Genomic DNA, 72,089 nt, shown 5'->3' on the forward strand with positions numbered 1-72,089 from the left:
TTAAAAATAACACAGGTTATTAATACATCTGGAGGTATATTAACCATTTAGCATTTGAAATAAATATCAATGATTGTACGTACACAGGACCTGTGGTTGACATGAAGCTATTTATCTATCAGAGCCTTCCAGAAACTGCCAATCTCAACCACTTGGAAAATTGGCAGCATTGCAAAAGTAAGTAAAAATGCTTCTGAGTGTCAAATTCCACATGCTTTGTCATAGGACGAATGCCTTTCCCAATAAAATTGTATGGAAAGTGAGGCAGAAGATGGGAAACAGAACCGAAGAGAAATGCTGGCCTGTGACAGCGATGAGAGATGACGGCAGCCTGAGAGACAGAGCGCTGTAAAAGCCAGTAGCTGCGGCCATTTAACAAAGGGCAAACTGTCCTCTGCATCGCAGTGGCTCTGGAATCTCTCAAAAGTATAAAATCTTTTTATGGGTTTGTTTCTTATTTACTTGTTTTGTGTTGCACAGACAGCACAATAACCAAGGTTTTAAATGTTGCCTTAGGCTCATCAAGAAAATGTAAATTTTTTTTCAGTATGCTCAGAGATGCAAGATTTAGAAATATTTTTCTAAAGTCTTGGCTTAATGTGGAACACTCTGAAAATGCCAGGGAAATGAGACATCACTTTACTTAAAAAGTTCATATTTATACATATTCTATGCCATCCTGCGTCCTTTTGAGAAGTAAGCATTTTTTAAACAAGTACTGTAACATTTTCCCACAAGATTTCTTTTTTTTTTCAAAGAGTTTTCATCTTAGTCTTATAATATTCTTTCCAGTTAGGAGATGCTGGATTGTTGTTAACCCCCAAATGGTGAACTGCCGGGGTGGGGGCACAAAATTCTTGAAATGACTTGCCTGATGTCTCCACGGAGAGTCGTTGCCAGAGCCAGAAATAAAGACCAGGTTTCCCCAAGACTAGCCCCTTTTCATTCTATCTAAACTCTCATGTCAAAAGACACAAGGCCAGGCAGATTTCTCTTAGGGTAGGAAGTCTACTTGATCTAGTCTGAGAAATGGTGTCAACAGGGACTCCCTTTATGACAAATCTGGGAAACTGTAGCTACTATCGAGAGAGCCCACAGGAAGAAGATGCTGATCCCTGAGTGGACCCTTTCTCCCTGGAAAGGCAGGGAAGTCATCATGACATAATCAAATACAATACCCTGAGAAGATTGAAAAAAAAAAGTCCCTAATGTAGGTAGTTATTCAGCCCTGAGAGAGGCAAAATATGACTAGTGTGGTATGAAAAGAAAGAAATGAAACTCTAGGAAGCCTACAATCAATTTGAAATGTCCTCCTTGGGAAGTGTGAATTGAAATTACCCTGTTAGTGGAGTAGGACTGCCAGAGGAAATACAGGACTCCCAAATATGGCAGTGTGCTGCTTCCTCTGTGCTTTGTCCATCAACCAACCATAGGCAAGGATTTTCCTGTTCCCACTGTGTGCTTGCATTGCATTTAATCGATGCTTGACAGTTGCCACTACCCTGGATAGAAAATTCTATTGTCAAAATAATCAATATAGTGGGTAGAACAATGAATGGGATCTCAAAACCTGTGTTTAATTCCAGATCTTTGTTCCTTACTAGATGTGATCTTGGGCAGTGTAATTAATCTCTTTGATAATTTCCTGATTTTACACACACACACACACACACACACACACACACAGAGTTTGTGGGATTGTTGTAAAAATTAAATGAGACAATATGCCTGAAAATCCTGTACATATTGGTTTTTAATGTTTGCTTATCTGACCTATGTATGAGGTCTGACAATTAAGTTCGCGAACTCACCCTAGACAAAGTGCTACACACCTCGTTGCTGAATATTACTATGGGCACCTTCAAAGTACCCTTCCCTTGGGAAGCTATGCACCAATGCCAGCATCTAGTCCCCCTTCAAAGCAATTTTGCAACTCTTTTTCTGGAATGGCCATCAGAGTTGTTGTATTACCCTTGATGTCCTGAATGTCATCAAAATGTCTTCCTTTCAACATTTCCTTTATCTTCGTGTAAAGAAAGAAGTCATTGGGGGCCCGATCAGGTGAGTAGGGAGGGTGTTACAATACAGTTATTTGTTTACTGGCTAAAAACTCCCTTACAGACAGTGTCATGTGAGCTGGTGCATTGCTGTGATACAAGAGCCATGAATTATTGGTGAATAGTTCAGGTCATTTTCATCTATTTTTTTAAAAGCATTTAAAAATTTTTTTTATTGGGGAATATTGGGGAACAGTGTGTTTCTCCAGGACCCATCAGCTCCAAGTCGTTGTCCTTTAATCTAGTTGTGGAGGGTGCAGCTCAGCTCCAAGTCCAGTCTCCGTTTTCAATCAACCTTGTTGAGAGTTCGCTCTCTAACCAACTGAGCCATCCGGCCGCCCCCTCATCTTACTTTTTCACACAGCCTTTGCAGCACTTCCAAATAGTCAACTTGGTTAACTGTTTGTCCAGTTGGTACAAATTCATAATGAATAATCCCTATGATAGCAAAAAAGGCTAGCAACATCATTGCAACAATTTCACAAACTTAATTGTCTGAAATATCCAAGGAGACGCACTATACTACTTAGCAGTATATTCAAGATTTTATTGGTGACCTAGGGAAACGCTTGCTGTGACATGGAACAGCCTTGAGCTCCTGGGTAGGCATCTTTCATCTAATCATATCTTTATAATTTTTGAATTATGGAGCTCATATTCTCTTAATCACTTTGGGGTGCTAGGGATTTCCATTTCAGTTTAATTGAACCACATAATTTAAATAATTAATAAGTTGTACAAATTGAATAGGAGGTCTGGTTCAGACCTTTGCAATTTCCCATCAGGCAACCAGAAACAATAGGGACAGAATTTCAAGGAAAGGATTGATATTAAGTACCAATGATGAGAAATGCAGTCTAAAGATAGATGATTCCTACATGTGACATCTATTATATAAAATGTTAGTGTATTAAGAAATAAAAATTCTTTTAAAAACATCTGAAACAGAGATTGTGTTTACATATTCACAAGTGATTATTAATGTTATTCAAATAATTTGCCTTTCAGAATCTTTGAGCTGAAATGGACGATTGATTCTTATCTGTTGCATCAGTTTTCAGACAAGGAAATTGAAGCCCAGGAAGTTTCTGTGGCGTGTCCAATGTTACAGGTTTAGTAATGCTAAGCCTGGGCTGGGTCCCAATTGTCCTAAATCTGAGCCCTGGATCCTTTCCACAAGATTCTGCTAACTTTGGATTTCTACTTATTTTTTTTAGCATAGTGATTTTCAAACTTTTTGAAGTCACTGAATCTCTTGCAGATGACCGATGTGTAAAACAGTGAAAACCAGACTTGCTGTATCGGAAGAAGTTTGAGGAGTTGGAAACGTCATCCCTTTTTCTGTCCTAAGTAGTGGCAGCCACTAAGACACTTCCATATAACCCCAGGGCTCTGCAGAATGAGGTAAAAGGTCTGGTTTGGTGTGTTTTTTTTTTCTTGAATAATAGTACATATTAATGCACATTCTTCCCCCACCCCCAGTTTTATTGGAAAATAATTGTCAAAAAGCAGGTCCTCTAATAACGTCGTTTTGTTCAATGTCATTTTGTTATAACGCTGATGAGATGCTGTGGGAACTTGAGTCTTCTTCATGTCACTTAGTTATGGTAAAATTGGTTTTGTTATATAGTGTTTGGCTTACAGTCACAGAACATATAGATGATATTAAATGAGGACTTACTGTGCATCACCATAAAAGTTTAAGGTGTACAGCATGATGGTTTGATTTACATGTATTGTGAAATGATTACCACAATATGTTTAGTTAACATCCATCTTCTCATATAGATATAATACACAAGAAAAGAAAAATTTATCCTTGTGATGAAAACTCTTAGGATCTGTTCTCTTAACAAATTTCCTGTATATCATACAGCAGTGGAAACTATAGCGATCGTGTTATATACCCTGTTTCCCGGAAAATAAGACCTAGCCAGGCAATCAGCTCTAATGTGTCTTTTGGAGCAAAAATTAATATAAGACCCTATATTATATTATATTATATTATATTATATTATATTATATTATATTATATTATATTATATTATATTATATTTTTAAAGACCAGGTCTTACAATAAAATAAGACTGGGTCTTATATTAATTTTTGCTCCAAAAGACGCATTAGAGCTGATTGTCCAGCTAGGTCTTACTTTTGGGGAAACACGGCATTATCCCTAGTACTTATTTATTTTATAACTGGAAGTTTGTACTTTTTGATCACCTTCTTCCAATTCCCTCTCCCCCTTCCCTCTACCTCTGGTAACCACAAATCTGATACCTTTTCTGAGTTTCATGTTTTGTTTTGTTTTGTTTTTTTTTTTAGATTTCACATATAAGTGAGATCATCTTTCTCTGTCTGACTTACTTGTACTTCACTTAGCATAATTAGTACCTTTCAAGGTCCATCTATGTTGTTGCAAAACCATATTCACATTTTCAGGTTAGGGTTGATGGATAAAGATAACTTTTTTCAATATCTAGGTAAATTTGGTCACTTAGGAAAATGAAACAAGAAAATTACTGACTAAAAACTAAACACAGTGAATCTGGCATTGTATGTGTTTTCTCCATACATTTATGTCAGCACATCTCGTTTGTAATTTAAACACTTCTTTTCTAATGCTGGATTCTTGCCAGTTATGGCAAATTGTATGCACATCAGCACTATTTTTTAATAGCAATTGAAGCTCTGAAGGAGTATCTATGGTAACCAACAAGCTGGAAGTTTTATTTAATCTTCATTATATGTTGCTCCCAGGCCTTCTCCACAAAATAAATTGTACCATTTTTACACAGTTGAAAGTGCAGCATTCACTTGCTGCTTGACAGAAGCCATTTTCTGGATCTGCTGCTCCTATGTGTTATCATGTCAACTCCATCTTTCTGGAGAGATGCTGTTAGTATTTGAAGCCATGGGGAGTTGGATGTCATCAAAGTAAGTCACACACTCTCAAGGTGGAACAGCTGTGCGTAAATATCTAATCGTTGCAATTCTGAGTTGAAGCCTCATACCCAGATGCCCCTTCAAATGACAAAAGAAAGCAGACAGCATTATGAGAAGACAATGTAGCTGCCAGTTCTGCCATTGTTCTTTGTTCTTTTATGTCTCTTTCAAATCTTTCTTTTGTTAAATAATCTAATCCTTACTCAGGATTAGTGTATCATGTTAACTGACATCTTTATGTTGCAATGCAGGAAAAACCAACACAAAACAAAAAGACAAAAAGCAATACTAGGACATTTTGGAGGACAGAGGATGAAAATTACTCACACAATGTACTATTTTCAACTTTGGAAAGCAATGAGAATCCATGTTTTTATTCATTCATTCAAAGAACATTTACTGAATGCCAAGTATGTACCATTTACTGAACTAAACCCTGGAGGTATAAAGATATATTTAGTGGGAACCTATGATAGAGGGGAGGAAATACACATAATTAAAATACTTGCAATTGGTCACGACTGGGGCAATGGTGGTGCACACAGGGCTTTGTGAACATCAGTGGAGCGTTGGGAAGAGAGAGAGAGTTTCAGAGAAGCTAATGTTCGAATAAGGTCTTTAACTCTGAGAAATACTTTACCATAACCAAAGCCATGGTCAAAATTCAAGGCTAGGTGGGAATGTAAAAGTGCTGAGGGCCTACGGTCCTCTAGGAACAGCACAGTGATGAAAAGAAGGGTTGTGGGTACACCCTTGGTGAATAGGAGCTGCAGGTGTATACCACATGTTTAGGGTTATGGAGTCAGGATCTAGATGTACTTCTTGGGGGTTGAATAAATCATCTGATATGATAAAAGTAGTTGGAAGTAACCCAAGTGTCCATCCGCAATGAATGGATAAATGAAATGTGGTATATATATATACAATGGACCATTATTCAGCCCCCCAAACAATAAATAATAAAGGAAGGAAGTTCTAATCAAAAATTTTTTTTTTACTCCTTTCCAATATGGGGAGGTGTTTCCCACACCACCAAAAATTCTCAGACACTACTGGGTGTCCTACAATTCAACTCTATTCTGACGCTATCTAACCAGAGAGAGCAGCAAATCACACAGGTTAAGGGCTCAGGCCCACAAGACTGCCCTCCACTTCAGATGCCAATCACAGGTTGTTATCTACTTCTGATCAACTACAGATTTGAGCTTCCCATGGTCCCCAAATTGGGTTTGATTGATTAATTTGCTTGCGCAACTCAGAACTCAGGAAATCTGTTTACTCACTGGATTACCAGTGTTTACAAAAGATGTGACTCAACAGCTAGGTGAAGAGATACACAGGACAAGGTATGGGGACAGTTCTTGAACCTTCCATGCCTTCACTCTTTCTGTGTTTTCGAGTTCACCAACCTGGAAGCTCTCCGAACCCCATCCTTTCAGGTTTTTATGGAGGCTTCCTTATACAGGCATGATTGAATAACTCATTGCCATTGGTTATTGAACCCATGTCTAACCCTCTCCCCACCCCAGAAGTCAGGGTGTGTGGGACTGAAAGTTCCAGTCCTCTAATCACATGGTTGGTTCCTCTGGTGATCAGTACTACCCTTAAGTGACCTAGAGGTATTCCAAAAGTCACCTCATTAACACAACAAAAGTCAGCTTTAGCCCTCTCAACACTTAGGAAATTCCAAGGGTTTTTAGGAGTTCTGTGCTAGGAACAGTGAGCTCTGTGCAATGACTGAATTGTGTGTCCGCTTGCTTCGTCCAGCACTTTCCATTCTGCTTCTGAAAGCATGGAATGGTTTAAGAAGTTTGGATGTTTTACTGATGGGACAAAATTCCAAAATTTAGCCCATTTTCTATCAAGATGTAAGAAAACTTCAAATCTCTTGTTCTCTGGTATCACTTCAAACATACCACCTGACCCTGGGTTTGTCTGCCCACTTCTGGATCTTTTGTTCCAGTCTAAAGTCAACAATGTACTATGTCATATTAAAATTAGTGACTACTGATCATTTCCTATGATGTCATCCACTAACTGCTAAAATAGAACACTTTTATTCTTGTTCTATTTGCTCTTTTTCTTTTATTTGAAAACAATAACCGAACAAACAAGAAGTCATTTGAACTTTGGAAAGAAAGCATAGAAAACAGAATCCCATGATGAGAAACCCATCCCAATGTTGATAGAATTCGTTCATTTGTTAGATATTTGTTGAGTACCAAGTAAATGCGGGCTGGTGGTCCCGGTGGTGAAAAAGTCCTAATCTCTACCCTCCCATGGCTTCCCTTGTGGGCAGGGAGAGCTCCCCAGAAACAGAGCCTAAAGTAAGGCGATGTGAAAGTGATGAATGGGTAGACAATTAAGACATATCAAAACAAATAAATATCGCCTCAGCGACCTGAGTATGAACCCTACAAAACAAATCCATATTTTCAGATTGTAATACAGACTCTAAAGATAATTAGGAAGAGGAACAAGATAGTGAATGGAGAGGGAACAACTTGAGCTTGGTTGGTCAGGACAGACTTCAAAATCCAAATATGTTTGCCAAAGATTTTTCCCAAACACGAAGAGGTTATTCTCCTTTGCTCTGATGGGTGAGTTGGTCCTGGGTGGGTCCCGAAACATAACACCAATGCACAGCACCAGCCTTCCTGGGAGAGGACGAGGCTGTCCGAAGCCGCTCTCATCACCTTGCGGGGAACTCTGGTTCCTCAGGCCTTGCTCCCCTACAGTGAGTGCCTTGACCGGAAGGGTCCCAGGGCCTGTATCCCACAGCTCGTTTCTCACTCAGACCCTTTTCCTGTGGTTGTTTAGAGATGCCTTGTGATTTCCCAGCCTTTGTTTTCATTTTCAACATACTCTATCTAGTTTGAGAGTTAGCTTTTATTTCCCTTGTGTTCCAAGAATTTTATATCGGGATAATTTTTATTAATGACAAAGTCATCCTAACTATAGTCTGGACACAATCGTAGTATTTTGCTCAAACATTTCAGTGCTGCACTAGACTTCTGGCTTTCATGTTTTAGTATCCCACGTTCTGTTGGGTGGTGTTGGCATGGCATTTGACAGGACATACCTATCAAAGCCATCTCTAATAACCATTGTCAGCCCCCAGGAGTATGTCAGAATAGTCAACCTCTGCTCCAGCCCTGAGCTTTATAAGCTACTCAGCTCTCTGTGTCCTAGAGTTGGTATATAACTTAAATGTACACTATCTTCTTTACTACAGACATCATACGCACGGTGTACACACACACACACACACACACACACACACACACACACACACACACACACACCCTCACGTAGGTTATACTCCATATGTGCAATTGTTTGCTTGACTTGTCTCTGCTTCTGTTCCTAAACATCTCAGGGCTCCTTTCTTTCCAGCCTTTGCCTTTTCTCCTCATTGTAGCCTGTACTTCTTTAGCCCTGATGCTTGAAGCCCCTCCCTCCCATCTAATTGCATCTCATACCTACCCTTATATTTTAGTGCTTCCTGGCTGCCAAGGGAAACCAGCCTCCACTGGCCGAAGCTTTGGGGCACTAGTGTACCTAGTGAATAAGGCTCCAGGGAATAAAATTGGTTACATAGGTAAATATGTCTGTTTCTCTAATTTAAATGCACTATCTATATAACTTCCAAATTTATAAAAGATAGACTAGGAAACAATTATTCTTATTTAAAAGTTTTTTCACTTACAAAAGAATTCATTATAGGATTTTCCTCATGTATTTTAAGCATAATTTGATTAACAAGAATTGAATTTATATGAAAGTTTTCAGGTATACACTGTGTGAAATAGTACATTTCTATTATTATATCCTTCAAAAATTTATTATTATTATTATTATTCAGGTTGAGAGGTGAATGATATCTGCTCTGGCATAATAGCATGGTTATATCTATATTACACTAGACAGAATGTTTGGCTGCTTTTTGTAAATGTAGGATAGATGAATTTTCTGCTCTCTCATCTAAAATGGAAAATTCTGGGATGAAGTGGAGGATCATAGCCAGTAGTTTAGATTTTGGAGATAATTAATTAGAATAAACTGTCTTTTGGGATAAAAAGATGATGCACAATCAAAAGGCATATTCTATGAGTTTTAACGAGCAGTGGTGGGGAAGTTTGTATTGATCTGTCCACTTTTTCCCCCTAACTTTACTATATTTATTATACTTTTTAAAAAAATTATTAGAGTATAGTTGGCATACAATATTATATTAGTTTCAGGTGTACAACATAGTGATACAACATTTATATACCTTACGATATAATAATTACGATGAATCTAGTAACCATCTGTCACTGTGCCGTTATTACAATATTATTGACTATATTCCCTGTGCTGTATTTTATATTCTTGCAAGATGGGTGACTATTGTTTGGTGGTATCTATTCCCCCAAAATAACCTTAATTACCATATAACTAAAATGTAATATTATCTGATGTTGTCTGAAAGTGCTTAGGAGTGACACATTTGGAAGATACCTTGCAATTTTTCATTTGAGTTGTTTCAGTTTTCAGGAATTCCTGCTGTTTTTGTTTGCTCAGAAGATGAATCAATGGTGACTTGCTTCTTTTTTCAGGAATGGGATGCTGGTGCAATGATAAGCAAAGAAAATGATCTCACGGGAAAATATAACCATGTACGGTAACATGAGATGCATAACCTATTGATAACTCCTTTGAACTGGTAACAAATATTTGTAATCTAGGTGCAGAAAGCACTGTCTCAAATTGCAGCCTATCACACGCAAGGCCCAATTTCTGATGTACCTCCCGATGCCTTGCAATTTTTCCCGTCTGTCTCCTCCCAGGCTGAAACACCCTTGTGATGTAGGAGTGCATCACAAGGGAGTGCTGTAGGGTCAGAGCTGCTGGCCACTTTCGCATGTGCATGGAGGTGCCACAGCTGCCACAGCTCCATTTACAACTTTGACAGTAGGTATCCTCCAGCTGTTTTAACTCAGCGTCCTGGAAGCCTGAGCTGCTCAGCACTACTGTCCTTCTCGGTGTGCTCAATCGCTTGTGAAATGCTGCAGTGCTCCTGTCTGCTCCCTGTGGGCATCACATCTTCAATTAAGTACCAGCTCCCGCCAACCATTAGGTAGCAACCTTATCGGTCCTGCCTTCTGTTTGCCCTACCACTGGCGAAGACCCAGGAGAACTTCCCTTAGGTTTTTTTTTTTTTTTTTTTTTCCATAGTCAGAAAAGGAAATGTAGAGAATCTGATCTAACTCCATAATAGTTTTCTCCTAATCATTGCCAGAATTTACTTCTGTTTCCACAGGACTCAGCTGATTATTGCTTTCAGCCAACTTACTGTTGCTCCTTCCCTTTTTCGAGGGAAATCATTGTTTAGATCTCTCAATCTTTGATTTGTGACATTGAAATCCTTTACTGATTGAACAAAGTTTTTGTTTGTAAAAGAGTTACCACTTAGACCGTTTAAAAAATATAAACAGTGCATAAGAAAGAGTAACCACACTTACCAATAATACAAATGTATACATTTCTCTACGGTTGTATTAATCTATCACGTTTTCCTTCTGTGTCTCTCTCAATGCATTACACTCCTTTTTAGTTAAATGAAAGCATCCTGTTTATTAAATATCAGCTTCATTTTGTTCCTGTCCCTTAAACGCTTTATATGCATCCTTTCATCTTTTCCTGTAGCATGAGAGTAAGAAACTGCCATTTTTCTTTCTAAGGTTAGCCTTCTAACTGTTAACTGGGTGCCATGCCTGAATCATTTATGCATCAACTATTGAAAAAGAGCCTGTGAAATGCTAGGCGCTTGCTAGAGAGCAGAGGAGAAATATGCACAAGTTAGGGTGGTCCCTAACCTCATGGAGCTCCTTGTCTTGCTAGGCATCATTCTCCCAGGCATCATTCATCCCTCACCCCCAGCATTTCCATTTCTACTTCCTTTTTAACCCCTTCTTTCTTGGTTAGGTATTTTCCTATGTAAAAAATATTTTTTTTTGCTCGTTCCTGATAATGCACCATGTAGCTATTCCTCAGTCCCTCTTCTACTTATTTGCTCACTCCTTTCTCCTTCACTGGTTTCCAGAAACTTGCCTGACCCAGTGTTAGATATTTTTTGATGATGTGTGCCTGCTCTCACGAACCAAAAAAAGGAACTTGTGACAATATCAATTCTTGAGTCGATTTTTGGAATTTTCTGGTACAATAGATCTGGGCTGGGGCCACAGGATCCACAGATGACTCCTAACATCAGGGAAGTTGGGTAACACTGGGCTACATACCTTGCAACCCTATTTCCCCATCTGTCTCTTTTACCTAATGTGGACACTCTCTGCATTACACTCTCCTAGCCCTTGAGCGATCACTCTTACTTCATGATCCAATCTCTGGTCCATACACATCCCAAACCTGAATCTTTGTTATTATCTTATTTCCCAGACTTCATTTCTATTTTTTCATTTGCCGAGTGGACTTTCCTCGCATGTTTCACAATCACTCAAATTCAGTGTCTCCAAATGAACTCACCAATTACCTCATTCCCCAAACTGGCTTCCCTTCTGGGCTCTCTGGTTTCTACTCATGACTACCATTTTCTCACTCATCTGGGCTTAAAATCTCAGTGTCACCCTTGATCCCTATCTCTTTTCCATCGCATGTCCAACCAGACACTGTCCTGATAATTCTCTCTGCGTAATTGTCTTGTATCTCTCTCTTTCTTTCTATTTTACCACCATTGCCACCGTTAAGGTCCTTTTTACTTTGTATCATAACTGCTGCCATAGCTGTCCGCATCATCTCTTTGATTTCAGACTCTCCAGGGACTCAAATTTTCCCCACACTATCTTACTGCTCCATTTTCACCAGGATGCCCACATTCTAATTTAAAGGGAGCAAGCTATCTGTCAAGGGGACACTCACATGCTGTGGCCAAATAATATGCTTCTCAAAGACAAGCTACGTGGCAAGCAGTTAGGCAAAACAGTTTCTACTGCTTGATATGACCACGGCCATCTTAAGAAGCAAGTTGCCCTCAGTGACTGCCAGCTCACCCCAAGAAAGGTGGGCTGTATCACCTGAAAGGAATGTGTTTTCATAGACAAGCAGGACCATTAATTTGTTTACTGCTTTGGAATATACAACACTTTTTTCTTAATAAAAGTTTATTGGGGCGACAATTGTTAGTAAAATTACATCGATTTCAGGTGTACAATTCTGTAATACATTATCTGTATCTCACATTGTGTTTTCACCACCCAAAGTCACTTCTCTTTCTATCACCAATATATTAGACCCTGTTTACCCTCTTCTAGAAACCCCCTTCCCCCTTACTCTTTGGTAACCCCTAAACCATTGCCTGTGTCTAAGAGTTTTAGTTCCTTCAATTCTTTGTCTTGTTCTTTCGTTGTTTTCAATTTTATATACCACACATCAGTGAAATCATATGGTTCTCTACTTTTTCTGTCTAACTTATTTCGCTTAGCATTATAATCTCAGGATCCATCCATGTTGTCACAAATGTTCCTATGTCATCTTTTCTTATCGCCGAATAATATTCCATTGTGTATATATACCACAACTTCTTTATCCATTCATCTATCAAAGGACATTTTGGTTGTTTCCATGTCTTGGCCACCATAAATAAAGCTGCAATGAACACTGGAGCACACATGTCTTTATGGATAAATGTTTTCAGATTTTTTGGGTAGATACCCAGGAGAGGGATTGCTGGGTCATATGGTAATTCTATTCTTAAATTTTGAGGAATCTCCACACTGCCTTCCATAGGGGCTGCACCAGTCTGCATTCCCACCAATAGTGTATGAGGGTTCCTTTTTCTCCACAGCCTCTCCAACACTTGTTACTATTTGTCTTGTTGATGATAGCCATTCTGACTGGGGTGAAGTGATATCTCATTGTGGTTTTTATTTGCATTTCTCTGATGATTAGTGATGTTGAGCAGTTTTTCATATGTCTATTTGCCATTTGCATATCCTCTTTGGAGAAATGTCTCTTCAGGTCCTCTGTCCATTTTTCAATTGGATTGTTGGGGGTTTTTTGCTGTTGAGTTGTATGAGTTCCTTGTACATTTTGGATATTAGCCCCTTATCAGAGGCACTGTTTGCAAAAATCTTCTGCCATTAAGTTGGTTGCCTCTTTATTTTGTCAATGGTTTCTCTGGCTGTGCAGAAGCTTTTAAGTTTGATATCGTCCCATTCATTTATTTTAGCTTTTACTTCTCTTGCCTTTGGAGTTAAATTCATAAAATGCTCTTTGAGCACCAGGTCCATAAGTTTAGTACGTGTGTTTTCTTCTATGCAGTTTATTGTTTCAGGTATTATGCTTAGGTCTTTGATCCATTTTGAATTAATTTTGGTGCATGGTGACAAATAGCAATCCAGTTTCATTCTTTTGCACGTGGCTTTCCAATTCTGCCAGCACCATTTATTGAAAAGAGGCTGTCTTTTCTCCATTGTATGTTTTTGGATTCTTTGTCAAAAATTGTCCATATTTATGTGGTTTTATTTCTGGGTTCTCAATTCTATTCCATTGGTTCTGTGTGTCTGGTTTTCTGCCCATACCATGCTGTTTTTATTATTTTTGCCCTGTAGTACAAGCTAAAGTCAGAGAGTGTGATACCTCCAGCATTTTTCTTTTTTCTTAGGTTTGCTTTGGCTATTTGGGGTCTTTCGTGATGCCATACAAATCTGATGATTTTTTTATTCTATTTCTTTAAAAAATGCCTTTGGGATTTTGATGGGGATTGCATTAAATCTGTATATTGCTTTGGGTAATAGGGCCGTTTTAACTATATTGATTCTTCCAATCCATGAGCACAAAATGTCTTTCCATTTCTTTGTGTCTTCTTTCTTCTTGAATATCTTTTAAAAATGTCTTATAGTTTTTAGCACATAGATCTGTCACATCCTTGGTTAAGTTTATTCCTAGGTATTTTATTTTTTTTTGTTGCAATTGCAAAAGGAGTTCTCTTTTTAATTTCTTTTTCTGAGATTTCATTGTTAGTGTACAGGAATATAATGGACTTTTGTACATTGATTTTGTAGCTGGCAACTTTACTGTATTCGTTTATTGTTTCTAACAGTTTTTGGTGGAGTCTTTAGGGTTTTCTATATATATATATATATATATAGCATCATATCATTTGCAAAAAGTGACAATTTAACTTCTTCATTCCCAATTTGGATGCCTTTTATTTCTTTCTCTTTTCTGATTGCTCTGACAAGGACTTCGAACTCTATGTTGAAAAAGCAGAGGTGATAGGGGACAGCCCTGTCGTGTTCCTGAATGTAGAGCAAAGGGCTTCAGTTTTTCACCATTAATTATGATATTAGCTGACGGTGTGTCATATATGACCTTTATTATGTTAAGGTATTTTCCGTCTGTACCTCTTTTATTAAGTATTTTAATCATAAACGGATGTTGAGTCTAGACAAGCGTCTGTCAATTTTATTAATCTTTTCAAAGAACCAGTTATTGTCAAATCGATGCTTTTTACTGCGCCAATTGATATAATCATATGACTTTTGTCCTTTATTTTGTTTATGTGATGTATCACAATGATGGATTTGCATATGTTCAACCATCCTTGTGCCCCGGGGATGAACCCCACTTGGTCATGATGAATAATCTTTTTAATACATAGTTGCATTCGATTTGCTAGAATTTTGTTTAGGACTTCTGCATCTGTATTCATCAGAGATAATTGGTCCATAGTTTTCTTTGTGTTACCCTTACTGGGTTTTGGTGTCAAGGTAATGTTGGCCTCATAAAATGAGTAAGGGAGTATTGTCTCTTCTTCAATTTTTTGGAAGAGTTTGAGCAGGACCGGTATTAGATCCTCTTTGAAGGTTTTGTAGAATTCACTAGTGAAGCCAGCTGGTCCCAGACTTTTGCTTTTGGGAAGGGTTCGGATAACTAATTCAATTTTCTTACTGGTGATTGGGCTATTTAGATTTTCGGATTCTTCCTGATTCAGTCTAGGAAGGCTATATGTTTCTAAGAACTTGTCTATTTCTTCTAGGTTATTGAATTTGGTGACATGTAATCCTTCATAGTATTCTTGGATGATCCTTTGTATTTCTGTGGCATCCGTGATAACTTCCCCTCTTTCATTTCTGATTTTGTTTATTAGTGTCTTTTCTGTTTTTATCTTAGTGAGTCTAGCCAAGGGTCTGTCAATTTTATTAATCTTTTCAAAGAACAAGTTATTGTCACATTAATTTTTTCTACTGTCTTTTTGTTCTCTATTTCATTTAGTTCTGCCGTGATTTTTATTATTTCCTTTCTTCTGCTGACCTTGGGTTTCATTTGTTCTTCTTTTTCTAGTTCTTTAAGGTGTAACATTAATTTATTTATCTGGGATTTTTCTTGCTCCTTGAGATAGGCCTGTAATGATATAAATTTCCCTCTTAAAACTGCTTTCACTGCATCCCAAAAATTTTGGTAAGATGTATTTTCATTCTCAATTGTTTCTATGTATCTTTTGATCTCTCCTCTTATTTCTTCTTTGACCCAGTCATTCTTTAAAAATCTGTTGTTTCATCTCCACATCTTTGTGGTTTATCCTGCTTTCTTTTTGCAGTTGATATCCAGTTTCAAAGCCTTGTGATCAGAGAATATACTTGGCATGATTTCAATCTTCTTAAATTTGCTGAGGCTAGTTTTATGTCCCAATATATGGTCTATCCTTCAGAATGTTTAATGTACACTAGAAAATAATGTATAGTCTGATGTTCTAGGATGAAGTTGTCTATAAATTTCAATTATGTCCATTTCATCTAATGTGTCATTTAAGGCTTCTATTTCTTTCTTTATTTTCTCTTTGGATGATCTATCCATAGCTGTCAGTGATGTATTTAGGTCCTCTACTATAATTGTTTTGGTCAATTTCTTCCTTTAGTTCTGTTAGTAGTTGATTGGTATATTTTGGTGCTCCATGATGGGGGGCATAAATATTGATGAGTGTTATGTCTTCTTGTTGTATAGTCCCCTTTATCATTATGAAATATTCAGCTTTGTGTCTTGTTACCTATTTTACCCTGAAGTCTGTTTCATCTGACATCAGTATGACTACACCTGATTTTCTCTGGATACCATTTGCTTCAGTGTCAATTTCCACTATTTCACTTTAGTCTATGTTTGTCCTTGTAGCTGACATGTGTCTCTTGGAGACAGCATATGGTTTGGTTTAGTTTTTTGATCCAATCTGTTACTCTGTGCCTTTTTATTGGTAAGTTCAGTCCGTTTACATTTAGGGTGATTATTGACATGTGAGGATTTCCTGTCATTCTATCTTTAGTTTTCTGGTAAGACTCTGTCTCCATTGTTTCTTTGCCTTTTTGATGTTGTATATTATTTCCGTGTAGTAGTATTCTATGATTTTTCTCTCTGTTTCTTCTTTTATTATGTTATATATTTCAGTTCTGGACTTTTTTTGAGTGGTTACCATTAAGTTTATGTAAAAGAAAGTTTCATATTTAGAGTATTCCATTTTTTTCAGCATGCTTACTTTCTCTATTCCCATATTCCAGTTCAGGCCTTACTCTTCCCTCTTTTATCTTTTGGTTGCCACAGATTATCCCTATTCATGCTGGTCAAATAGCCTCCTTCAGTATTTCTTGTAGTGCAGGTCGGGTGTTAGAAAATTCCCTCAGCTTCTGTATGTCTGGACAGGTCTTTATTCCTCCTTCATATCTAAAGGATATCTTTGCTGGATATATTATTCTTGGCTCATAATTTCTCTCTTTCAATAGTTTAAATATTTGATTCCACTCCACCTGACTTGTAGAATTTCTGCCGAAAATCTGATGATAATCTAATGGGCTTTCCTTTGTAGGCTACTGTCTTCTTTTCCTTGGCTGCGTTTGGAACTCTTTGTCGTTAATTTTTGACGGCTTCAATACAATGTACCTTGGAGAAGGACTGTTGGGGTTGAGGTAATTAGGTGTTCTATTTGCTTCTTGGATTCGCGGATCCTGTTCTTTCCACAAGTTTGGGAAGTTCTCGTCAACTTTTTTGAATTTGTTTGAATATACTCTCTGTTCCCTTCTCTTTTTTTTCTCCTTCTGATATGCCCATTATTCTTATATTGCTTTTTCTGATGGAGTCAGAAAGGTCTTGTAGAATTCTATCATTTCTTTTAAGTCTCAAGTCTCTTTCTTCTTCCATCTCTGTCATTTCCAGATTTCTATCTTTGATGTCAATGATTCTTTCCTCCATCTGGTCAACTCTACTACCTAAGCTGGCTATTTCATTCTTTATTTCTTTTACTGAGCTCTTAATCTCCAGAAATTCTATTTGATTCTTTTTAAAAATTTCAGTCTCTTTGGTAAAAATGTTCATTTTTTTCTTTGTGTTTCTGAGTTCATTAAACTGTCTGTCTGTGTTTTCTTGCTTCTAGTTGATTTTTTTTTTAAGAATTGCAACCTTGAATTCTCTGTCATTTAAGTCACATATTTCCTTGTCTTTAAGTTCATATTCTGGAGACTTTTCATTTTCTTCCTGAACTTTCTGGTTGCTTTGGTTATTCATGGCAATTAATGATTTATTATTTCTCTTCCTAGACATCTTCAGGAGTGGGTTCTGCAACAGGTTGATAGAAAGAGGCCTTTCTTTTGTGTTCCAGTAGGTGTTGTTAGATGTTTTATTTTCTCTGTGACTGCAGCCTTTTTTTCTCTTTCACACTGTAGTGTTATATTTTCTCTGCACTATTCCCGCTTCTCACACAATAGGGGGCTTTTCTGGAAGGTGGCTTCTCCTCTGTGAACAGTTCACCTGGGTCATAGAGCACTGTGTCCGTGGGAGAATGTGGAGAGCTTCTGAAATTCCAAAGCTCTTCCTGCACCAGATTCAGAGCCTGTGTGTCTCAGTAGCTCTGTTTACTCCTTCAGGGATCTGCCCAGATGGATGGGGTGGGTTGTGAGAGCTGGTCCAGAGCAATGGTGGTGACCACCATCACAGTCAGTCCTGCTTTCATGGCTCTGTCCCTTTTTACTGGAACTATTTGGGCTCCTAGTCCATGTCTGTGGACCACAGTTCTCAGAACTGCAAATATTCTGTTCTTTTGATGTGACACTGCTACTGTTCCGCTTTTCTACCATTGGGCAGGTTGGGGGGGTGAGCTCTGGGAGTGTGGGGAGGCAGCTGCTAGGCTCAGTGCCTAAGGCTTCCATTCTCTGCTCAGCAATGAGGGCTTAAACCACCGTTTTCAGCCTTCTTCCCTCAGTCTTTGCTTCGAGGTCTCTGCCGTGAGCACTGGGTTCAACTGTGTTATATGCTGTTCCCTCAGTCCTGTGGGCCATAAGCGGAGCCCTGGCAGTCTGAGTTCTTCCCTCTCCCGCAGCTCAGTAGGTGTGCAATGAGCACATGCAATGAGCTTGGAGCACCGAGCTAGGTCTGCGTCCTGCGCCCGCGCCGCCCTGTCTCCACACTTCTCCCTTCCCTCCTCCCTTGTTCGCAAAATTTGCCCACCTTTAGATGATTTCAGTAGTGCGCCTCTTAGTCTTGCCTATCTGCTGCGCAGTCCTTTGTGGAGTTATAGTTGTTCAATTTGTTGTAAATTCCAGTGGAGATTTTAAGAGGCTCACTTCATGTTGCCATTTTTATGACGTCATCTCAGAATATACAACTGTTAACAAGCATTTGCCACTTGGCTATAAACCACCTGTGTTCCTAAAGCCTGTATATGTCAAGGCCCCAACCCTTTTGGCTGTGGAGATCCAAGAGATCCACTATCTTGCTGCTGCCCAAGACTTTTTTTCTGTCTATAAGTTTCCTTAATAAACTCTTTGTTTAATTCTGGAGTTTTCAGAGTCTTTCCTCAGTCTCTTAGCCCCATCATTCTTTGGAGGTCACTTCCAGTCCCCTTTGAGAAATGTTCCCAACAGAAGCCATTTTGTAATCAGAAGGATGATTGGGGAGCTGGGAAGTTAGTTATAGAACTAGGCTGTCTAATGGTATGAAGTTACCTGGATACACCAGCCTCCACAAGGAAGAAAACATACTGCTCAGACTAGACAGATCATGTCCTTGCACCAGGACAAACTCTTGCTGGAGCATGCTTGGTTGGATGCTGCTAACACTCCCTCTGTGATCCTCATTTTTCCATGCCTCCGTGGCCAGCCCCTCATGAGCTTCCCCTTGGAGACATCAGCAGATCCATTCAGTTACCTTAAACTAGGTGACCTAAGAGCCGACTTCTCATTTATGTTACCTCTACATATCCTTGATCCACTACATAGCTTTGACCCACTACACATTGATTGTAAATTCCTGAGTGGTGGCCTGATTCTCCTTATCTCCAAGTTCTTGGTAGAGATATCCCGATAGCCACCATTTATCAAAAATAGTAATATAATAACATTGATAAAATTGGGAAGAAGTCACCCACAAGAAAACACCCTAATATGATTATTATTAACATTTTTGTGAATTCTCTATCTTAATATACATTTTCTGTCATAATTATAGTATAATATCCATGAATGATGCTTTTCCCTTCATTCCAGCCTTTCCAAAGAAATACAATGAAAAGCTAAAAATAGAAATGAAGAGGCTAGCAAACATTAAGAAAACAAAAGCTGAGAAGTAGTGGGGTTGACAAGGGCAGGCCTAATGAGGAGATAATAGAGAATTAAAATAAATTGTGCAGGAGAGATGTGACTGAAGTGGTTAGCAAATGCTTTCCACAAATTATAAAACTGGATAAAACTGCCAAAACCATTTCTGGCTCAGGAAGTTGACCAAAAGCAAACAACATACTGAGATAAATTTATTGATTTAAAAACCCAAACCCTTCTGAATTTCATGTATGAACAGTAAAAGTCTTGTATAGTGAAGCTGCCTTCTCCCCGCACCCCCCAGGTCAGTAGGTGTGGCAGTTCTACCAGGATGGGATTGACTGTGAACACCAGTCACTTCACCAGTGGGGACTGATTCGATTTTGAGTGCAGGGGGAAAAGTCCACACTCAGTGGCCTTGCCAGTAAAAGTAGCAAACTCGGTAAGAAATGAACAGGGCAGACTTGAGATTGCAGTCCTAGTTGGGGGAGCTACAGACTTGTAGATTTTCCAGAAATTTAACAGAGAGATCTTAAAACTCAAAGAGCCATAAAGGTGGTAGATAAGCTTTCCTTACCACCTGGTTGACTAGGAGGCTGCATTCATGTGTGGGAGTAACCCCAAAGAATGCAAGCTCTTCAAACACCTAGCTCATTGGAAGGCTATGTACATGCTCTGAGAAGATGTGAGAGGCCCAACAGAAAGTAGAAGCCAACAGATGTGAAAATGCCTGAACTTCTAATGCATTTCCAAACCACACATGGATCCACTGGCACAGGGTGGAAAACCAATTGGCATAAGATGTTTGAACACGGCCTTTAACCAATCATTGGCTGACTACTAAGCCATGCAAACACTAGAAAGTAAAAATAAGACTATAAATAATAATCAGAGACATCAACGACTGCACATTATTGGGGATGCACATATAGCAGATATAGCCCAGTGAAAATTACTAAAACTAAACCAACCAAACCAGAAAAAAAAACAAATACAGCAACAACAGTTCTCTCTCACACACAAATCAGAATCTAGACCTACTATAATATAATATCTAAAATGTTCAGTATTCAAGAAAATAGTATGCAGAGTCACACAGAGAAACAGGAAAGTGTAACATACACCCAAAGAAGAAAGCCACATAAATTATTTTTGAGTAGACCCAGATGTTGTATTTAGCAGACCAAGATGTCAAAGCAGCTATTATATATGTGCCCAAAAAACTAAAGGAAACCATGTTTAAGGAATTTAAAAAAATATGACAATGGCTCAACAAATAGAAAATGTCAGTAAAAATTAGAAACTTTAAAAAAGAAACAAGTGGAAATCATAGAGATGAAAGGTATTAATTGAAATGAAAATATTATACAGTAAATAGTTCCAACAGCAAAATTAAGATGGCTAGAGAAAGAATCACTGATCTTGTAGATACATTAGTCAAATTTATCCAATTTAAAGAACAGGGAGAGAAAAGTCTTAAGAAAAATTAACAGATCCTCATAGGTCTATAGGAGAACACCAAGTTTACCAACATATTAGCAATGGGAGTTCTAGAAAGACACGAGAAAGAAGCAGAAATAATATTTGAAGAAATAATGACCAAAACATCCCAAATTTGATCACAAATATCCAAGAGTTCAACAAACAGTAAGAATAGAAATGAACTTCCTTAACGTGATGAAAAGCATCTTTGAAAAACCTATAGTTAACATATTTCATCATGAAAGACAAAATGTTCTCTCTTAACATTTTTGCTGCGATGTTCATCTATAGTTGAATGATATTTCCATGCCATTGACTGTGGCATTCGACTTTACCCCATGAACTCGGTGTTCCAGAAAGGAAGCAGATGTACATTTTTCTATATTTTTGTGTTTTTCAAGAATGAATAACAATAGGAAATTTTTATACCTTACAGTAATCATTTATTTTAATTAATGTGCACCTTAACTGTATTTACTTAACATATAAATACTGTAATTAATTTCTGTGAATTTTTGACACATTTTGGAGAACAAACTTGAAATCAATGCAGTGAAAAGGTTAAGATCTGGAAAAAGGCCATTCTATTTGACAATATATTGGAGGTTGTAGGACATGTAATAATGAAAAAGAATAAAGGAAGGAAGGAAAGAAGGAAGGAAGAAAGGAAGGAAGGAAGGAAGGAAGGAAGGAAGGAAGGAAGGAAAGAAGGAAGGAAGGAAAAAAGAAAGGAGGGAGGTTGGAAGGAAGGGCATCTAGATTTGAAAGGAAGAAGAAAACTTTATTATTTGTTTTCAGGCAACTTATCTTGTATGCAGAGAATTGTAAGGAAGCAATTCAGTTTACTACTGAAACTAATAAATGAGCTTAGCAAGGTTAAGAAATACAAGATAATATACCAAAACCAATTTTAAAATACTAGCAGCAAACAATCCAAAATTGAAATGAAGAAAACAATTTATTCACAATAGCATCAAAAGAAATATTTAAGGATCAATTGAATAAAAGGAACAAGACTTATACACTAAAAATTCTAAAATATCACAAAGAGAAATTTAAAAAGATATAAATAAGTAAAACAATATCCCATGTTTATGGATTGGAAAAAATAGTTCAGATGTCGATTCTCCAAATTAATAGATAGATTTAAGACAATTCCTATCAAAATCCCAGGAGACTTTTTTGTAGAAATTGATAAGATGATCCCAAAATTTATATGGAAGGGCTAAAGAACTAGAAATGCCAAAATAATTTTGAAAAACAAGAACAAAATTGGAGCATTTACACTGTCAAATTTCAAACTCATAATGCAGCCACAGTAATCAAGAGAGTGTGGAATTTGCATAAAGTTATGTCAATAAACGGAACTGAATTCAGAGTCCAGAAATACACCATTACACTAAAGGTCAACTGATTTTTTTAATAATTAAACTTTTACTTTGAGATAATTGTAGATTCATGTGTAGTTGTAATAAATAAAACAGACAGACCCTGTGTATTTTTTACTCAGTTTTACCCAATGGTAACATCTTGGCATATATGGAACATTCTATAGTACAATAGCATGGCTAAGATATTGACATTAACACAGTCAAGATATAGAACATTCCCATCACCACAAAGATCCCTCTTGTTGCCTTTTATAGCCACACCCACTTCTCTTCCCTCCCCGTCATTCTTGACCTCTGGCAAAGACTAATCTATTCCCCATTTCTATAATTTTGTCATTTCAAGAGTGCTGAATAATTGAAATCATACATATGCCGTTTTGGAATTTGAGTTTTTCACTTACCCTAATTCTCTGGAGATTCATCCAAGTTAGGTGTATCAATAGTCTTTCCGTTTTATTGCTGAATAGTATTCAATGAAATGAACCAACAATTTGTTTAATCAATCATCTCTTGAAGGACATTTTGGTTGTTTCCATTTTTTGGCTATTATAAAAAGTTTGCTAAGAACAGCTATGTGCATGTTTCTGAGTGAACATAAGCTTTCATTTCTCTGGGAGAAATGCCCAAGAGTGAAATTGCTGGGTTTATGGCAGTTGCATTTTAGTTTTTTAAGAAACCAGCAAACTGTTTTCCAGATTGGCCGTACTATTTCACAGTCCTAGCAGCAGTGTATGAGTGATTCCATTTCTCTGCGTACTTGCCAATATTTGGTGTTACCATTTTTTATTGTTGCCTTTCTGAAAGGTGTGTAGTGATATCTCACTGCAGTTTTAATTTGCATTTTCCTACTGGCTATGCGCATACACACTGTCTTAATTACTACAACTATATACTAAGCCTTAATAGTGTATAGATTCATTCCTCTGAATCCTTTTTTTTCAAGATTGTTTTAGCTATTTTAGTGCTAGCCAATTAATTGATTTTTGTGACTTGTGTAAAGGCATTTCAAGAGGAAAAGATAGTATTTTCAATAAATGGGTCTGTGACAATTAGATAGATACATATGCAAAAAAATAGACTTAGACCCGTTTCTCACATCATACACAAAATTTAACTTAAAATGGATCCTAGACTTAAATGGAAGATTTAAAACTATAAAACTTCCAGGAGAAAATATAAGGGAAAGTCTTTATGGCCTAGGACAAGGCAAATATATCTTAGCTATTATATCAAAAGCACAGTCCATAAACAAGAAAATGGATATGTTGGACTTCGTCACAGTAAAAACTTTTGCTCTTTAAAAGGTCCCATGAAGAAAATAAATAGACAAGCCACAGACAGAGAAAAAATTTGTATATCATATATCAGATAAAAGATTTGTATCCAGAGTATATAAAGACAAGTATTTTCACTGTCACCATTTCAATAACAAAGTCCAATTTTTTTTCAAAAGGGCAAAAGCTATGAACGGATACTTTGCAATAGAAGATATATGAATGGTGGCAAAGCACATGAAAAGATGCTCAACGTCATTGGTCATTAGGGAGTTGCACTTTGAAACAACATACAATGTCACCATACACTCACACGAATAGCTATAATAATAAACAACAATTGATGAAAACATGGAAAGATAGAATCTTCATATATTGTTGATGGGCATGAAAAATTGTACAACCACATTGGAAAACAGTCTGGCACATTTCTCAAAAATTAAACATAAATTTAACTTAACAATTAAACAACACAGCAATTTCACTTCTAGGTGTCTACCCAACAGAACTGAAAACTAATGTCTACAAAATGCCTGTACCGATGTTTATAATAGCCTCAAACTGGAGACAATCCAAATATCTATCAACTGGTTACTAGATAAAGAAAATGTGATATAGTCATACAGTGGAATGTTATTTACCAATAAAAAGGAAAAAACTACTAATACAAGCTGCAACATGGATGGACCTCAAAAACATTATACCAAGTGAAAGTGTCTAGACACAAAAAAAATACCTATTATGGATTCCAATTTTATGAGTTTCTCGGAGAAGAAAACTCTGTACATAGAGAAAGCAGATCAGTGGTTTCGTAGGACTGGGGGTGGGAGTGTGGATTAACTACAAACATGAAGGAAGGACTTTTTTTGGTGCAATAGAAATGTTCTAAAACTGGATTGTGGTGATGGTTGCATAGCTCTCCAAATTTACGAAAAATCATTGAATTATACACTTACAATGAGTGAATTTTGTGGTATGTATGTATGTAAATGATTCCCCAATGAAGCTGTTGAAAAAATAAATCGTGCATGAAGTGCCACACTAATTCTTTTTTTCTAAATATTTTCTCACAACACCAGTTTCCTAAGTAATCACCAATGTTTCACCCTGCTTTTAGGAAAGCCAGACTTGGAGAATAACAGAGAGAAAGAGACCTGAGTTATTTTTGTCCTAGACTCTTCTTATATCTCTCCAAGAATAAGTAGACACTAAATTCTCTTGAGTAATAGAAGTTAGTGAGTTGGAATAATGGAGCCAGATACCAAAAGAACATTTTTCTTCCCTAAAATGAACTTTCAAAGCTGGCATTTCTTAAACAGCCAAACATTTCCTAAAAGTAGCTCACAGTCAACTCTGCTGAAATACTGAGGAATCTCCATGTCATCAATTCTCTCCAATTTGTGACACGTGTCATGATGCAACGCAAGGGATTCTTTTTGCTTGGAGACCTCAAACTCTCTTATGACTAACAAATAATAGTCTTATGCTTGAATCACAATTGTTTACAAATTATTTACATCATGTATCCATGCCTTACTTGCCCACGCAGCGCTCATGTAACTCTGAAGGAAATGTGATTATATTCTACCTGTATTAATTCAGAGCACAATTGTATGATTATTAGTTTGAGTCCCTAAGATGGAATCATCAAAGTCTAGTCACTAGCAAGAAATTATAATGCAATTCTTGTTTTCTCCTAGCATATTCTGTATTCTGCTGGTGATAGCCTGTGTTCTGTTGGCAATAAAATGATTGCTCAAGAGCACAAATGTGGTATTATATTCTATTTGTCGGCATGAAACAGTCTCGAAGATTTAATGTACACCAGCTTTCAGCATTTCCACAGCAAGATACGAGAGCTTATGTAATAATCATCTGTGCCCGATCACTGACAGGTGACTTTGCTGATGACCTTGTGAGAGGCATTCTGTTTGTCAAGCAGGGTTGGTTGACTCTTGGCCAGAACACAAGTGACAGAAAACACTTCTGTCACAGTGAATACACTTCTTTGATACACAGAGCTCATATTAGAGACTGAGTTGCCAAAACGGATACTTCGTAGTGTAGTAAATTATGTTCTGCATCCCTGATTCATTTCTTCCCATGGTATTTTGGGTAGTCACCTGTGGCTAAGTTTGGCAGAAGAGGCATCATTAGAATAACACATGGTACTTCCATAATCAAATGTTTAGCCTGATTCACTGACAGTCTTTTCCCTTTTTGCTAAAATCTAACAGATTAATTTCAAAATCTGCATATTTGGCAGGTCATATTTATAGAAACTCTTTCCAAAGAGGGAAGTGTCATATGAGGAAAAGTAAGAATGAAGATAAAGCTATAAAAGGCGCAGGCTCCTCTGATGTCAGATATTCTGCATTCAAAACTACTCAGGCCCCACCTCCAGTGACAGCCTCAGATGATCATGGCAAGTCAGTCTCTCTAAGGCTCATCTTTAAAATGGGGATGGGTTGTCCTTTTTTCTTTTAGTACAAATAAAATAATATATGTAGAGTGCTTAGCATAGGGGCTAGTATACAGTAAATGCTCAAGAAATGTTGACTATTATTAGTATACATTTTTTCCATATTTTGAATCCATGAGGACAAAGTTTATTCAAGATAAATTATCTCATTTGCCAAACGTAAGAACAGTGATAGAGGAATGTATTTTGGTATACTTAAGCATGGAGCATGACATTCTACTTAACTTTATAGATCAAGATGTGCCTACATGATGCTAAATCTCAAATTTGGAGACCTGATTAATGTAATGCCTGTATGCATTTAAAAATTGGTGTGGCCACTTTAAGAACTGGCATTGTGAATGGACAAAGTAAATTTTTCTTAAGTTCCAGCATTTTTCTTCAGTAATGTTGGATTAGTAATGTCAGTCTTATGACTACAGCAGCAAGCACACTAGTGAAGATGTCGGAAGATCAGACCTACTTACTTCATAGCACACTTTTGGAGGTGATCAAAGAATAACAGCCTGAAGAGAAGGTCAGAACTACAAAACTTTTAAGATCATATTTAAGCACAAGTGGTAGCAACACCTTCCATAGCATAAAAAAAAAAAAAAAAATTCTGCCTAGATAAGTTTCCTTCTTTGAGATGCAAAGACAATCTGACAATTCCTACCTTGTTACAGAATAAGCCCTTTTAATTTAATTATTCATGTAGATAGATTTATGTCTATCATCTTGCTGGTTTGGTTTTCTATTTCTCATATCTGTTCTTTGAATTTTTCTCTCTATTCCCATCTTCTTTTGTATTGTTGGTAATAATGTATTTTATGTCCTCTATTGGTATATTAGCTATATCTCCTTGTTGTTTTTTTAAGTGGTTGCTCTAAGGCTTACAATAAGCATCATCAATGTAATCATCTAACTTTGTATGTCATATCATGTCACATATAATGTGAGTACATTACACTATATTATGCTTTCATTTTACCTATTGTATTGTTTTTGCTGTTGTTGTCATACATTATACTTCTATACATTATATATCTCACTGTATTATTATTATTTTTAATCAGTCAATTATCTTTAGAGAAGTTGAAAGGAAATATGTTGATACTTACCCACACAGCTACCATTTCCATTGTTCTTCATTCTTTGTGAAGGTCATCATTTCCTTTTGGTAGCAGTTTCATTCTTGCAGAGCAAGTGTGCTGGCGATTAACACTTTTAGCTATTTTCTTTCAAAAATGTTTTTAATTTGTGTTCATTTTTGAGGGGTATTTTCATTGAACATTGATTTTTCAGATTAGCTTCTTTTTTCTCAGCACTATAAAGATATAAAGTTCTGATTTTCATAATTTCTGATGACAAGTCTGGGTACCTTTTATTTTTATTTTCCTTATGAAAACTGTCTTTTTTTTCCTCTGAAAACTTTTAAGATTTTTTTCTTTGTCTTTGTATTCAGTACTTTGACTACAACATGCCTAGGTGTGTTGTTCTTTATCTTTATCCTGCTAAGGGTTCCCTAGCTTCTTAAATCTGTAAGTTTGTGCTTTTCACCAAATATGTGTTACTCTTATTTCTTTAAATATATTTTTGCCCCATTTTTCCTCTCTCTCGCTCTCTTTATGGAACTCTAATGACATTTAGACTGTTTGATGTCCCCCCATAGGTCCCCTATATTTACATTTTCCAATTTTTTAAATCCCTGATCTTCATATTGCAAAAGTTCTATTGATCTATTATTAAATTTAAGCACTTATTTTTCCTGTTTACAATCTGCTGTTAAACCTATACAGTGACTTTGAAGGGTATTGAGTTTTGTTTTGTTAGCCAATTAAATTAATGGTGAGTCCTTTTTGTCCTGTTAGTCTTGTTCATATTCTTTACTAGGAGAATCTATTTTATTTTAGTCCTAGGGCATGGCTCTTACTCAAGGGTGTGGTTGATTAGTGAGCAAACTACTCTGATTGCACTGGAGCTCCAACACTGTGACCTCTGCTTTGGCCATACAGGTCTCAGCCCTATGGTACTTGATCTTGTAGGTGGTTTAGAGTCTTGCCTTGCAGGTACACCCTGTGAATGCACAGCACAGATGTTGGCCAAGGACTCAAGGTTTATGCAGATTTATGAGGTGACCCTCTGGTGCTTCTCTAACCCCACTTCTCTAATAGCCTGCCCTGCAAATTCTCACTGCCTCAGGAGTCTAGAACTCAGCTATGTTCTTTGCAGTTCATTGGGACTGCTCTTTACTTGGGCTTCACCTCCCTGCCACAGGAGGGTATACCCCGAGGCAGAAAACTGGGGTTATTGTGGAACTTATTTTGTATTTCCCTCCTCGCAAGGATTATAGTTCTGTGCTGCCTATTTTTCATTGCCTGGAAGCAATTGTCTAATATATTTTGTCTAGTTTTAGAGTTGCTTTTGGTGGGAGAGCAAGTCTCCTAGTTACTCTATCAAGGATTGAAGTGGAAGTTCTATATTTGACTTCCATATTCTGATTCCAGGTTATCAAGGGTAAGCTTTAAATCTCAAAATGATTTATCCTGACAAGTTCTTTTCTGGGCCAATCTCTATTCATTGTGAATGTGCTCAGAGTAAAAGAACTAAAAAAACAAAACCCAATAATTTTTCTGTTCTGAAAATACATATTATATTAATTCTAAGCATTACATTTCTCTCACTAATAGAGTATGTGCTCTCTACTAATTTAGAAAAAAACTAAACTTTATAATCATATATGGCACTTTTAATAAGAAGATTTCCTCTGATTATTGCATTATGCTGGGAATTCTGAATAAACATTTGAAAAAACAAACAAACAAACAAACAAAAACACAAAACCCAAAAACCAGTTGACAAGACAAATCTATGAAATATAAATTTCAAAGTCAAAAATTAACTATTTTGCTCTGTTTTATTTCTTGACACTTGTAGATAATTAAGAATTGATTGTTTTATATAAAATATGATTTTTTATATCAGGTTTTTTATCAAATGACCATCTTTTTCTTTCTTCTTTTTATGTTTGATGATAGAATTTTGGTTAGAAGGCGGTTTTAAATCTCTGCTCACGTAAGAATCATCAAATGATGCTCTAACACTAATTTATGGTCCTTTAAGAAGACTAGATTTTATCTTGATCAGAATTAATAAGAATCTTGGATTACAAATTCAATATTTATAGTAGATTTCACCTTCTAGGCTTAGTAGTGAAATGTATTGGTTTCCTAGAGGTTCCAATAAAACTTATAACCAGCTGTTCTGGTTAATTATATCCTTTTGTGTGTTTAAGAGAGGCAGGATGTTCAAGCTTTAATCTCAAGTTTATTTTTGTATCTTACCACATACACTGGGACAAAAGGTTGAATTTCAGACGAACTCAGTGCATCTGAATATATTGAATCAAACGTGTTTTCCTATCACTTGAATTGCAGATTGCTGGACTTTTACCTTACTAAACTGTTTCTGTTATGAGGCTTTAAATCCATGCTCTGTTTGGTTCATTCTCATATATGCTTTTGGGGTCACTGCCTGCCTTGTTCTCTGCCAGCAAGATAAACACTGAACAGAGCCTTTTATCTTAGCAGGGCCTCTCCAGATACTGCATTAGAACAACTTTTCTCTCTTCGATGTATTATTTATGGGATTTTAAGTTATTCTTTCACTTTGCGTGTGAAACCAAAACTTTCTTATGCAATGTAGCAGATGTGGAGATAAGTTCAAGTGATTACCTGTTTTCCTCTGATTTGTCTGTGGCGCTTCCTTCAGTTAATCACTTTCAGCTGAGTTATTTTCTGGCACTGACATTCTGAACTTGGGTCTGAAGTCCTTTGTGACTGAGGAATATTTGAAACTCGGGAATGCTGAGGGTGACATACAACTGTTTGGGGCAAAGGCTTCTTATGGTAAGGAGCAATCACAGATCATTCACAATCGCATATCATTGTTCTACTTACCAAGAAAACCAGTTAACCACATTTAAGTGCACGTTGCCTTTTGCTTTTGGTGAATGTTCCCTTAGATGGTGTTTTTGAAAGATTGTTTATCAACCACCTCCTTCAGGTCATTTTGGGTGTTTGAGCCACACCCAGACCTGTGTCAAGTCTTTGGGGTTGAGACCTATAATTTGCATTTTAAACAAGCATTCAAGGTGGTTCCCATGGACAGAAAAGTTTTAGAACCACTTTCTTCAGGGGAGGTATTTTAAGATCTGAATTGGAAAAATATTTACTAATTAATCTATGTTCACAGACCAGATGATTTAGTATTAAAATTTTGGTCTAGAATTTCTCCTATATATCTATACAGGCTATACTTATTGCAGTAAAGTTTTCCGTAGTCTGGACTAAAGGTGGCTCCTTCACAAGGTGGGAAAATTGGCATTTCTTGTTTTATCGATGATGTCCATTTCACTTAATAGCGACACAGTTTCCTAACTTTCTTAATGGGAGAAGGCTGAGTCACCTCTATGGTTCACATACTTCTTTTTAAGATCGTCAGTTTTCTCGACCAATTTATTTTTGTAATTGTAAACGATGATCATGACATCATCTCTCTCTGAACTAGAATTGATGACGCCTCCTGGGATTTGTGTAAACTTCTGCAGACACTCTTGCTCATGTTAAAGGAATAAATGGAATTTGCCAATGGATGTTCTGATTCTCTGATATGATTAAACCAAGAAACTGCTCTGTACCTACCAAGCTCCACACTGCCTCCTGGTTGATTTTCTAGACAGTGAAAGGCCGGAAGCCCAAAGTGGTCATTCACGTTCTAACTAGTCTCTCTGCTTCTGCTCTTGTTCCCACAATAATTTCTCCACACAGCAACCAGTGTGATGCTTAAAAACATGATTCCAATCATGTCACTCCTTTGCTCAAAATCCTCCACTGGCTTCCTGTAACAGATGCTCTGGTGCGCTGCCCAGGACTGAAGCACTAATTTCCCCAGATGCTTGACAGCCGTCAGCTGTGTCTTTATGAATTCTGCAGAAGAGAGTTGCCACAATGAGGGTCACCCTCATGGCAGCCTGCATCCATTGATAGCAGAAGCAAGCATACAAAACCTACACTGTATCGGCTGTTGTAGCTTCTGAGCTCCCAGTGGCATGGGCTACATCACAGTTCAACTTCTTCCTCTCCAAATTCTGCTTCTTTCACTCTTTTATGGATGTAGATGCCTGAGACCCCTTGCCAGGAACTTCCTGCCCATACATTTCCACCTCAGAGTCTGTCTCAGGAGACTCAACCTGTCACACTCCCCATGTCCCCCAAAACAGATCCAGACTCCTTCCTGGTCAGGCCCTGTTCCCACAGGCCTGCCTGTCTCCAAACTCCTCCCCTCCCTCTCTCCTCTCCTTGCATTCCATTACAACCACCTTGGTTTTCCTGTGGTTCCTCAAATACTCCAAATTTGTTTGTACCTTGTGGCTTTTGCACTTCCCTCTGCCTGGAACACAATCCTTCCCCAGAACTTGGCATGATCTGCTACCTGTCTCTGTTCAAACATCATCCCCTTAGAGAGGCCTTTTCTGATGATTGTTCAGAAATGTGTTCCCCTCCATCAGTTTCTATCCCCTTACCAGGCTTTACTTCATAGCACTCCTCAAGCCAACATTTTATTACATATTTACTTGGGGTTTATGTTTCTCTTACTTGAATCGAAGGCTTGGGAGGTCAGTCTTGTTTACCACTCAAGAGCAGTTCCTGACATGTAGTAAGTCCTCAATGAATATTTTTGAATGGATGGATGAATGAGTGAATAAATACATGAACGAACCCCAACTGACCCAACCCTTTCACACAAAATAATAGAGATAAGAATGTATATCTATTTTCCTCTGTGTGTTCTAATCTTCATATCTAATAGATATTTTTCATATCATTATATGTGCATTTCTTAGTTCTGCCATTTATTGGCTGTGTGACCTTAGGTACGTTATTTAACCCAGTGACTCAGTTTTCTCATCCATAAAATGCAGATAATGGGGTTGTTGTGAAGATTAAAGTGGTTAGAACAGTGCCTGGAACATGGCAATTGCTTCACAAGTATTAATTAGGTGTTTTTTAAATTATCATTAAATCCTTTGATTCAAAATTAAAATTTATTTTAAATACTTAAAAATATTGTCATAAATATATTTACTTACATAACTACCTTTTGTTTGACCTTTAGGTAGTTGTTTCCAGTTGCTCTACTGTCACAAATAATGCTGGCACAGCATCCCTGGACATGAATTTTTTGCATATCTATAATTATTTCCTTGGGCCAATGCATGGATGTAGAATTATGGCTACAATACTACACATTTTGGTTATCTGGTGGGCTATCTGCCATAACAAATAGACTGAAAAACTATAATGGCTCTCAAATACAGCAAAAGTTTATTTCTTTCTCAGATTTCAAAGTGGGCATTGCTTATTCTTTCTTCTCTAGCATTATTGAGCTCCACCATCTTCTAGATATGGCCTCACAGATTATCATATCAGTCTGCGTCAGGCCAGTGGAAAGAGAAACAAAGGATGAAGAAAGCGCATCCCTGAAGCTCCATGGCACAGAAATGGTGCGCCTCCCAGCCACTCACATCCCACTGGTGAGAATGAGTCACTTGGTCTCACTTAGATGTTGGGGAACTGGGATATGACCCTAGCTAGCTTAGTCACGCCTCCTAAGCACGAATCAATGAAGGACCTGTAGCTGTCTCAGCTACACCACATTTTTGATACTGTTGATACATCATGCTAAATAATCCTCCAGAATGACTGTATCCATGTACCTAATGAATCCAAATTCATATTTCTCAAAGCAGAGGTAATATAATTAAATAAATATTTATTGAACCTTGTGATATTTCTTTGAGGTGCTGCCCTCTCATTCAGATATAAATGTGCTAAACAATTACATTCTTCTTTCTCTGAAGGTTCTGAACCATATTGAGAGGTACACCCAGAAGTCAGGTAGGGATCATAATATAGTAAGTCCATTGAGTTGAAGAGAGATGATGTTGGGCCTGAAGCCAAAAGATAGTTTTCAACTGTTTCACCCCCTCCCAGTCTAGATTGGAGGCCTGCTACAATAAAAGATTGTGGCTAAAGGGGTGTTTTGTAAGGGCACTTACCCAGCTGGCCGCCCTGATAATGGTAGCCTATCAAGTCCAGGAAAGCAGAAGCCAAAATAAATGGCCTCCAGATCTGCCCAAGGAAGGCAAACCCTGATCCCTGACCCAGGTATATTTATTAGCCAGGGGCAGGAATGACTAAAAAGATGTACGTCTTGAAGATAGGACAGTACCCAGAATAAGAGCTACCAGACCAGGCCAGATGTGAACACTGAATCTTGTGTCTAATTTCACCAAACAGATAAATCACTCCCCCAATTTAGAAGAACTTATAAGAAGTAGAGACAGAGTAGATGCTTCTTTCCTTTCTGATACTTCAGGAAGATATCTCAAGTCTGTGGGCTGAGACGGGGTTTGATTTCCTCTTCTACTCCCATTAATCATTCTGGTAGGTTTCAGTTTTCAAGAAGAAAAAAAGATAGACACTGTCTTAAGATTCAGGAAGACATGGCGCTCTCTTAAGATTCAGCTTCTATAGAAATAGCAGATTGCACTTTCTTAGGTTGAATTGCTGAGAATTTAGTCATATGGTCACACATAACTGAGAGGGAGACTGAATAGTATAGCCTGGCCATGTGCTCAAAGCAAGATGGGTTTTGGTGGACACTCAGCTGTCTCCATCACACTGATCTGCATACCATCCTTCTTCCCACAGCATTGATTTAAATTTCCCTTCAGTAAATACTGCCCGCTCAAGAGTGGGATGTAGGGGGAAGAATGAAGGATTGCTTTTCCTCTCTCAGAATTTTAGATAACTTTCACACTGCTTCCAGGTTGGAGATGAACTAAACCAGAGATGCTGTTGCTGTGTTTTGGCCCTGTTCTACCTTCTAGAATTAGAAAGTAAAAAGTTGTATTTGACAGGCTTGCTAGTCCTTCCTTGTTTTTCTACACTTAACCCACAAGTATGTGGTCTAGAAACGTTCAGGGCCATGAGTCAGTCCCCTCACAGTTAATCTGTGCATATTTGTTATGAAAATTCCTGGAGGAACGTAGAAGTGTGCATTGACTTACTAACGCATTCTGACATATGCACTGATAGAGAGATAATTTAGGTGAAACCTTTGGTGATTAAGAATTTGTCAAGAGCTGTGCAGGGCTGTCAATTCCAGCTGGAATTATTGGTATAACTAAAGAATTGCTGTAAAACTTTTAAACAAAAGTCTGATCCTTGCTCTCAAGTATCTTGGAATCTAAGTTACAATATGTGACCCAAGAAAAGTAAAAACCAGCCTGTTTTATAAATTATACATTCTATAATCTGATCCTACTTGATGATCTTAAATAAAGCGAGTTGCCCCCTACTTTCCTGCTCAAACTGGGAACAATAACCAAGAATAATTGTACGTCCTTCAGCATTTTAGCCACGTACACAGATATCTAAGATTTTATTTTGGGCAGATGACATGACAACTAAATGATTTGCAAGCCTCAGGCTCAAGTTTCGCATGATAGGCTAAAAATGTTGACAATATTTTTAACTGTGAAATAAACTTTTATCATTTCATTTGGAAAGGTCCCCCAAGCTTATTCCAAATATCTCTGTTATGAAAATAAAATATTTTATCTAGGTGCAAAATTACTTCCAAAATTTAATTTCTTCCAAAAACATAAATCTAACTCAGCACAACTTTTCAAAGCTATTTAAAACTGTAAATCCTCTTGAACATTAACAAATGCCCACAGGCATGTTGTCACTGAATGTCCCAACTAAAACCTCATGCTTCATCAGTAAGGACCAAATCCATCCATTTTCTGCCATAGAACAGGTTGTGGCAAACTCGTTCACAGATGCTGTTGGTGGGATGCTGGATATCTTAGTCAGTGCAGGCTGCTATAACAGAATATTATAGACTAGTGGGCTTAAATGGCAGACATTTATTTTTTACAGTTTTGGAGGCTGGGAAATCCAAGATTAAGGTGCCAACAGATTCGGTTCTTGGTAAGGACCCTCCTCCTGGCTTGCAGATAACTTCCTTTTTTGCTATATCTTTATATGGTGCAGAGAGAGAGAGAGAGAGAGAGAGAGAGAGAGAGAGAGAGAGAGAGAGAGAGAGAGAGACTGTTTCCTGGAATCTCTTTATAAAAGCACTAACCCCATCGTGAGGATCTTAACCATGACATCATCTAAACCTAATTATTCCCCAAAACACCATCTCCAAATACCATGACATTGGGGGTTAGAACTTCAACATGTAAATTTTGGGGTCCACAAGCATTCAGTACATAATGGTAGGTTAACCACAGCTTATGTTGAGTGTGGGCATCTCTACCAGCATGTGTTTGAGACTCTAGAGCCCATCTAAAGGGCATGACTCATGCTGGAGAAGAGTCAGAAGCACAGGAAAGAAATGCAGTCCCATGAAATCCAATTCCCTTTAACACTCAGAGCTGACTAATTTGCTCTAGTGTTGAAGGCTAGAAAATACTTCCATCTATGGTCCTGCCTGACTTTGAGGCATTGTTAGGTCATCAAGGAAAAGTGTCCAATGGGAAGACATAACTTAAGATAACTTGGCAAATAGTAGGCCTACAGCTTTCTAAATATTTCATGTTATTTATGTTTTGAAAGATTTCTTATATATGCAAGAACTCTAATGTTTTGCTTCAATATTTATAATTACATTATACTTATATAACATGTAGAAATAAATTGAATCTTTTGTTCCATTACCCAATACTACTTACTGAATTGTAGAAAATAGATTACTATTAGGCTATAAAAACTTGAGCAACATTATAGTCACCTTCAACTAATAGTATTTTCTGTGCTATATGTTTACTCAATTTTGAATTATTTGTGAAGGACTATTAATACACCAGAAATATGGGGATTTATATAAGTTAAAGGACATGCATTATGAAGGTGAACATATAATGTATTATCCAAACCAGGGTGATTTTGAGAGTGAGAGGGGCTATGTTAATAATTATACTGAGAGTTAACCGGCCTGTACTGAGACTGTCCTGGTCAATACGTATGTACCTGTTTATTCTCGTGTCAAATTACTTTGTCTGTATTTATGAAATAATTGAGTTGGATTAGATCAGAGATCTGCAAACTATAGCCAAATTCAGCCTGATGCATATTTTTATAAATAAAGTTTTATTGGAACACAACCACAGCACCCATTTGTTTCATGTTTTCTGTGGCTGCTTTCGCTCTACACTGGCAGTGCTGAGTTACTACAACAGAGACTGCGTGGCCCAAAAGCCTAAAATATTTTCTATCTGGTCCTTTACAGAAAAACCCTGCATTAGATAATACCTAAGGGCTCACACAGCTCTAGCATTTTGTGATTCCTTATTCTTCTTGTTTTAACTAACATTGTTTGTTGAATACAGAAAAAGCTGTGCTTGGCAACCTTTATTTCAAGATGGTTAGGTTAATTCTTGGGGCATAGCAGCCATTAGACATGCAACCTTGGAAGTTAACCAGGTGAGGATTTGCTGATCTGTTTCTGGGAAGGTATGGGAGAGGCAGGGTGAATGGGTTGATGCCTGAGAAGTCCAGCTCTCAGCCTCCTGAAAGAAGATGGCTCATCAAGCATCTGGGGTTGGAAGGACCCCACAATCCTAGAAATCCTAACAATTCCTAGGGTTGTCAGTATATCTGGCATCATTCATCAAACAGCCTCTTATAGGAACAGGCAGATAAATAAATCCCCTGTCATGCTCATTGATTTACATTTTTTAAATTATTTTTTGTCCTAAAACTTTGTGTTTGAGTTCTAATCTTCTGAATGTACTTGAATAATTGGATTCTTTTTCAAAGTATGAGCTTTGAAGAACTTGAGCGGTGCTGTCGAGGTAAGTTTGTATATGTGTGAGGGGAGCAGATCATATAGATCCTTGTATAGTGTATAGACTTTGGCTTTTACTATAAGTGGGATGGGAAGCTAGTGCAAGGGTCTGAGCAGAGAAGTAACATACCTGACTTATATTTTATTTTTATTACAACTATTATTTTTTAAAGAACAAAAGAAGTTTATTGTGAGGTAGTCCACTCCACAGGCAGAGCAGAGTAAAGGCTGCCCTTAGGCAAGAGACAGCCCTGATCCTCCTTATGGCTGTGGTTTTTATTAGTCAGCCTTTTTAATATGGGAGGAAGGGGGAGGAACATTCTTATTAGTTCTCAGAAGGGGTGGGCTCTTCAAGAAATTTGGGATAAAACCCTTTTTTGTCCTTACATGTGTCATGGCACTGGTTGGAAGGTCATTTGATGTGAAAGTATATTATAATGACCATATAATGTAGCTGGAGGTTACTTGGAGGTGATTCTCATGCCATCTTGGTCTCGGCAGGTTCTGGCTAGTTTCCTTGTCTCATCTTGACTTACCTGCCCTTTGTCTTCAACTGATGATTAATGGTTTTCTTGGAGGCCTTGCCCCCACTCAACTGGTGGTTAATGGTTTCCTTAGAGGCCCTGCCCCCACCCTATCTTGTTCTCCCCTCAGATATTTTACTCCCATATTCTTTAACAGGAAGTTAAGGGGTGATGATCCATCTTCTATAGCTGCTTCATAGCTGCCTATGGACATTGACTTTGCCTGCCATGGGAGTAAAAACATCTCTGGATATCTGACTTAGGGGACCCACGGGCAGGATCTCTTGGGCAGTCTCTTCAGCTGGGATGGGTTGGAAACCTCGCATAAGCATCATCTTTGCGTGGAATTACTGTAGTCTGGAAGGTGCAAACTTTGCTGAAAGGTTAAATATGCAGGGATCATATACTAGAATAAAGATTACAACTGTCACTATAGTGAACAGTGGGGTCAGGAGATGTCCGAACCAACCAGTAAAGGTATTAACGATCTCTCCTAACAATGATGTTTTCAGTCCATCTGCCTGGGTCTTTCTAAAATTTCTATATTCTTTTTTAGGATCTAGATGTTTTTTCTTCTATTATCTTAGAGGTATTGACATAAAAACCTATTCTTTCCCAAGCATAGCACAGGTCCCACCTTCTTCTGCAGTGAGGATGTCAAGGGCGTCCAGTTTCGTAATGTTATTTTAGGAAGGGAGTTAAGCAATTTTTGTTGTGCATCAAAGATATTAACTGTGGCCTTCCATGATTATTGGATAATGATGGATATATTTTAAATGGATCGTTTTTGCAGAGGGATACCCACAAACCAAAAGAGGCCATGGACTATGGTGTGGCCTAATACCCCGTGAGAGATAATGGAGTTATCGGTGGCCAGAGTTCCGAAGATGAGAGCCTTTCAGTAACAGGGAGATTGGAACTGAGTTTCTCTCCTTTTGCAGGAATGCAGGGTTATTAACAAGAATGATCCCAAATTGGGGACTTGTCCAGAGGCAAGTTCTTCTTTGTTAAGTGTTTTAACATTGGGGACAACATTGACTATAGTGCATGTTCCCTCCCCTTGCCTGGGCAAAACCATCATGAGACTAGGTCCACAGAGAAAGAAGTGTTCTATTACTTTAAGAGAGACAGCAGTGGTAGGTCCCTGAATCCACATATATTTGTGTGTGGTGTTGATTTCCAGGTCAGCCAGGTCAATAGCCAGGTCCCATAGTCCCATGGTCCCTCAGGGGCCATAGTCGCTTTACACCCCTGGGAAGTAATCATCTATGCATGAATGGTGACTGCATGGGAAGGAATGGTGAGGGTGGTAGCTATGGTTATGTTGGCACAGGAGATTTTTGTACCGAAGAATGGGGAGCAGAAGCCTAGGCTGGTTGTAGTTTTGGGTAAGGAATCCATCTGGGCTTATTTCCCAGAGAACTCATGACTGTTGTCCTATCCCTAGGGTCTCTTTGCTGTATTCACCTTTTAAGGGAAAAATATCTTCTTTCTAGTATACCGTGTTATTATTTTGTTCCCCGAATAAGTGAAATCTTCATGGTGAGGACTGAGTATACAGTCTGGTTATTGACTGGGATAATTTCATGGGTGGAAGAATTTAGCTCAAGGGTGTTGTTGTATAAGTCTAAGGGGATTTCTCCCAGGAAGTCTCCTAGGCCATTAGAGATTTTGATAAGAGGGTGCTTTATAGGCTAGAAAGGGTGCCTTACAACTTACCTCCACAAATTGAGAGCCATTTTCCCTTTTTCCCAGGTGGGGTTTATTGGTCGAGGTCTTCCCCCTATGCCATCAGGTTTGGTCTCGGTATAAAGGTTATAGTCAAATCCAGAATATCTTGCAGTGGTGTTAGCTATTACTCTTGAGGTTAAGGGAAAAACAGTGAGAGTTAGGTCAGGGCTGGTATGGTTTTGTTGGGTGTTAAACCAACAGTAGGACAGATTACTGATTTGGGCTAACCTGATTACCGCTGAGGTAAGCGGGTGTTGGATTTTTACTTTATAAAGAGAGATCAATCCTATTATAATGATGGTGAGTGTGAGATAGAGCGGCCTAGCCATTATGGAAGCGGGAAGTGATAGGAGCAGGGTTACAAAACAAAGCTAAAGTAAGAATGATAATTATGCCAATTATCAAGAGAGGCCTAATATAGGGGCCCACTTGTGCTGTGGCAGCAATGGAGAACGGGGAATGCTTATCTCAATGGTCTTTTCTTGAACAGAAGTTTTACGTCCTCTGTTGGCTTGCAGGTGTATGATGGAGCATCTTCCTACACCGTCAAATGTGTCGAATTGTTTTGGTGGAATCTTTTTTGCCGCGTGGTCCTTTTGGTTTTCTTTTTAGACCAGAGACATGCCTCCACAGGTTCCCTCACATTCGACGGAGCGAAGTTGGAAAGTGATTGAAAGTTTCAAAGGGATGAAAAGAAAGAATGCAAGAAAAAGAAAATAAAGAGAGGGAGAGAATGGAACTGTTGAATTAGGTGGGCTCCTGCTCAGTTAGAGGCTTTGCCTCCACCAGATAACCTAGAACATCATCAGCCCTTAACTGCGGGACCACTTGAATTTGCATTGCCTGGGAATGGTTGCCAGAGGAGATGTTGTAGGAAAGGGTTCTTAGTTTCAGGGGAAAGAATTTAAGTGTGAGCCAGACAGAAATCAAAAGTTTATGAGATGATCCAGAACACAGGCAGAATGGAGGCTGCCCTTAAGCTAGAGACAGCCTCTGACTTATGTTTTAAATTGCTAAACACAGCCATTACCGTGTTTTCCTGAAAATAAGACCTACCTGGACCATCATCTCTAATGCGTCTTTTGGAGCAAAAATTAATGTAAGACCCAGTCTTATTTTAATGTAAGACCAGGTCTTATATAATATAATATAACATAACATGACATGACATGACATGACATGATATAATATAATATAAAATATAGGTCTTACATTAATATAATATAAAACTGGGTATAATATAATAGAATACCAGGTCTTATATTAATTGTTGCTCCAAAAGATGCATTAGAGCTGATTGTCCAGCTAGGTCTTGTTTTCAGGGAAACCTGGTATGTGGAGACCAGAATAAAGGGAGTCAAGGTCAGAAGCAGGTAAGAAAGGAAGGGTGTTATTGCAATAAGCAATAAGCCAGGTAAGAGATGATAACAGCTTGGATCAAGATGATAGCATGGAGATGATAAAAGCTGATGCATTCTAGATATTTTTTAAAGGTAGATTCAATAGAGTTTACTGCTGGAGTTTGTGTGGAGTGATGTAGTGTGTAAGTGTAGAGAGCCGTCAAGAATGACTCCAAGGCTTTGAGCCTGAGCAACTTCAGACATGGGGCTGCCATTTACTGATGAATAAGCTTATAAGTGTCCTCCATTTTCAAAGGAGAGGAAATATCAGAGCCTCTGTTTTGGAAATGTCAAATATGAGAGGTCTATTTGATATCACAGCAGTGAGATATTGAAGAAGTAATTGGATATATGAGTTCAAATTTCAGATTTGAAGTCTGATGGAACTAAAATGAGTATATACAGAGGGTGCCCAAAAAACATATACACATTTTATCAGCAAGATGCTCAGTAATTTCGGGGAATTGGATCTTTGCTCTGGATTGGAAGCTATCTGGGAGGAAGGATGATTCTGTGATTGGCTCTCTTAAATCTAATTGACAGGGCAGCAAGACTAGAGTGAGGTCGAAGCTGTAATTAGTAAAGAAGTAGCAGTCACTCACATTAGTCAGGAGAGGGGGATGTTTGATAGTTTTGTGGTTTGCCCAGTGACCTTGTTTTTTATCTGTCCTTAGACAGAGTTAGGTAGCGATCTTGTTTTTTGACTACTTTATCAGGGTCACAAAGTGACCTTGTCTGATATCAATATTCTGTGAAATTGTTTATGTTCAAAGGAAGAACACCAAGGTCTAACTGTGTAGACCACCACTGAGGAAGGACTCAGCGGGAAGAAGTGGTTGCCCAAGTTTGAGTTTTGTAACTGAATGTTATTTGGGATCTAGTTGTTGCTTTAGTTCTTGCTTAAAATGATTATCTTTTTTTTTTCTTTCTGTCTCACTTTTTGAACTCTGAGGCTCCATATTTTGGGGATTAGCATTCACCAAGCATAGGGCATTGAAAGGTTCATAAGCTGGGCAGAAGATGGTGGTACATGAAATCTTAGTGAAAGCCTATATGTTGTAATGGTACAGTCTCACTGGTTTTACTTGACCACAGAAACAAATTATCCATTAAAAATTGATCAGCAAGACACCTGAGAATATTTACTTGAATATATCTAGGCCCAAAGTCTTTGGTTGTGTGGTTTGTCTGAAATTTTATTCCCCACTCTCTTCATGATTCATTTTCTTACCTGTAAGAGAGGTGCTACATTTTCTGTATAAGCGATAAACAAAGGCCCTTAGACAGTGGGTTAGTACCTATTAGCTGTACTTAATTTTATTTCATATTCAAGTTACTTTATATTGTTTATTAAACTAAATGGTTGGTAACACCATTACATTAATAATAATTTTTTATAACAGAGATTTTTGTTTTCTTAATATAATTTTGTTTTGTAAATTCGGTGAGAGAATCCAAAAATTATATTAAAAAAGCAAAAATTAGTATACATTTGCATAAAATTAGTCCCATGGAAGGTTTAATTTTATCTCCCACAGTTTAAGTGATTTTTTTTTCCAGCTGTTTTCCAGTTGGATGAACCAAGAGTAGTTACCATAACAACTGTGGTTATTACCACTGAAATAAGTGGTCCTTTCTTACACCAGCACATTTACCAACATGTTCATGGTGCTGTTGTTGGGACACAGGTTCTTGGTATTGTCACAGGAAAAAAATTCAAGGACACACAGAATAAGCCAAGCAAGCAGTAGATTTATTAAAGGAAAGAGAGTATAGTACACTCCCAAAATGGTGAGAGCAGACAGGCCAGAAGAGCAACGGCACTGAAGAACAAAGAGGCTTAGGAATTTTTCACTTCTAAAATGAGGGAATGAAATATTCAAGTTTTAGGGGTGGTGTTATAGGCGTTCCTAGGTGGGTCCTCACTAACCACTTCTCATCAGGATGAGGGATTTTTGTCCTTATTTGGCTCTAGTTGGACCTGTCATGGCGACACGGGGTGGAGAGTTTCCGTGCCCGTAATACTAATAATATTATCATCTTATAATTAGCTATAGTTCACCTTTAGGGGCAAGATGACATCCTGGATCTGTTCTTGGCCACCAAAATCTAGTTCTAGCCAATCTGGTAGCTGCAGTTTTTCTTCAGGATGATTTCTTTCCTCCCTCCTTTGTTTTCCCTCACTTCCTCCTTCCTGTCCTCCCCCTCTCTGCCTAACAGCCCTATTCTTCCTGCCTATGGTAACAGTGTGAACATCAAAAATTTACAAGGTAAAAAGAAAGTCTTCCTCATACCCTCAGCCAACAAGATCCTTCTCTAGATAAATCATGGTTATCATCTTCTTTTATATTATCCAGAAATATTCAATAGTTATACAGGCATTTACAAATGTTGTGTTTTTTTTTTTTTAACTTATACAAATAATCTGCAGGTGCTTTTTGACTTAATGCATCTTGGGGATTGTTCCATTATAAAATATGTGGAACTATTCATTCTTTCAAGCAGTTAAAATAGTCTATTTTATAGGTGCACAAGGTTTTTTTCAATAATCCCCTATTATTGGATATTTAAGTTATTTGCAAAGTTTTACTATCACAAGTAATTTTTCATTGAACAAACTTATACATGTCCTACTGGTATGTATTTGAGGGACAGATTTCCAGAGGTGAAAGTCTGGGTCAAAGGTCACTGACATTTTAAATTCAGCAGATCTTATTAAATTTCTATATACAAAAGTTGTACCAATTTCCATTCGCACTAGCAGAGTGTGAGAATGCTTGTTCCTCACACCATTATCAATGTGCTAGGTGAGTTAATATTTTGTTTATTGACAGTTTGTTAAGGAAAAATGTCACTTAGTCTAATTTTATTTTTCTTTTGGGTTTTTAGGCTTTTTCTTCTTGGAATAAAATTGCATTGTTATATTATATATAATGTTTTCTTCAGTTTATCTTTAAACTTTGTGTATTTTTCCTTTGGAGATATCTTTTTATCTTTGTGGAGTTGTCTTAATTTTTTGGTTTTTGTGTTAGGCTTTCCCAATTCAAAGTCATCAAAAAGAAAACAGACATACAAACAAGCGAACAAAAGCAAAAATCTTTCATGATATTTTCTAGTATTTTAAATTTTTTAACAATTCAATTTTCTTTTTTTAAACACTTGATATGATTTCAATCTTCTTCAACTTATTAAGACTTGCTTTTCTCCCTTCATCACCACATATTTGACTCTGGGTGGTGAGCCCATAATGAGACACATAGGTAATGCACTACAGAAATGTACACTCGAAACTCATGCAACCTCACCAATTCAATGTTTTTTATCTGGATTTTTTGGGGGTATAAAGTGTGAGTTATGGATTCAGGTGCTTAGTTAATTGTTCCATTATCCTTTGTTGACTGATTTATCTTTTTACCGTCAATGTGAAATATAACCTTTATCATATACTAAATTTCTACATGCATTTGGTTGTATTACTGGATGTGCTATTCTCTTATCTCAATCTGTCTATTCATGTGAAATATGTTTTAATATTTAGTGAGGCGAACTGATTTCCCTTTAGTAGTTTTCTTCTTCATAATTTTCTTGGTTGTTTATATTTTTGCTCATTTATATTTCCATGTGAACTATTGAATGAGTTTATGTATTTAAAAGAAATTAGTAATTTGTTGATACCACATTAAATTTTCACATGACCTTAGAGAAATTTGTGTCTAGTTGAGCTACTCTTATCCAAAATCATGGTAGTCTTTTTCATTTGTTCAAGTCTTCTTTTTTTGTCTTTTAGTTATGCTTTAGAATAATTTTCTATAGAACCTGTACAATTCTTGTTAAGTGTATTTCTAGAGTTTGTGGTTGATGATGTTATTGTAAATTAGATCCTTTCTTTTGTTAGTTCCCCTAATTGTTTTTATATATGATAGCAATTGATTTCCATATACTAATTTTGTACCCTGACACCTTACTTTTTTGTTATTTGTAATCATTTTAAAGCTATTCTCAAGTATTTTCCAGTTATACAACCATATTGTTTATAGTAATGATAATTTTATTTACTCTTTTCCACTTTTTATACATCGTATTTGTTTTCTTTTTGATTGCTTTAGCTAGTATCTACTGGCAATAGTAGATAACAGTGATAGGACTTGACATTCAGGTCCTGTTTCTGATGTAATGGAAATGTATCTACTATTCTCCGCTAAGCATTTTATAGACTTGTGTGTGTACATGTACACATCTTTATTCATTTAAGTAAATATTCATTTATACTTATCCTATTAAGATTTTTCTAAAATTAAAAATGGATGTTAAATTTTAAAAAATGTTTTCACAACCAGCATTTATCGAGGTGATTCCTAATGGTAACTTACCCTTGTATTGCTAGCATGAATTCCACTAAATTAGATGCATTATTCTTTTATTGTGTGCATGGATTCTGTTTGTTAAATATATTTTAAAACTATTTTTTCATACATATTTTTAAGTGAGTTTGTTCTCTAGATTTTTTTACAGTGTTGCCTTTTATGGATTTGGATAACAAAATTAAAAATATATATATTGCCCTTAAAACAATTGGGAACAATCTCCTTTATAATATATGCTGGAACATTTTAAAAATCACATAAAAATTATTGATATGGTTTGTAGAATCCCTCTGTGAACACATCTGTGCCTGGTGCTTTTTAATGGGGAGAAACCCTTTGAAAATTTTCTTTATTCTTCCATGAAAAATAGTGAGTTAATGTTTTGCTATATATCCTGAGATCAGTTTTAGTAAATTTTCTCAGAATATTATCAATTCCAAGCTGTAGAATTTACACACACACACACACACACACACACACACACACATACACACTAGGTCTATGTGATTATGTTTTTTGTTTTATATGTCTTTGGTTTTACCCATCTAATAAAAATAAAATTAATATAATTGAATAATGTCTCCCACTACTAATGTTTTTTTGTCTGATTTCTATGCCTTTTCTCTGTTTTATTAGTGTTAAAACTATGTTATCTGGCAAATAGGTACTCAAAATCATTTATCTTTATGGTTGATTCCATCTTTTGTCAATTTACATTTAAACTTTGTTATTGTCTGGCAGTTTTGGAGACTTACTATTCTGTTCCTGTGTGTGTGTGTATTTTCATCCTACTACCAATATTATCATGTCTGAATTACTGCAGCTTATAATAACACTTCAAATATGGTAGGACAGTTCCTATGCTACCCCACCCTGTCAGGCATTCTTCAAAATTTTCTTATCTCCTTTGATTCTTTGCTCTTCAATTTAACTTTTAGGTGTAAATTGTCATGTTTCAAGATAGGGATGTTGGAGTTTTGATTAGAATTGCAGTAAATCTATGAATCATTTGGGGAACAATTGATATCATTACAACATTAAGTATTCCTATCCGTGGATAAGAACATCTTAACAAGGCTTTGTATATAAGTTAATATACAAAACTTAATTGCATTTCTGAAAAATGGCAATAAACAATAAAAATTTACAATAAAAAATATCAAATACTTGGGGGGTAAAACTAACAAAATAGTGTAACATCTCTATGTAGAAACTATTATTGAGAAAATGAAAGAATACCTGATTTTTAAAGTATTTCACTTACTTGGAAGGCTCAATATTTAAAGATGTCAATTATAACCAAACTGATATATGAGTCAAAGCAATTGTAATCCCAATAACACTTTTTTGTGTATGTGTCTCTGTGTGTGTCTGTATGTGTCTGTGTGTGTGTTTGTGTGTATGTTGTAACTTGATAAGCTGGTTCAAGACTTTATATGGAAATGGAAATGTCCAAGAATCATCTATCTAATCATGGCTAAAGAAGAAAAACAGAGTAGAACTTACTTTACTGGAAATCAAGAATTACTACAATTCTACAGTAGTTAGAACCGTGTGGAGTTGGGTCAGAGATAGACCGATAGATCAATGAAACAGAATACACAGTCGAGAGGTCACTCATACATAACACAGACATTTGATTCGCAGCACGTGTGGCACTGCAGTGTATCTTGCATCTCCCACTCTAGGAAGGAAGCACAGTGCCTGGTAGGCCCTATCTGGTTCTAGAGACAGCATATGCCACATGTGGGTAAACTGTTCCAATTCATACACAGAGTATGTAGGGACTGCCAGCTCTGAGTGGGGTCCCAACAGCAAAGGGCTCAGTATCAGGTGCTGACTGTAGGACACACAGTTCTGCCATTTGGGCCATACGACCTAGCCAATTAGCCAATCACAGTACAGATATCAGAGACGGAAAAAGATGTTGTGTGGCCTCTATGGCAATCCTCAATGTGAACATCACCATACAGATGCGCCTTGGGTTCTCAAGCAAGGCCAAGCCATATGTAACAAAGAATTAGACACCTTTGGATAAACCGCTGCAGGCATGCTACAGGACCCTGGTTGAGACAGAGTACTTGACCCTGCACAGCGATTGGCTCTGTTCCTAGAAGCTGAATAAGCAGGTAGCTCAGATCCCACGTCATCAACCATTCCTACACCATCGCCTTTCCCGCGCTTACAACTGTCACCCAGTGAGGGATCTCTTATTAACAACTGATGGAGAAGGACAAAGCCCAGGCTTGGTTTATGAATGGACTAACTCATAATATGGAGTTAAATAAAAATAACACCATAAATAGCCACATAAAATGGTGGCTGCATTGGCCTGTACTCCGGGATGGCATTGAAAGGCTGTAGTGAGAGAACATTCTCCCACAAGCAGAACATCCCAAGGGGTATCTGATAATCTGATTTGTGTTGAAAGAGAAGCTGCCTTCTCTTTATACAGGTCATAGATATAGGTTATAATATACATATGGACTAATGATCATTGGCAAATGACCTGGCCAGCTGGTCAGGAACTAGTAGAACAAAGATTGGAAGATTGTAACTCTTTTTGTTTTCTTTTTCCTTTTTCTTCTTCCAAATTAAAGTTTATTGTGGTGACAATTGTTAGTAAAGTTATGTAGATTTCAGGTGTACAATTCTGTAATACATTATCTATATCTTACATTGTGTGTTCACCACCCAGGGTCACTTCTCTTTTCATCACCATATATTAGACCCCGTTTATCCTCTTCTAGAGCCCCCCTTCCCCCTTCCCCACTGGTAACCCCTAAAGTATTGGCTATATTTATGAGTTTTTGTTTTTTCATTTGTCTTGTTCTTTTGTTGTTTTCAGTTTTATATACCACATATCAATGAAATCATATGGTTCTCTACTTTTTCTGTCTGACTTATTTCGCTTAGCATTATAATGTCAGGATCCATCCACGTTGTCATAAATGGTACTATTTCATCTTTTCTTACCGCCGAATAGTATTCCATTGTGTATATATACCACAACTTCTTTATCCCCTCATCTATTGAGGGACATTTTGGTTGTTTCCATGTCTTGGCCATCGAAAACAAAGCTGCAATGAACATTGGAGCACACGTGTCTTTATGGATAAATGTTTTCAGATTTTTGGGGTAGATACCCAGGAAAGGGATTGCTGGGTCATATGGTAATTCTATTCGTAATTTTTTGAGGACCCTCCACACTGCCTTCCATAATGGCTGCACCAGTCTGCATTCCCACCAACAGTGTACGAGGGTTCCTTTTTCTCCACAGCCTCTCCAACACTTGTTACTATTTGTCTTGTTGATGATAGCCATTCTAACTGGGGTGAGGTGATATCTCATTGTGGTTTTTATTTGCATTTCTCTGATGATTAGTGATGTTGAGCAGTTTTTCATATGTCTATTGGACATTTGTCTGTTCTCCTTGGAGAAATGTCTCTTCAGGTCCTCGGCCCATTTTTCAATTGGGTTGTTTGTTTTTTTGTTGTTGAGTTGCATGAGTTCCTTGTGTATTTTGGATATTAGCCCCTTATCAGAGGCGTTGTTTGCAAAAATCTTCTCCCATTCAGTTTGTTGCCTCTTTATTTCGTTGACGATTTCTTTTGATGTGCAGAAGCTTTTAAGTTTGATATAGTCCCATTCATTTATTTTAGCTTTTACTTCCCTTGCCTTTGGAATCAAATTCATAAAATGCTCTTTGAATCGAAAGTCCGTAAGTTTAGTACCTATGTTTTCTTCTGTGCAGTTTATTGTTTCAGGTATTATACTTAGGGTTTTGATCCATTTTGAATTAATTTTGGTGCATGGTGACAGATAGCAGTCCAGTTTCATTCTTTTGCATGTGGTTTTCCAATTCTGCCAGCACCATTTATTGAAGAGGCTGTCTTTTCTCCATTGTATGTTTTTGGATTCTTTGTCAAAAATTGTCCATATTTATGTGATTTTTATTTCTGGATTCTCAATTATATTCCATTGGTCTGTGTGTCTGTTTTTCTGCCAATACCATGCTGTTTTGATTAATGTTGCCCTGTAGTACAAGCTAAAGTCAGGGAGTGTGATACCTCCAGCATTTTTCATTTTTCTTAGGATTACTTTGGCTATTTGGGGTCTTTTGTGGTGCCATACAAATCTGATGATTTTTTGTTCTATTTTTTAAAAAATGCCGGTTGGTATTTTGATGGGGATTGCATTAAATCTGTGTATTGCTTTGGGCAATACGGCCATTATAACTATGTTGATTCTCCAATCCATGAGCACGGAATGTCTTTCCAATTCTTTGTGTCTTCTTGAATATCTTTTAAAAATGTCTTATAGTTTTTAGCACATAGATCTGTCACATCCTTGGTTAAGTTTATTCCTAGGTATTTTATTCTTTTTGTTGCAATTGCAAAAGGAATTGTCTTTTTAATTTCTTTTTCTGAGATTTCATTGTTAGCATATAGGATGCAATGGACTTTTGTACGTTGAATTTGTAGCCAAATTTACTGTATTCGTTTTGTGTGGCAACTTTATTAGGTTATTGTTTCTAAAAGCTTTTTGGTGGAGTGTTTAGGGTTTTCTATATATAGCATCATGTCATCTGCAAAGGGTGACAATTTGACTTCTCCAGTCCCAATTTGGATGCCTTTTATTTCTTTCTTTTGCCTGATTGCTCAGGTGAGGACTTCCAACGCTATACTGAAAAACAGAGGTGATAGGGGACAGCCCTGTCATGTTACCGAACGTAGAGCAAAGGGCTTCAGTTTTACACCATTAATTATGATATTAACAGAGGATTTGTCATATATGGCCTTTATTATGTTAAGGTATTTTCCTTCTATACCTTCTTTATTAAGTGTTTTAATCATAAACGGACGTTGTATCTTGTCAAATGCTTTTTCTGCATCTATTGATATAATCATATGATTTTTGTCCTTTATTTTTTTTATGTGATGTATCACATTGATGGAGTTGCATATGTTGAACCATCCTTGTGCCCCTGGGATGAACCCAACTTGGTCATGATGAATAATCTTTATAATGCATTGTTGCATTTGGTTTGCTAGAATTTTGTTTAGGATTTTTGCATCTGTATTCATCAGAGATATTGGTCCGTAGTTTTCTTTTTTTGTGTTATCCTTACCGGGTTTTGGTATCAGGATAATGTTGGCCTTATAAAATGAGTTAGGGAGTATTGTCTCTTCTTTAATTTTTTGGAAGAGTTTGAGTAGGACAGGTATTAGATCCTCTTTGAAGGTTTTGTAGAATTCACTAGTGAAGCCAGCTGGTCCCAGACTTTTGCTTTTGGGAAGGGTTTGGATGACTGATTCAATTTCCTTACTGGTGATTGATCTATTTAGATTTTCCAGATCTTCGTGATTCATCCTTGGAAGACTATATGTTTCTAATAACTTGTCTGTTTCTTCTAGGTTATTGAATTTGGTGGCATATAGTCCTTCATAGTGTCCTTGGATGATCCTTTGTATTTCTGTGGCATCCATGATAACTTCCCCTTTCATTTCTGATTTTGTTTATTAGTGTCTTTTCTCTTTTTATCTTAGTAAGTCTAGCCAAGGGTTTGTCAATTTTATTAATGTTTTCTATTGTCTTTTTGTTCTCCATTCCATTTAGTTCTGCTGTGATTTTTATTATTTCCTTTCTTCTGCTGACCTTGGGTTTCATTTGTTCTTCTTTTTCTAATTCTTTAAGGTGTAATGTGAGATTATTTACCTGGGATTTTTCTTGTTTCTTAAGATAGGCCCTATAATGATATAAATTTCTCTCTTAAAACTGCTTTTACTGCCTCGCATACATATTTGTAGGATGTATTTTCATTCTTATTTGTTTCTATGTATCTTTTGATCTCTCCTCTTATTTTCTCTTTGACTCAGTCATTCTTTAAAGTATGTTGTTTAATCTCCACTTATTTGTGATTTATCCTGATTTTTTTTTTGCAGTTGATATGCAATTTCAACTGTGATCTGTGATCTGTCAATGATGTATTTAGGTTCCCTAGTATAATTGTGTTTTGGTCATTTTCTCCCTTTAGTTCTGTTAATAGTTGCTTGGTATATTTTGGTGCTCCCTGATTGGGGGCATAAATATTGATGACTGTTATGTTTTCCTGTTGTATAGTCCCCTTTATCATTACAAAATGTCTATCTTTGTCTCTTGATACTTTTTTTATCCTGAAGTCAGTTTCATCTAATATCAGTGTGGCTACACCTGATTTTCTCTGGATACCATTTGCTTGGAGTGTCAATTTCTACCCTTTCACTTTGAGCCTATGCTTGTCCTTGAAGCTGAGATGTGTCTCTTGGAGACAGCATATGGTTGGGTTTAGTTTTTTGATCCAATCTGCTACTCTGTGCCTTTTTATTGGTGAGTTCAGTCCATTTACATTTAGGATGATTATTGATATGTGAGGATTTCCTATTGTTCTCTCTTTGGTTTTCTGGTAAGACTATACAGTCCATTGTTTCTTTGCCTTTTATTTCTGTGTGGTGGTATTCTATGATTTTTCCCTCGTTTCTTCTTTTATTACATTATGTATTTCAGTTCTGGATTTTCTTTTGAGTGGTTACCGATAAGTTAATGTAAAAGAAAGTTTTATATTTAGAGTATTCCATTATCTCCAGCATGCTTAACTTCTCCATTCCCATATTCCAGTTCACGCCTTTACTCTCCCTCTTTTATGTTTCAGTTGTCACAAATTATCCCTATTTTTGTTGGTGGAATAGCCTCCTTCAGTATTTCTTGTAGTGCAGGTCGTGTGTTAGAAAATTCCATCAGCTTCTGTATGTCTGGACAGGTCTTTATTCCTCCTTCATATCTAAAGGACTACTTTTCTGGATATATTATTCTTGGCTCATAATTTCACTCTTTCAATAGTTTGAATATTTGATTCCATTCTCTCCTGGATTTTCAGTTTCTGCTGAAAAATCTGATTATAATCTAATGGGTTTTCCTTTGTAGGATACTGTCTTCTTTTCCCTGGCTGCGTTGAGGACTCTTTCTTTGTTGTTAATTTTAGACAGCTTCGATACAATGTGCCTTTGAGAAGGCCTGTTGGGGTTGAGGTAAGTAGGTGTTCTATTTGCTTCTTGGATTCGAGGATCCTGTTCTTTCCACAAGTTTGGGAAGTTCTCGTCGACTATTTGTTTGAATATGTTCTCTATTTCCTTCTCTCTTTCTTCGCCTTTTGGTATGCCCATTATTCTTATACTGCTCTTTCTGATGGAGTCAGAAATTTCTTGTAGAGTTCTTTCATTCCTTTTAAGTCCCAAGTCTCTTTCTTCTTCCATCTGTGTCATTTCCAGATTTCTATCTTCGATGTCACTGATTCTTTCCTCCATCTAATCAACTCTACTACCTAAGCTGGCTATTTCATTCTTCATTTCTTTTATTGAGTTCTTAACCTCCAGAAATTCTATTTGGTTCTTTTTTTTTTAAATTTCAATCTCTTTGGTAAAATGTTCATTTTTTCCCCCTTGATTGTGTTTCTGAGTTCATTAAACTGCCTGTCTGTGTTTTCTTGCATCTCATTGAGTTTTTTACGAACTGCTACCTTGAGTTCTGTGTCATTTAAGTCACATATTTCCATGTCTTTAAGTTCATTTCCTGGAGAATTTTAATTTTCTTCCTGAGCTGTACTGTTACCTTGGTTATTCATGGCAATTAACGATTTATTATTTCTCTTCCTAAACATCTATAGAAGTGGGTTCTTCAACAGTTTGATAGAAAGAGGTCTTTCTTCTGTTTTCCAGTAGGTGATGGTAGAATGTTTTATTTTCTCTCTGACTGCAGCCTTTTATTCTCTCTCACACTGTAGCGTTATGTTTTCTTTGCACTATTCCAGCTTCCCACACAATGGGGGGATTCCCTGGAAGGCAGGCTTCTCCTCTGTGAACAGTTCACCTAGTTCATAGGGTGCCATCTCCATGGGGGGATGTGGAGAACTTCAGAAGTTCTAAAGCTCTTCCTGCACCAGATTCAGAGCCTGTGTGTTGGAGCAGCTCTGTTTACTCCTTCAGGGATCCACCCAGATAGGTGGGGACAGGGGCGGGGTGGGTTGTGAGAGGTGGCCCAGAGCAATAGCAGCAACCACCACAACAGCCAGTCTTGCTTCCACAGCTGCCTCCCTTTTGGTGGAACTAGTTGGGCTGTGAGTCTGCAGCTGCAGGCCATAGTTCTGAGAACTGTAAATATTTCTTTTGATCTGACACTGCTACCATTCTGCTTCTAGCACTGGTAGGGTGGGGGTTGGGCAAGCTCTGGGACGGTAGCTAGGCAGTGGCTAGGCTCTGTGCCTAAGGTTTTCATTCTCTGCTCAGCAGTGAGGGTTTAAACCACCGTTTTCAGCCTTCTTCCTTCAGTCTTTGCTCCGAGGTCTCTGCCGTGAGCGTTGGGTTCAGCAGTGTTATATTCTGATCCCTCAGGTAAGACTGTGGGCCATAAGCAGAGCCCTAGCAGTCCGAGTTCTTCCCTCTCCTGCAGCTGCGGTAGTTCCGGGATGCAGTGAGCTCAGAGCACTGAGCGAGGTCTGCGTCTTGGCACGGCCCCTTCTCCACACTTCTCCCTTCCCTCCTTCCCCACTCATGCAATTTGCCCACCTTTAGATGATTTCAGTAGTGCGCCTCTTAGTCTTGCCTGTCTGCTGAGCAGGTAGTTCTTTGTGGAGTTATAGTTTTTCGATTTGTTTAAATTCCAGGGGAGATTTCAAGAGGCTCACTTCACGCTACCATTTTTATGATGTCATCTTTTTTGTTTTCTTCATACCAATTAAATTTTTAAACTTTGATTTTATTGTTTCATTATGGATTCAACAAAACTCAAAACTCTCTCCTACCTAAAATCATTTTAATTGAAAAAGAGCTTTAAAGTTGTGCTTGTAATAACAATCCCAGGATTACTGTCAAATTTGTTTTCAGTCAGATTAGTATAATTGTGACAATAAATATTGGTAAACTAAGCTAATTTACATTTACCACCTTATGGAATCAGATATCCATGATGCTTTACAAATCTTCCATGTTTATTCAATAACAAGATTATGCATGTAATGTTATGCATACCTTTTCTTATCCCCAAAGGCCTCTGACCAGTCTCCAGGGGCAGAGGGTATCTCATTGCTTATGTCTACAATAAGGGTAAATAGTCTAATTGAATACCCTCTAGACAATCACATACTGCATGTTCTCAGTCGGTTTTAGAAGCAATGTTTCAGAAAATTTGCTTACAAAGCAGGAACATTAAAATTTGGCTTATTATATAGATTTTAGAAGCTAGATATAAAAATTATTAAGTATTCTTTAAAATAACAGTCAGTATTTCATTATTTTATAGTAAAGTATTACTTTCATTTTTTGATTAATAAATAATCATTTCTGACATTTAATGCTTGCATCAATAACTTTTCTTGGTCTAGACATACAATGTTCAGTATGGAACCCACAAGTGAAATGATTGGCTATTAAACACTTGAAATGTAACTTGCCCAGATTGAGTTGTGCTCTAAGTACAAAATATGAACTGTATTTAAATGACAAAATGTAAAAAAAATGTAAAATATTTCCTTAACAATTTTTATTTCAGTTTCATGTGAAAGGATAATATTTTTGGTAATTGTGTTAAGTATAAGTTTCTGTGATTATCATTAATTTAATGAATGTATAAAATACTGGCACACTTTGGACTTCAAACTGTGGTACTGTTGCTTATTCCGTCACATTTCTTACTATTAAGTATTAAACTCAAGTATTTTTACTGATTGTAGTTTGTGTCATTTTTAATTTTTGATCCACATGCTAGACCCACCACTGTGTTAAGTGGGATTTATGGGAAGGGCTGAATAGAACAACAGTGCAAACAGAGAAAGCAAATTGTGTAGTCCTAACTTGACTATGGTGATATTATAGAAACAAAAATCTTACTCAGGCTCCCATTCCAGAGAACTAGGATTCTCCTTTATTTTTTGCCTTCCCCACTCTCCAGAGCCTATCATTTTTATTATTCTGCCACCTAAATAACTCTCAAATCTGTTTCCTCACCTTCATGCCCATTGCTTCTATCTTGGCAAAGTCCCTTACTATCTTTCTTGGAATTATTGCTGTGTTTATGGCTTGGGTCCCAAATTCCAATTCCCTTTGTCCTACCATTTATTCTTCAAATGTAGACCAACAGTTTTTTTTTTTCTCTAAAATGCAAATCTGTTTAATTCCTTTATTAATAGTCCTGCAAATATCCTGACTTCCCACATGATAAAGTACACACTGGTTAGAAAGCATTCCAGGCTTTCCCGCTAGCCCAGCGCTCACCATGTCCTCCGTGTGTCAGCATGTTGGCCTGATCCCTGCTCCTCTGATGTGCTGTATCTCCCTAAGCCTCTGAAGCTGCACTCAATGGTAGATTTGCCTGGGTTCCCTTCCTGCCCTGTGTACCTTACACTTGGCCAGTTGCTATCATTCTGAAGGTAATAGGGACTGAGCTGTGAACCCCCACCTCAATTCATATACAAAGCTCTAGCCCCCTGTGTGACTGTATTTGGAGACAGGGCCTTTAGGAAATAATGAGACCATAGGAAGGGCTGGGGGGAAGCTCTGCTCCTATAGGATTAATGTCCTTTTAAGAGACACCAGAGAGCTCTCTCTCTCTTTCCCAGCTTCTTGAGGACCCAATAAGAAGGTGGCCATCAGAGAGCCAGGAAGAGGGCTCTCACCAGAAGCTAACCCTACTGGCAACCTGATCTCGGACTCTCCGCCTCCAGAACAGTGAGAAAAATGAATGTCTGCTGTTTAAGCCATGTGATTGTTTTGTATAGCAGCCTGAGCTGACTGACAAAGAAGGCTCCATTAAAACCTAGAGAGTGGGTCCCAGTATCCGGGGCTAAGTGCCTTTCCTTTCCTAGCACAGAATCCCTGGATTCATTCATCAGAGCCCCACAGCATATTGTGGTTATTGTTATTTGATCTATACGACTCTGTGAACTCCTTGAAGGCAGAGAAAGTCTTTTATTCATCTTTGTATCAAAACCTCACATAACTTGTTTATTTTAATGTTGAAAGAGTACAGAGCAGAGATGCTGTTTTGAATGGTTGAGTGTTTTATAAAAAATTTCCATGGAAAATAAAGAGTGTTTGGGGGAATACATTTAGTGTAGAGTTCTAACAAGTAACTTCCAGCTTGAAGCCATCTGGAGAGAGGGAATAGAAGGGGTTCTGAGCCAGCCAGCTGGTGCTGCTGGGAGCGTCTTTGTGAGCCCTGTTTCTTGGGAAAGGTACCAGCCACCATACTTGGTTAATATATGCAACAGGTGGGGTTATCCTTGTGAGACACTCTTGCTAAAGGGATTTGTTCCCCTCTTTCTGTGACCTCAAATGCAAATGACTAATGACAAGGGAATAGGAAAGAATCTTCAGTTATCAAAACACAGTAACCCAACTTTTCAGAGAACCAAATGGGATATGTATTTCTGATGGCTCCATTTCAGCAAGCACGTGGAATAAAGCAAAACACCACTATAGCTGTTCAGTTTTCATACCTTCCCATTGCAAAAATAATTGGGGGCAACTTTCCTGTGCTTGGCTAGACCTGTATCATTTATTTCTCCTTTCAGTTTAGCTTTGGGAACCGAGTGAATTCTTTGTTATTTCATGAGAGCCTGGGTAAAAGAGATACAATATAGTACATATTCTTTAAATTTCACTTCTTTGTTATTTATGCATCTTTACCAGCTATTGTTCACTTGTGGCCTACATATCTGCTAACTTTCTGGGCATACAATATTTAATTGGTTGTATGCATTTGACTTGGCAGATTTTGAAGGTGTCCTGGAGAATTTTCAGGAGTGGAGAGTAAGCCTCCAAGGGTTACTGTTAAACAGCAACCTGCTGAAAAAGTAAAAAGGCATGGTCTATCCATGAGGTCATACAGACTGTATGATCTCATGATGATACAGACTATCATTCTAGCTCCTGATAGTCCAGAGCTAGAATTCTGACTAATATTTGTTTGTGTGTGACCTGTGATAAGTTACTTGACTTCTCTTAACCTCAGAATCTATAAATTGGAAACAGTGATGCTTACCTTGTCATATTGTAAAAACGAGAGGCATAATGCACTTGGTGAGCTCATTAATAATGCCCCGTATTGGCCCATTGTTCTTGGAAGGTATTTATTTCTGGTTGCAAGGATGAATTAAGGCATGCAGGAAATCTGGGACATACCGTGTTTTCCCGAGAATAAGACCTAGGTGGACAATTGGCTCTAATGCATATTTGGAGCAAAATTTAATATAAGACCCAGTATTTATTATATTATATTATATTACATTATATTATATTATATTATATTATACCTGGTCTTATATTATAGTAAAATAAGACTGGGTCTTATATTAATTTTTGCTCCAAAAGACGCATTAGAGCTGATTGTCCGGCTAGGTCTTATTTTGGGGGAAAATATGGAATTAAATATGACTAAGGCATGTAGGAAATCTGGGACCTAGAAGGACCTTGAGGACCTTGTTTTCATCTAGAGGAACGTCTAAATCTTTTGTGATAGATTTGATTTGATTTTTTAATATCTCTGAGAATGGAGACTTTAATACTTCACAAGGAACTCTGTTCTAGTGTTTTATCATCATAATAGTTAAGAAGTTCTTCCTTACATTCAACAGAAATCTGTCTGGTTTTAATGTGAGCTCATTTCCTCCTATTCAGACCTTAGGGGAAAGGGAGAAAAGCCGTTGAGACTCTTAGTTGAGAAACCTTCCCACATTGAGTCATAACTCCTTTCCCACTTCTCCCTGGGTGGAATGATCACGGCAACTCGAGCAGTTCCTCATGGACACCAGTTCCCATTGCTTTGTCATCTTTGATCATTTTATATGAGGTGGGTTTATTTTCTTCACATCTGGTTAAACATTTGTCTCTGTACTTTTGGCAGAGTCAAATCACTGCAGAATAGAAAGAAAAGATGTTTGCTCAAGACTGCAAAAAATAACACAAAAACTTATTTTGAAGGTGTACTAACAAATCCCAGAGCTTATTAGAAACAGTTTCCGGTCATAAACAGCGGCTTTTAAAAGGATTCTAGTATCTTTTATGATGAATCATAATAATACAGCATGGTGGTTAAGAACATGAGTTCTGGAATCATACAGACTTAGGATGGAAGTCCTACTCCTCCTTTAGCTATATATGTGGCCGTTAGCAAATTAAGTTCCCCAAGCCTCAGTTTTCTCTTCTCTGCAAAGGGACAACACATGTACTAACTGCCTGGGTTCCCGAGGTGGCCATGTGTTCCAGTTATCCACGCATTGCCTCTCAGCGCCAAGCTGACCTTCCAAATACACTCTGCTGGAATGGGCAGCATTCCTTTAAACCTCTCTCCTTCACAGCAAGCGTGATGGTGACCTCTCTCAGGATGGCATACTGGAGGGACACTGCAGGAGGATGCGCCCCCTGCTGCACAGTGGGTCCTTGGGGTAAGGGTGAGACATCTAGCAGAGCCCTGCCCCCTGACTTGTGCCCAGAATCTCTTCCCATGGCTCTCTCGACACGGAGACCAGCATCCTGAAGTCCATCTGCCCCGTCGGGTACCTGACTCCCTCTGCAGGCCGGTGTGTGGCTCTCTCTGAACCCCTGCTCTCTCTGCATATCCATGTCACTGGTTGCTAGTCACCTGCACCCTGCATATATGCCAGAGGGCTGCTTCCTGCTTTCCTGGTGATGGCAAACGAGCTCCAGCCGGGGAAATACCAGCAATGTCCCTCCTGTCCGAGGGGCTAGCTACATCTTCTGCAGCTTGGTCTGAAGCCCAGCCTTGGGGAGAGCGTCCTTTTGAGTCTGTCCTTCCTTTGATTCTCTCCCTAAGCCCTAGGGTACAACACAGAGGGTCTTTGTATCTTACATCAGAGTTTAATTATTCTTTATATTAAACCTATCCTGTTTAACTCACGGTGTGGTTTCTCTCTCCTAATTGGACTCAGACTGATGAAACATGAAACTGTCCCTCTCAGATCTTTGACTGTAGGAAGAATCATTGACAGAGGGCTTAAATGCTGTGCTCCTTGACACCGAGGAGTGTTCTTTCCAGCCAATGGAACAGCATGACAGTGACAAGAAGGCAGACTTGTTCTTGGTTGCTGCAGGCTCCTTTGATGGGCAACCTTGGCTCAGGGACTCTCTCTAGAGAGAGTGCATTGTAGTCTAAGATTTTTCCCACCCAACCTCCCTTCCCTCCCAATCTTTTCCACAGCAGTTAGACTGGCTTTGTGACCTCTCCCAGCTCCTTCCCTATTTCCTCTAAAATCAATCTTCCCCATAAATCTCTTGCAGATAGAATCCCATCTTGAGATCTGCTTCCTGGAGGACCCAAACAGAGTTATGGTAGGGATTAAACAAATTAATATGGGTAAAGCATGTAGTAGGTGCTCAATAAATGCTGGCTATAAATATAATGAGGATGACGATTAGCAGAGTGTCAGAACTCCTGCCTGTCAAGGTATTAATGTTAAATAACATCTTGATGTTGTTTTTTGGTGAAGAAGTAATGACTATTGTTCTTCTGATTTCCATTATTCAGGGACACAGATGAGCTATGTGGTAACCTTCCTGATAGGTGGTATTTCTAAAACTTTCAATTCATCTTCTTTCTTTACAGCTCACCAGTAAACCCAGTGCCAGCAAACCCCAGTGTCAGAAATTTGGAATACTGCATTTGGGTTTCTGTGCTTACCAAAATTTTATTCTGATAAATTGAAGAAATATGGAGTAATGTGGAAACATCTCAGTTTTACATGCTGTAGGTCACGCTTTTCATCTCAGGAGCTTTTTCTAATTTTTGTTCCTTGAACTAAAAGTTAGTAGAAGCAGCCAAAACTGATATCCAGGTCCTGATGCACTCTGAGGCTCCTGTGGTCCTGATCTGGCATCTTAGATGCTTAGGTATTGCTGTTTCTCTATTTTTTTTTAACCAGTAAGAAAAATATGTTAGTTGGTCACAGCGTTTTTTGAAATTGGCTAAAAAACAAAAGTCACTTGTCTGCACTGTTGTAATATGGAGTTCCCAATAATGGAATCTTCATCTCTGCAAATGGTATACTGATCTGAGTATGCCTTTTGTATGGAAAGGGTTTGTCTTACCTCAAGGAAGGAAAAATAGTAGACAAGACATTTGAGGCAGTTTGTCTCATCCTGTTTAATGTGAGTTTGATACACGACACTGACACTGGTTTATCATTCCCAAAACTTCTCCTCTTTTGATTCTAAATACTCCAAGAATGCAGGCTACTAGAGATGTGCAATAGCCCTCCCTGCCCGATCCTGACATGATTTCTTGTATTTATGGCCCAACAGTATTCTGTATCCAGTGATTTGGTGGCCCGTGTGTGTGAGATGCATGGGAGTGGTGCCAATTTTCAACTAAGAAACTGACTGCAAGAGATTTTATTATAAGTGAATAAGAAATAATTTTATAAGGTTTGATTCTCCAGGGAGCCCACCTGGATGCATTTAGGACTTTCCAAATTAATTCAGAGACAGAGCCAGAATATGGCTAAATATTTCAGCTGATTCGATCATGGCCTAAGTGTTGCAATATATATTCTGTAACCTCGATTCAAAGAGCAAGAATTTAACCTCAGAAAGGTAACCAGGATGGGGTGTGCTATTATGGTAATTTATTCTTTCAGTTACATTCTTGTTGCAGCAGAAGAGATAATTTTGGTAATTGAAAATATTTCTAGACTTGTATGCTCAGCCACATACACCATTAACATAAATATATCTTTTCACTCAGTCCTTGGAAATAGTAGCTGTGATTAATATGCTCATCCATATGCTTTTTATACCCTTTAAAAGCAAAAGATGATTTTTAAAGAATTAAGCATGGATTGGAATTCATTCTGTAATCACACTAACCGATCACATTTTCAAGGATGTAGCAGAAAAACATTGTGCTAAGCAGAAATGGCAGTTAAGAAATTGATTTCTTATGACACAGGGAAGATTTTGCATTTTTATTTTCAACAGAATAGAAAGAGAATTCTAAAATATGCAATATAATTAGGCTCTTCTTGTCTTGGGCCAAAAGCCAAAACTATAGTTTTACACTGTCATACGAGATCTTTGTAACCTCTGCTCCCTTCTAAGCTCCCCCGACCCCGCTTCCCCCATCCACTAAGTTTGACCCCCCAGCGTTTCCTGGGTCACCTGGCAAGAACATGCTGGGATTTGCAGGGCTGCCCCCCCCCCACCATGACTCTACATGACTAGCAAAGGTCTACAGATGGTTCCAAGTCACTTAGGCTGGCATACTCTGGAAATTTATAGTCTTCTCACTCTGCCTAGTCCCCAGAGAACTCAGTGGGTTGAGGATAGACTCCGACATTCTTTAAGTGCCTCTTGAAAGTCCATGAATGGACTCAGGCTGAAATTTCACCCATCTGAAATTTAGTTCAGATGGGTGAACTAAATTTCAAAAATTGAATTAATGGAGTCAATATATTTCTGAATATAGTCTTTTATGCTCAGGTAAGCCTTGTGCACCAATTTTCTGTTAAGGTGACTCATTTACACAATGCCCATTTCTAGAAGATTGTCCTTTATAAAGGGCATATATTGTTGGAAAGGTGTGGATTAACGGTAAAAAGACCTGAAAAATATATTTTTTTCAATTTAAATGAATAATACACTATAAAATGGGAATGTGCTTATAAGACATATTATTTTTGTCATATCCTGATATAACAGTGGTCTGTGATTTATTGCTACATGTAGTGGGAAGGGACAGGCCAGAATGTCACATGAAACTATAAAGGAGGATAGAATTTGGAAAAACTTATCTAGTTACAGGTGTGCAAATGCCAATCTGGTGTGCAAATGACAGTGTCATCCAAAAGTTTGTCAGGACGCTTTAACTGATCTGTTCTCCCAGTCTAGATCAGCTCTTTTAGTTCCCTGTGGTCCTCATTTTATGGCAGTTGTCAACTTTGCCATCTCTGTCCAATGTCAGTCCTACCTGACAGACTGTAAGCCTCATGAAGGCAGGGCTCTGATTTGCTAGTTGCTGTGTCCTCACAACTAACATGTGCCTGCACCTACAAGGTGCTCAGTCTATGCTGAATAAATGACATTACTTCTGGGTCCAAAGACCTAATGGGCAGCAACCAGTGGGGATGACAGTGGAAGGTCAGAGTAGCGGCAGGTCATGAGTCCCAGGTCAGGATGTGTGGAGGCAAGAGCAGGCCATCGAGGTCTTTGGGAGGGAGCCACCCAAAGCACGGCCAGGTGGACCTAGCCTGGAAATAATTGGGATTCGAGAACCAGGCAGGGGCCAGCATCAGGCTGGTGGCAATGCAATGATCCAAGGCTAAGTTTATAGATGGAGTTTAAGGAGACCCAGCTGTGGGAGAATAAGGGATGTGGAAGCTGAGATCCAGCTCAGCTTGATGCTCTGTCTATAATGAAAACGTGCCTAGAGAGATGTTGTCGTGCTAATTACCAACTGGCAGCAAGAGTGCTGACCTTGTGATCCGATTCTTTGGCTCCCAGTCCTAGCTCTGTCACTCACTAACCATAAGTGGGTCAGTTAACCACCCCTCGTCTCAAGCTGCTCCTCAGGAAAATGGTTACAGTAAAGCCCTTCTTAGCAAATAAAATAATTGCCTCTCATCAAGACTGTGTAACAATTAAAAAGGAAAATTATATGATGAGAAATACTTTAATGTATTCACCATGATTGACTCAATCATTCTCTTGCAATTCCAAATGTTTCAGGGATCAGTTCTTGCTGAACACTCTTGGAAAATTTGTCTTGACCCATCTGTGCATTTCTAACTCACCTTCAAGTGCAAGGATAAAACTTGGAAAATGTCCTAGAGCCTGGAGGGGCAGAGAAGCAAGCCTGAGGAAGGGCACACAGCCCAAATTGAGCCATATTTCCAAGGACTGGTGGAGAGGACCTAGGGTGGTCTGTCCCCCAGCCTCTGTCATTCTCTGAGGAAGGGGAGACGTACCTGTATGTGAAGACATGAAAACTACCCCAGGGATCAGAATTCATTTACCCATTCATTTGTTCATTCATTTATTCCACAAATACTTATGAACCCCTACTATTTGCAGGCTCCATTCTAAGCCCTGGTGATACAGTTTGAAAACCACCAGCTGGATCCCAGTTTCTTGAAGCACCAACAAATCCCTGTCTTTGCTCTGTCCCTTCACCAACGGGCAGTCCCCAGACAACACCACACTCTCCAGAGGGATTCATGCCCTTTTATGCTCCCATTTTGGGTTCTATTTGTCATCAACCGAAGTTATTTCACTGAAGGTTTACCTCTCTTACATGCTTATACACATGCCCTTTAATTCTCCTCTTCCTTTCCAGTTACCGGAGGAGAGTCCCTCTTTTCCACAACCTAAACTCTAGCTGATAAACATAAAGATATCAGTAATGATGCACCTATATCCAGGACAAGAAATCTCATTTCAAATTAGGGAGAAAAAAAAAATTTAAAGTCCCTGAAATTAACTAAATAGATCTTTCTAATTTTCTTACTAATTTGTTTTACTACTTCTGACTTCTTTCTATCTCAAGAACCAGCTTTTAAGATAAATATTACACTATTTCAAATACAAATTTAATTTTTCTTGTTTTGTCCTATTTTTTTTTTTTGTTTTCATTTAAAGTATACATTAGTTTGGCAACTCTATGACTTGTCAAGGGTTTAAGGGCTCCCCTGAGGTCCCAGGCATCATTTATTACATTAGTTGAATGGAAAACTATGCTTTAAATTTGAAATGCATGCCAGTAGCAAGCAGGATTTTTAACTCATTATAGAATAAATTGTGAAATTTATTTGAAAATTCATGGTTATAAACCTAAAGACTACTGGCATTTTTATGCTGTTTTAAAACAGATCTCTCTTTTATATATTAATTCTTCCACTTTCACATTCCTGGGATCCCATCAAGCTCCTCATTTTAACAGCTGAAAAAACTGATACCATGGAATAGAATTTTTTTTTTTTAATTTCAAAATGCAGTTTGCCAAAGAATGTTCTTAATGTCCTCCGGAAAGAAACAGCTGGTTGTTGGGCTAGCCTTTCTGAAGTGATCTTAACCTGTATCCAACAAAACAAGTCCACAATTGTCTTGCTCTTTTGTGTTCCTTTCCTTGAAATAAATATTTAGGTACTCTATAGATTTTTGTTCATTCAAAACTGAAAGTATAAGTGGAAGTTTCTGAGTCTCATAATGCCCATCATATATATTTTTAATTTAACTGTTGAAAACAGAAGAGACATGGAAACAACAAAAGCTTATCTTCTGGAGTTTTCATCATTCCCTCTTTCCAGATGGATCCCAAAATATGCGCCAGGAACACTGCCTTATTCATAACTTAGAAAAGAAATACATAGAGAACCATAACAATTGTTCCCACTAAAACTATTTTCTGCAATTACCAACGGAAATAACAGAAATGCTAGGAAAACACATATTCATCAAAATACCAGATTTTTTTTTCTTTGTGAGCTGTAATTAGTTTCTGTGCCAGTTTCCATTCTCTGAATTGCATACTAGATGATAGGCATTTTTTACTTTTTTTTTTGGTGAGAAAAGTGAATGTATTAGCTCATAAGCACATCCTGAGCAGATTATAAATTAATTTCTTTGGAATGCATCAGTAAGTTAAAAAAAGAAGTCTTGCTGAAAGAGAATCCATTTTTCCAGAAATGTTTATTTGGAAACATGAATTTCTACTCTTCAAGTACTTTTCTCTTTTTTGGTGTGTGTTAGCCTCTGCAAAGCCATGGGGAATAACAGGCATTTCTCTAAGTACAATACACATGCATTGCATGCTAACAGCAGTCATTTCAGGATAAAATAAGAATTATTTCATTGAAGTAGCCCCTTTCTACTTCACTTTCCTTATCACATTCATGCCAATAAACTAAAGTTTATAATTAATGTGAAAACTGTTAAACTTTAAAATAAAAATTATTTAGCACTTACAATATGCTAGATACTATCCTAGGGGGTTAAAAAATAAACACCATAAGATTCCTTCCTCAAGAGCCCCTACTTTAGAAGGTTCTTGTAACAAAAGGGAGCCTCCCACACCAATGGCTCCCACCACCTCCAGTTCACGATGCTCTATAGGAATGTTGGTCCAGTGCTGCTAGATTTTCTGATTTTTTTCAAAAGAAACAGGAGAAAGTGCATTTTTTAGATATAGCTATTGATTTTCAAATATTGACAGTGAATTAAAAATTTTTAAACCCTGTGTGGGACAAACAATACATATGTACCTGAGACTGAGCCCAATTAAAAAAATTAATATTAAAAATAGTTAATACACGTATATAGCTCAAAATACGAGAGGAACAAATGGTTATACAATGAAAAGCAATGTCTCTCCCATCCCACCCCTCTTCCCCCACACTCTGCCCTCCCCAGAGGCAGTCCCTATTACCTGTTTCTTCCAGATCTTCTAGCCATCTTTGAGTATGCACGAGCATATGTATGTATAGTCGTTATGTGTACACAAATGGTGATGCTCTATCCACATTCTTTACACCTTACTTTTTTCACTAAAAATACTGTACATTTAGGCAATTGCTCCAAGTCAATGTAATAGAATTGCCATCTGCATGGTTTTCCATTATATGGATGTACCTGGGATCATCTAATGGGTCATGATTGATGAATGTTTGCCATTTTATGTTACCTGTCTTTGCTACTGCAAACCACTCTACAAAAACTATCGTTTTTGCACATCATTTTATTTGAGTGAATACATCGGCAGAGCCCATACTCTGATGGAGAGTGCCACATGCTGGAAGGAGAGACATGGATCCATACAAGTAAGTTTTCATCTCCATGGCATTTAGTCTGGGGCTAAATGTAGAGTGCCTGACTCCCAAACAGTAGCAGGGACACACAGGGAAAAACTCATTTTTATTTTTTCCTGAAAAACCAAAGTGAAGCCTGGAAATTGAATGCTGGAGAGAGTAGCATTATCCTGGAAGGGAAAGAGGCAAACACATGATCCCCAATTTCTGTACACAGTATCTCCAACTGACCCCACAAACATGTATGCGTGAAACAAGCTCAAAGCAGCTCAGCTATAGACAAAAGACCTGAACTGAAAATGAATTGCTGGCCAAAAAACAATTTGAAATTCAAGATCACCCAAGAAAATTACCTGCTAAAACAAAGAGAACAACATTATCAGAGAAAATAACAGGATTCAGGATCTGTTAACATTCATAATGGCTAAGGTACAATCCAAAATCATTCACCGTACCAAAATCCAAGAAATGGAACACTTTTTTTTAAAAAGATTTGCATTTTTATTTAAAACAAGAACAGAAGTTTTGTGGTGGTTACAAATGTGGCAGAGTATAAGGGAAGAGCAAAGAATTGTTAGGAGATTGGCAGGTGAAAAGTTGGTATTGGCCTGGAGAAGGAACACCGTTATCCTCTGATATAGCCAGAAAATTTTAAGAACTGCATTTACAGTTTCCAATTCACAGTTAGTCTTATATTTGTCATACAGACTAACCCTGACCACAGAGCTACTCTTAGTAAAAGAAAAGAGGGGCTGCCAGATGGCTGAGCCGGCCAGAGCGAGAGCCCTGAATTACAGTGCTGCCAGTCTGACCCCCACATGGGCCAGCGAGCTGTGCCCTCAACAAACACATGGAAGGACAATTGCTTGGAACTGACGGGACCTGGAGAAACACACCGCTCCCAAACACTACCAAATAAAATAAAATAAAATAAAATAAAATAAAATAAAATAAATAAATAAATAAATAAATAAAATTCTTGAGAGAGAGAGAGAGAGAGAGAGAGAGAGAGAGAGAGAGAGAGAGAGAGAAAGGAAGGAAGGAAGGAAGGAAGGAAGAAAGGAGGACAAGGACAGAACTAGGAGAATGCAACATTCACAATGCAAGTGACTGTCGACTCCAGATCTGATCAATCCAGGTGAATGTTTACTGTTCGTCTAGCTTTCCCTACCATTGCATGGCTCTGGATCTATTTCCCTTATCACCTAACTGGCTATATGCCTCAGGAATGCCAACTAATAACTTTTACAAATCATAGTTAGAAAGGAAAGTATGTAGCAATAAACTCATATTCTAACAAGAACACAGGAGTGGGAATCATGAGACCTGCTGCCCTCTCTCTCTGGGTCTCTATCTCCCCATATGTAAAAGTGAAGGGATGGAACACATTCTTAAGATAAAAGAAAGTGAATTTTGTCTGATCTGGAGATAAACCAAATAATGGAATGGAGAGAGAAAGATATTAGAGCAGCTATTATAACAATAGTCAATAAAGTGAAACAAAACATATTTTCAATGAATAAAAATCTCAGCAGAGAAATACGACATCTCAGCAGAGAAATAAAAATAATAAAGTAAGAAGTAAATGGAAGTCATAGAAATGAAAATTAGAATTATAGTAAAAAATAATCACTGGAAAAACTTAATAATCAAATGGACACAACGAGGAAAGAGTAAGTGAACTCAAAGATAGAGCAATCGAAATGATCAATGATGAACAACAGAAAAAAATTTTTGAAAAATGAGCAATGTCTTGTTAGAGTGGATAAAATGATCAAACATACATGTAATAGGAATATCAAAAGAAGAGAGAGAAAATGGGGCAGAAAATATATTTGAAGAAATAATAGCTGATTATTTCCCAAATTTGATGAAGGTTAGAAATGTTTAGATACAAGATGCTATACAATCAACTATAGCAAATGAGAGAATCCAGGGCTAAGGCACATCATGGTAAATTGTTAAAAGCAAAAGATAAAGAATAAATCTTGAACACTGACACATTTCATACAGGGAAACAATGATGTTTAGCAACTACCTTCTCACCAGAAGCTGTGAAAGACAGAAAAAAATGGAATAATATTTTGAAAATGCTGAAAGAAAAACAACTGTCAAACCAGAATTTTACATCCATTGAAAATATCATTTAAGAATGAAGGAAATTGCCCAGAGTAGTGGTATATTCTCTCAAACCTCTTTGTGTAGCCTTGTGCCTGGAGCCAGAGCCAGGCATTGTTTCAGGGATAATGGAGAGGTGTTCTGGAACTCTCCTGATGACTTTCCAATTTCATTGGATATTCTGTTTATTGGCATTGTCATTGTAAATGCACTATCTAGTACTAGCTATATAAAAGAAAGAGATAAAACCATATATGTAAATATAGGAAAGATAAAAGAATGCAACATATCTGCAATCAAAGACCTCATAGTGACAGAAATGGTGAATCACATGAAAAATTCATTAGTGGAGGAGGTCGCATAATTTGATCAGTAAAGAAAAGGTAAACATAGTTACATGCTGAAATTCTAAGTGGTGGGTAAATGCAATTGAAAGTGAAAAATATTTGGATAAGATATGCTCTCACTTAAGACTTCCTCATCATCTGTGCTTACGATTTGCTCTTATTTGAGATTTAATATATATTATAAATATGAAGACTAAGAAAATAGCACTTCTCTGGCTAGCACAGTGGGCAGAACAGCAAAGTTTTCTTAAGGTAATAAAGGAAGACTTCATAAAAGAGAAGATATTTGAATTGCATATCAGAGATTGAGGATAAAATTTCCACTCAAAGGAGAGGTGAATAGAAGAGAAAAGACTTATTATACAGAAAGAAAAAGCATATGCAAAACAGTGCAATTTCAATTAAGCACTCTACCTCATTAGGAAGTTTAGAAAGTCTTTAAAGATGAGGATTAAGGTATCTACTTAATCTGTATTCCTCACACACAGTATTTTTCAAAAATGAGAGAAGAAAAGACATTTTTTGGTAAAATAATTTGTCAAATTATTGTTACAATAATTTGTAATGCAGAAGACCTGCATTACAATGAATGCTAAAGGTGTTCTTCAGGCTGAAGGATATGATGGCAGATGGAAATTCAAATCCTCAGGGGAAAAAGGAGCATTGAAAATGTTGAATATCTGAGTGATGCAAAAGACTATCCTTTGACCCCTTTCCTCCCAATTTCTCTGTAAACACTTGAACTGTATAAAGAAAAATATTACCTTGTCTTTTATGTTGATAATGTATGTAGCTATAACACAGCCAACAGCTATTACTTAAAGTAGCACCTTTTATTGTTAGTAGGCAATGAAAATTTAAGGGTGTATATTACCATTTTTAAGGCAATTACTGAAAAAATACAAAGAAGCATTGCAAAAGAGTCAACAGGAATATTAGGATGGAATTTTTAAAATATTCAAATAATCTTAAAAAAGGAGGAGAGGAGTAATAGGCAAACAAAAAATAGAAAAGACAAATAGAATGTTTAACAAAATAGGCCCAAACCAAACTACATTAGTAATTATATTAAATGATAATAGAGTAAACATTCAAAAAGATTGTTAGAGATTGTCATAATGAGTTACAAAACAAAACAAAAAACAATTGAGACCCACCTACATGTTTTCTACCAGGGTTTCATTTAATTATAAAGATACAGAGTGGTTGATAGTAAATGGATGGAAAAAGATGTGCAGTGCAAATAATCAACATAAGGAGGCTAAGTATCTATATTAATATAAAATAAAATAAATTTCAAAGATATTGTATTACCAGAGATAAAAAGAGACACTTAATAAAGATAAAGGGTTCAATTCATAAGAAATGTATAACAATTATATATATGTATACACCCAATAAGAGGGTATCAACATATATGAAGCAAATTTGACAAAATTAAAGGAAGAAACAGTCAATAATTTCACATTATAGTTGAAAATTTGACACCCATCAGTTAACAATTGGTAGAATAACTAGACCAAAAATAAAAAATCATCAGAGAGATGTAAAATATCTGAACAGTATTATCAATCACCTTGATTTAATAGATACTCACTATGAACAGAATAATTTTACATTCTTTTTCAATGCAGATAAAGATTCACCAAGACAGACTATATTCTGGTCCATAAAAACAGTCTTAAAGAATTTAAATGGATTGAAATCATACTAAGTAGTTTCTCTTAGTACAATGGAATTAAATTAGAAATAATAACAATAAGGCAACCAGGAAATCCCAAAATATCTGTAAATTAAATGACTCACTTCTAAGAGAAATTAAGTAGTATTTTGAACTATAATAGATAATGAAAATACAACATATAAAAATTTACGGAGGTACCGTAGGACATAAAGGTAAATTTATAGTATTAAATGTCTGTATTAAAAATAAAAAAGGTCTCAAATAAATAATCTAAGCTTCCACCCTGAGGAGGATAAATTAAACCCATAACAAGTAAAAAGAAAAAAATAATAAAGATAAGAGCTGAAATTAATACAATAGGAAACAGAAAAACAACAGATAAAAATCTTTAAACCAGTAGCTAATAATTCGAAAGATTAATGGAACAGATAAACCTCCTACCAGACTGATGAGGAAGGAAGAAAGCAAAGTACCAATATTAGGGATAAAAAAAGGGAATAACTACACAATTTCCAGCCATTAAAAAGATAATAAGGGAATTTTATAGACAACTTTATGCCAATGAATTTGACAACCTAGATGAATGGACAAACTCCTCTAAAGACACAAATGGTCAAAACTGACACAAGAAAAAATAGCAAACATGAGCAGCTCTATCTCAATCTAAAAATTGACTTCATAATTAAAAAGAATTTCACAAATAAAGCTTAGATATCTTTGCAGTTACAATTCTTTCAGGAAACAGGAGAAGGCAACATTTCCTAATTCATTTTATGAAGCCAGTTTTATTCTGCTTCCAAAACCAAACAAAGATATCACAAGAGAAAAGAACTACAGACAAATACCTTTCATAAACACAAATGCAAAAATGTTCAATAAAATATTAGATTAGAAAACCAAATCCAGTAATATATAAAAAAGAATAATACATCACAAACGAGTGTTGTTTATCATGGAAATGCAAGGTTTGTTCAGCGTGAAAACATCAAACAGTGTAAGTCTACCATATGAATGGAATAAATGGCAAAAAATATTATTTCTATAGATACAGAAAAAGCATCTAATAAAATTTAAGAGTTTTAATACTAAAAACACTCAGCAAATTAGAAACAGAGGTAAATTTCCTAGACCTAAAGGCATCTACAAAAAGGCTATGATTTACGTATTTAGTGGTGAAAGCTTAACAAATGATTAACAATCTGTTTGTTTGGACTATCTTTAAAATAATTGCGTGAGTAACAATATGAGTTTGGTTTTTGAGTGGTTTTTGAGCTAATAGGTCTCACCTTGCAGTGAAGAAATAAACAATATAGGAGCCAATACACAGAGGCTGATTTACATAACAGAGTGATGAGGTGAAGAGCTAGATGACGCTGGGTCCTGCCTTGTGACCTTGGGCAGCTCCACCCACCTTGGCCTATGTACCTCTGTACATCTAGGTACTTGAGTGAAAGAAAACCCTGGTTTAGTTAAACCACTGTGTTCAGGTTTTTGCATATCTTAAGACTCTATTTTAGAAATCTCTTCACATATATTATTCCATTTACTCCTTATAACAATTCTATGCAATAACTATTTTTATAATACCTCCAGGAGAAGAAATCGAGGCCCAAAGACCTAAAGAAACTGGTCCATAGTTACACAGGTAAACAAGACTTTTGAGCCAGTGCCTAGTTTACTGAAAACATATGGATGAAAGAATGCCGAATAACAATATGTGTATGCAAATAAATCTGGACTGTGGGACATGATACAGGTCAACTGACTGAATTTCTTCAAAAAGCTAATAGCACAGTAAAAAAGAGAGGGAGGGCTTTCTAGATTAGAAAAGATTCAAGGTGGCTTGCAATGCTGGACGAGATGGGCTAAGCTGACTACAGCCCATCTTTATCACTGATCAAAACTGAAAACTCTGGACAGAATACAAAAAACAATGACCTTAGGATCCTGAAAATGGGTGGATTAG

The sequence above is a fragment of the Rhinolophus ferrumequinum genome, chromosome 14, assembly GCF_004115265.2.
Source record: "Rhinolophus ferrumequinum isolate MPI-CBG mRhiFer1 chromosome 14, mRhiFer1_v1.p, whole genome shotgun sequence".
NCBI classification, from domain to species: domain Eukaryota; kingdom Metazoa; phylum Chordata; class Mammalia; order Chiroptera; family Rhinolophidae; genus Rhinolophus; species Rhinolophus ferrumequinum.